The sequence below is a fragment of the Natrix helvetica genome, assembly GCF_964273705.1.
Source record: "Natrix helvetica genome assembly, chromosome: 15".
In the NCBI taxonomy this organism is placed as follows: domain Eukaryota; kingdom Metazoa; phylum Chordata; class Lepidosauria; order Squamata; family Natricidae; genus Natrix; species Natrix helvetica.
Genome location: NC_138565.1, coordinates 430728 through 481354, shown reverse-complemented (window position 1 = coordinate 481354; position 50627 = coordinate 430728). Strand labels below are relative to the sequence as shown.

Genomic DNA, 50627 nt, shown 5'->3' with positions numbered 1-50627 from the left:
TAGAAATAGAAGGACTATGGCAAAGGCAAGCGAGGGTAGGACCAATAGTCATAGGCGCCTTGGGTGTGGTCCCAGAACAACTGGAGCCCCACTTCAACACCATCGTTGGCATTGACAAATTTGCCATCAGTCAATTGCAGAAGGCGGCTTTACCTGGAATTGTTCCCATCCTGCGACGAGATCTGTAACACTGTCAAACATTCAGACTTGCCTCTCCCAGGCCCTTGGTAAGGACTCGGAAGGCAGGCAAAAATGCCAAAGCCAGATTGAACTTCTGTCTGACTGTGCGATGAATAATAATAATAATAATAACAACAACAACAACAACAACAATAATAAAAACAACAACTAGCAATAATAATAAACTAGCAAAATAAGCTACCCAGACCGAGTCCTTTGATATGAAGATTAGGTCTGGGTAACGTACTTGTGGGGGGGGGGGGGGGTTGAGGAAGTTTGCTTAGTCGATTCACTTAGGTTCAGCTCAACTCTCAACGATCGCATGGAGACACCAATTCTCGGGCCATGGCAGATTCCCTGCAGGGTGGCTGCTGACATTACTGCCAGTTCGCTGTGCAAAACCTTTTGCTCTGCGCTCATGCCCATTTGCACCTGCAAAGCTCTGCGCAGGCGTGAAAGATTTAAAAGGGGGGGGGGAAATTACATTTCTGCAATGAAAATTGTTCTGCGCAGAACCAAAAACCAAGATGGCGCTGCTGCAGGGAGAACCGGTTCGGGGGCCTGGCAGGCCTGGGGGGGGCTGCTGGTTCCAGAGACCCAGGGCACCAGGTTACTACCAGATCGGCCGAAGCGGTTGGAACCCACCTCTGATTCTTTGCCTATTTTAAGAGAAGGTGGAAACAGGGTATAGAGAATAACATCTCTTTGGATTGGAGGCTTCTGGCGCAACCGTCCGGATTTCCTCCAGCGCCGATGAGGCTCCGGGTGCGAGGCAGCTGTTTGGGGGAAACACCCCGCCGGTCTGTCGGTGGCGTTTGGGCTAATCTGCACTCTTCTCAGGCTGCGGAGGAGAAGGGGGCTTCGCCGGGGTCATTTCCAATCGATAACTCATCTCCCGGCTTTGCTAGCGGAAGTGATGGCCTATTGGAAGAAGTTAATGGCTTTGGTCTGGTGGAAGAGGCTAATCTTCCCCAGCTGCAGAAAATCTCCACAGGTGGCCTTCCAGCGTCTTCCACCACAATGACGGGGGCTGCCAGTCACGCGGCACCAAACTCCCGTTTCCCTTCGCAAAGCTGGGAAAAGAACTCCCCAAGTTTCTTCCCTCCTGCTTGCGGCCTGTTAAAAGCTCCCTTGAAAACTTGAGTGGAGAAGCAGAGGTCTCACAAGCTGAGGCCCATCCTGATTCATCGGGCACGTGACAGGCGGTCCTCGACTTAGAACAATCCATTTAGTCACCAGAGTTGTGACAGCACTGAGAAAAAGGAGCTTCCCGGCCAGCTTCCGGCAAACGAAGCCAACAGGGGGACCCTGATTCGCTTAGCGACTGGACGACCCCGGCAAAAAAAGAGAGACGGGATCATGCCATCGGGTTGGACTCGCTGAACGGCCGCCTTGCAGAGCCATGGAAATTGTGGGCGTCAACCGAGGACTTGTTGAAATCTCAAAAGCCGTTCGGAGTTTCTCCTTGCCGCCTCTTAAAATGATCCCGCGTGAACGCTGGGTGCGTGTGTTCTTTCTAAGACGCCCTCCCTTCTCCGGGGGTGGGGGGGAATGCTGGAATTTCTCTTTCAAGAGATCGTCCCTGCCTCAGCTTCCCCATGGCTCTACAACCTGGAGTTGGTATAAATGACCTCTAGGTTTCCCCCCTCCTCCCAAGACAGGCCCTTTGCATATCTTAGCCTGAAGCACCGTGGAAAAATGGTCCGTTCCAGTTGGGGAAGGGAAAATAAATGAAATTTTTAAAAAAAAAAAACTGCCCCAGAATTTTAAAGGGAGGAAAGGAAAAAAAGGACCCTCACAAAGCCAGTTTGTGAATTTAGTCTTTTAGGGGATTGCCTGAAGCTTCTAGGAAGGGTGGCAAAAAAAAAAAAACCTTTGTAAACCCCTCAACAAGATGGCTTTGTGGGGGGACCTGGCTGGCTTCTCCTTCTGTCAAAGGGCTCCCTGGGAAGGTTGAAAGCAGCCATTCTTCCCTTCTGCCCCCATCCTGGGAACCACCTGAGGGAGAGGCAGGACGGGCAACCCAAGCCAGTGAGGGCAGGGAGGCCATCGCCCGGGGCTCTCCCCAGGGACCCTCCCTCGCCACGAAGAAAGCCGGCCGGGAGAGGCCTACAGAAGGCACCCTTGATGGCATCTGGTCACTCAATCGCCTTGGTCAGTTGGGGGCTCTTTTCCCAGCCCTCCCCGGCCCTAATTGAGGACGGGCTTAAATATCCCGAGAGGCCCCTGACCCGACAGGTAAAGTTGGATCGGGTTCGGGTAACCGTAGCCACGGGGAGCCTGCCGCCCTCTGTTTTCCCCCTTCAGCACTTTTGGGGAAAGGTCAGTGGGTTGACCTCTGGGGTTACGGAAGAGCCGACTCGGAGGGCAATGTGGGGCTCTGGTGGCTTCTGGGGGTCATGGGTTGAGGTGAGCCCAGAGAGACGGACAGCCTCAGCGGCCTTCCCTTTCACTCACTGGGCATTACGAGGCGGTTAAATCCTCCTAGGACATTCAGGGAGAAATACCAACAGCCTCGGATATGCAGAGGATGCCACCCTTAAGGGCAGAAAGCGAAGAGGAACGAAAGAGGCTCTGGATGCGGGTGACGGAGGAGAGGGCAAACGTTGCTTTGAAACTCAACGTCAAGGAAACGGAGGTCATGGCATCCTCTCAATTCCTGGCAAATAGACGGGGAAGAAATGGAGGGAGTGACAGGTTGCCTTTTCCTGGGCTCCAAGATCACCGCAGATGGGGGCTGCAGCCAAGGAGTTGAAAGAGGCTTGCTCCTGGGGAGGAAAGCGATGGCAAATCTAGACTACAAAGCAGAGACATCACCCGGCCTGCCAGCACAAGGGCGTCTACTCAAGGCGATGGAAAAAGACCAGCAAAGATCACGGAAAGGGACCTGCACAAAACAAAAAAATATACCCACACACCCACACACGGCTAGTGATGGTGTCGCTTGCACCACTCAGAAAGGGTTTCGGAGCGGAAAAAAGAAATAGCGACAAAAGAGCAGTGGGATGCGGTGGCTCAGTGGCTAAGACACTGAGCTTGTCGATCAGAAAAGTCAGCAGTTCAGCGGTTCGAATCCCTAGCGCTGTGTAACGGAGTGAGTTCCCGTGACTTCTTCCCAGTTTCTGCCAACCTAGCAGTTCGAAAGCATGTAAAAAATGCAAGTAGAGAAATAGGGACCACCTTTGGTGGGAAGGGAACAGCATTCCATGCGCCTTCGGCGTAGAGTCATGCCGGCCACATGACCACGGAGACGTCTTCGGACAGTGCTGGCTCTTTGGCTTTGAAAGGGAGATGAGCACCGCCCCCTAGAGTCAGGAATGACTAGCACAGATGTGCGAAGGGAACCTTTACCTTTACCTTACAAAAGAGCAATGGATTTTCCTGAGCAGTCAAGTCAAGTAGGACGCAACCTGTTGGTTCCACACACTTTCGCAAGGACAGGAAGCCCTTGACAAAACCACGTTGCAAGTCGAGGACTACCGTAGCTCTCTGGGTCAAGCTCTTTTAAGATACGTTCCGATCAACTGCTCTTTCGTAGCCACAAAAGTCTTTTTACCACCGTTATCTCCTCCCCCCCCCCAATAAAAATGCCCATTTAAGCTCAAGGCCGTTGCAGTAAATCTGTGGCTCTTGAGTGGGCAAGAGTTAAAAACAAGGTGGGGGGACCCATCCTTCCTGGTGCTCAGCACCCGCATCCCTCAAGGTCCCGTGGGGAGATCTAATCGTCCCCCCGGTTGCGTCTTGGAAGGCAAACAAAAAATCAGAAAAGACGCAACGGAGAAAACCGGGCGAGCGAACCTCCCAGATTGAACCAACAAGTAGTGGTTTTGTGTCGAATTGTTGGTGATGTGTTTTAAGTGGGCTTTGCGATGGAAAATGTTAGGCACTTGAGAGACTGGCGGACAAAGGCAGGGAAATGCATTAGTTTCTTTTTTTTATTGGTCTGTTTTGTGCATATTTGACATTACTCGATTAAGCAAGTCCCTGTTCATCCTATTAAACGGGAGAAGAATGGGAAGCCGAGGAGGGGAGGCAGAGAAAGCGAAGAGGGGGAGATGTTTGAAACAGGCAGGCAGCCGCATAATGGACCAGAGACATTGGAGCGCACTGTACTAGCCAGATGGGACCCAAACGCTGCCGAGAATTAGCAAAAAACCCGGCATTGTTTGAGGGAGAAAGTAGGTGATTCTTCTCTTTAATAGCTCTCTCTATGCCCTATAATAATATCTCATTCACGGGATGAGCATATCAAGGACAGAAGTCACCAGCAAAGAGCACGGAAAGAGAGCTGCGCAAAGAAAACCACACACGCACGCACACACACACACGCACACACGGAAAGACACAGGGGAGAGACAGTGGCCGAGTCGCTTGCACAACTCAGAAAGGGTTTCGGAGGGGAAAAAAGGAAATAGCTACAAATGAGCAGTGGGTCTTCCCAACCAGTTGAGAAGGATGAAATCCGTGTATTTCACACACTTTCCCAACTTCTGGTAGTCCTCTACTTGCGACAGTTCGTTTAGTGATCATTTGGAGTTAAACGGGGCTGAAAAAAAGGGGACCATTTTTCACACTTACGTCCGTTGCAGCATCCCCCTGGTCACGTCATCGAAATTCAGATGCTTGGAAAACTGACTCACTTTTATGATGGCTGCAGCGTCCCGGGGTGGTGTGATTTCTCCTTTTGCGACCTTCTGACAACCCAAATCAATGGGGGAAGCCAGATTCGCGGAACAACCGCGGCACTCACTTTAACAACTGCCACGATGCACTCAACCATGGCGGCCCAGAAAGTTCGTAAAACGGGGCAAAACCCACGTAACAAATATCTCGCTTAGCCAGAAGACATTTTGGTCTCAGTTGTGGTCGTAAGCTGAGGACTGCCTGTACTTTGCCTTCCTGGGTTGGATTTTGAAGATAAACCAGACAACCTACGACGAGCTAAGGTCATGCCTGGTCAATTGCTATTTATCTACAGAGACAAACAGCGTGAGGGTGAATAGAAATGACTTTTGACTTCCCGCAGGCTTCCCCATTGACTTTGCTCGTAAGGCTCCGCAGGTGACCTCCAGTTCCTCTCAAGCCCTATCGCTCAACCGTTCATCAATACGTGCTACTAATCGCAGTTCAAAGAATAACTCATATATCTAGGAACGATCCTCCCTGAAGGTGGAAACATGGACGATGGGATGAACCTACGAGGTGGTAAAGAGAACCAATACAGGTAGTCCTCGACTTACAACAGTTCCATGAGTTTTGCCCCATTTTTAGCAGATTTTAACAACGATCGGCCTGATTTTTTTCTTCCTCCATTAAGAAGCTGAGAGACAGTTGGATCAAGCAGTGGACGCTGAAGACCATTTGACTGAGGCCAAGCTGTTTTCGCCTCGGGGAGGGGGGGGCAAAATATTATCTTTTTTTTCTTCTTCTCAGAGTGTAAAGAAGACCTTCCAATCGATGGAGGCCCTGCCATGACATGTTGACCCCTGTTCAGCAACATGGGGCTAATAACGTGGTTTTTAAAGACGGGGCCATAAATCCTGAGCCCCAAATCGAGCGAGCGCAGCGAGGGGAGAAAAAGAGGATGGGAAGGAGGATATTTCGATAACATGGAACGCCATGGCAGATGGAGAGAGGGAGGGTGGGAGAGGATGAGCCAGCAATGCAGAGATTTGCAAAAATTATCAAAATCGCCATGCGAAACCACCTCAGGCCACACATGGAGGGGAAGGGGATGGAGTGTCATCAATCAATCAATCAATCAATCAGAAGAGAGCTGGAAGGAACCTTGGAGGTCTTCTAGTTCAACCCCCCTGCTCAAGCAGGAGACCCTGAAGTGAACATAAGTGTGTGCCTGTGTCTTCCTTGACCTCTGGTGACCATATGGAATCTTCCTTCCTTCCCTCCTTCCCATTTCCTTCTCCCCTTCCTTCTTTCCCTCATTCCTTCTTTCCTTCCTCCCTCCCTTCCCTCCTTCCCATTTCCTTTCTTCCTTCTCCCCTGCCTTCCCTCCTTCCTTCCCTCCTTCCCATTTCCTTCCTTCCCTCTTACTCTCCTTCCTTCCTCTCCCAAACACTGATTCTCCGAGAGATTGCCTGTCCCTCTTTTTCCAAGGAAGAAAAGTTCCCCCCACTCAGCCCCAGGCAGAATCAAAAGATTTTATGTTGGGGGAGTTTGGACAGGCCCATCTGCCAGACCCCTCTAACCCTGCTGCTCTTCTGGTTAATTGTCAATGAAGTGGCCACTACTTTAGAACTCCATTAGAACTCCATTAGGGGGAAACACCAACGGTCAAGAAAGCCTCTTTCTTTCTTTCTTTCTTTCTTTCTTTCTTTCTTTCTTTCTTTCTTTCTCTCTTTCTCTCTTTCTCTCTTTCTCTCTTTCTTTCTTTCCCTCCATCAAGTGGGCCACACATGGATTTCAAGCATGGAGCTGGCTTTCCTCGAAAAAACAGGCCTCAAACTTTAGCTTCTGACCATCCATTCCCTTTCTTTCTCATTCTGCCCCTTAGAGCACCCTCAACAAAAACCATTATTTTTTTCCCCTCCTCGGCTTCTTTTTTGCCTATAAGCCACTGGAATCGCTTGGCAAGTTCAAATGAACTCCTCGCCTAAGGGATTTTCAGATAAAGCCGGTTTTGAATTTGGCTTTGGTCACTGAGCAAGTACAAAATCCAGATGTAAAATAGCTGAAGTTTTGACAAAGTTAAGTCTAATGGAGGTAAGGAACTCCTGAACACGGGGATATACCCACTGCCTCCACCCACCAAAAGAAAGACCTGCTCCATCCTAAATTAGTGTAAGAGAGGGCCACTTTGGTCTAGTGGTTAAGGCACAACGTTAAGGTGAGTTCTAGTCCCGCCGTTAGCATAGGAATGGTTGGGTGACTTTGAGCCAATCTCCAGGAGACATTTGTGTGTTCTAGTTCCAACTAGGCAGGTGACTTTGGGCCAATCCCCAGGAGACATTCGTGAGTTCCAAAAATGGGGACACTGGGATGGCAAAAGGATACCCTACTTCGTTACATAGAGTGACAAAAATAAAATAAATAAATACAAGAATCACTTACGGTGATTGAAATTCTTTGTTTACGGTTTGCAAACATCCTGCAGTACATATCACGGATTAAAAAGTATTGGATTTTTCCTGAACTTGGTGAGATGGTTGAAGTCCACGCCTCTTGTATAAAACCTGAAGCTTCGCAACATTTAAGTTGGTATTATCCTCGTGTGGCAAAGTGCCCTCTCAGCGGACCGGTAGTAAACCAGCTAGGAACCCACCACTGACTCCGGTGGATGGGAGAGGACAGGAAGGCCTGGAGGAACGTGGTCCATGGGGTCGCGATGGGTCGGACAGGACTTTGCAACTAACAACAGATTTTGATTAGAGAGACTCGCTGGTCTTTGTAGACCCTGCTCTTTAAGCATCAGCCCTCCCAGATTAATCAGATTTATCGGACCGATCAAAGTCCACTTTGCAATGATCATATCATCTAAAATGCTTTGGAGTGATTTCCTCCCCAATAGATGCTCCCAAACAGAAAAGAATCGATCTTCCCAAAATCAGAGCGGCTTAAATCCTGCAGATAAGATGTTAATCGTAGCCAAAGATCAACACTTCCTACCTGTTGACTAGACCCAACATTGGTTAATCCTACATCAACGTGGAGAGCTGCATTGAAAGCAGGAGAAAAGGACGCAGTTCTTAAAAGCTTTGGTTTGAACGGAGTCCAGATGGGTATTTAAAAAAAAAAAAAATGGACCCAACTGTGCTTTGTATAGAACAGTTAAGCCACAACGGTTGGCCGAGGGAAAAACCCTAATTGCTCCAAACATAAATTGAACGCCTCCCGGCCAAAAGATTAGAGAGCCACTGTAATCTTTTCACTATTTTTGCACCGTTAAATGTGCATCGCACAAGGGAAGGTATTGCTTGAAGAGACTTTGAGGCATTTAAGTGGGCTGCCCCTGGCACAAAAACCAACACAGGTGGCCTTGTTCATTTTTACGTTTTTAAGAGACCGGACAACCATTTCTCTGAAGTGGTGTAAGGTTTCCTGCCTAAGAAGACCTCAAAAGTCCCTTCCAACTCTGTTATTCTATTCTATCCTTTCCTTTCCCTTCCTTCCTTCCTTCCTTCCTTCCTTCCTTCCTTCCTTCCTTCCTTCCTTCCTTCCTTCCTTCCATGGTGTTCAGTGGTTAGAATGGAGTATTGCATGCTAACTCTTCCAAGTTTGACTCTCACCAGGCTCAAGGTTGGCCTCAGTCTTCCCAGCCTTCCGAGGTGGTTAAAATGAGGACACAGATTGTTGGGGACCAGAGGCTGACTCTGTAAACTGCTTGGAAGGGGGCTGTCAAGCACTGTGAGGCGGTATATAAGTGTAAGGACTATTGCTATTAACTATCTTGTTTAGCATGGGAGACTCAGAGGTCAATTGTAGTCGTACGTCAAAGACCTCCTGCATATATCCTTTCTTTAGCATGTATTTTGTTCTCCTTTTAACGCCGCTGTGTTTTCTCACTCTGAAGTGGACCCATGGCTATTTGGGTTCAACGTTTCTAAAGTAGTGTCCCCTTTTGAGCCGCATTCTTTCCCCCCGTCGCTAATCAAAACAAACCCTTGGGTGGAAGCCGAAGTTACAGCAGGCACTCCAAACAAATCACTAATTTCTCCCTGCGTGATCTGAAGGACCAAGAGAGGCGTCAATAGCCAGGCCCCGGGCTCGGTCCAAGCAAAAGCCCCCCCGGCGGGGTAATTGGAAGAATGACAAACATTAAAGCCAAGCAAAATGCCGAAAAATAGATACTTCCCGCCGCCCTTTGCCAAGGAGCGATTGCAGGGCTTGGAAATTGAGAAGGCAAGGCGGCGGGTGGGGGGGGGAGATATATTTTCTCATTGAGACAAGAGTGAAGAGCAAAACAAGCTACTATTACGGTGGGTTGAAAAGGCAGAGAAGGAAGGGTGGAGGAGTTGCGGAGAAGAAGCGGTGGGGGGGGATTTGAAAGAAAGCTGGGGGTGGGGGAGTTAAAAGCACCAAACCTCAGAACCAGAAATAATAAATAAGATACTGACATGCACAGAAATGGACAGGCTGACTCTAGAGCTCAAAGACAAGGGTGAGGACGTGGAATATCATGAAATCTGAGACAAATGGTAATGATCAGAAAGGAGGGAAAAAGGTCGGGACAGAAAAACACGGATAAGTTAAGAATTGGGAAATATGGTATTAAGAAGGTGTGATAGATAGGAAGTGGATATGCCTCTGTACGATTAGTAATTGTATAAAAGAAAGGATCAACAGACAGGTGATCTGACTGACTACATACACCTATGTAATGGATATAAAATGTAATTGTTGTAAGATCTAATCACTATATGGAAACGTTTATGCCAGAAATGTCGCACTATGTCCAATGTTTTTAATGTTTATTGTGTTGTTCCCCACCACCACCCAAAACAAGGACTGGATTGGGCTTTTGAGCACTAAAATAATTCCTCCCCGAAAATATTGCAACACAGCAGCAGCAATGAGGTGACCACGCTCGCCGCTTCCTGCATCTCAAAAATAATAAGTCCTCCCCCAAAATAAGGCTTATTTCGGGGGTGGTGGTGTCAAAAGAAAATAAGACCCTGTCTTATTTTCGGGGAAACACGGTATATGTATGAACATGGACATGAACAAAGGAAATGAGTTCAAATAAATGGGGAGAGTAGGGCAGGGAGAGAAGGCACGCTGGTGGGCTTATGCCTTATGCCCCCTTTACGCACCTCTTCGGAATGGGGCGAGGTCCACAGTTGACAGTTTGAGGTTGAAGCTGTGGGGGGTTTGAGGATGTAACAACGGGGTCAGGTAGAGCATTCCAGGCGTTGACCGCTCTGTGGCTGAAGTCGTATTTTCTGCAATCGAGTTTGGAGTGGTTGACCTTCAGTTTGTATCTTTTGTTTGCTCGTGTGTTATTGAGGTTGAAGCTGAAGTAGTTGTTGACAGGTAGGACGTTGTAGCAGACAATTTTGTGTACTACGCTTAGGTCAGACCGCAGGCGGCACAGTTCCAGGTTGTCCAAGGCCAAAATTTCGAGACTGGTGTCGTAAGGGATCCTGTTGTGAGCAGAGGAGTGGAGGACTCTTCTCGTGAAATACCTCCGGACTCTCTCAATCGTATTAAGGCCCGATATACAGTGTGGATTCCAGGCAGACGAGCTGTATTCGAGGATTGGTCTGGCAAAGGTTTTGTATGCCCTAGCTTGCAGTACAATGTTACCGGAGAAGAAACTTCACAAAATTAGGGTAACAACTCTTAATGCCTTTTTGGCAATGCTGTTACAGTGGGCTCTGGGGCTTAGATCGTTTGAGACGATTCCTCCTGGGTCTTCAGGTTACACACCATGTAACCCCTGGGTACGTGGTACGTAACCACGTACAACTCTGAGGTGCTGTGATCTGTGTCTCCTTTGGAGTGATGTGTGCACTTTTGTACATTTGAAAACATGCCTCGCTCGGAGGGGCCCATTAGTAGCTGCCCCTCTCTGGGAAAAAAAAGTCTTACCCCCACCACCACCACCACTAAAAAAAAAATCAGAAACCAAACAAAATACATACAGCGGAGGCAAGATGGAGAGAGAGAGAGAAAAAAGAAGAAGAAGAAGAAGAAGAAGAAGAAGAAGAAGAAGAAGAAGAAGAAGAAGAAGAAGAAGAAGAAGAAGAAGAAGAAGAAGAAGAAGAAGAAGAAGAAGAAGAGAAGAAAAAATGATAAAGCCCTCCATTGTAATTTTCTCTGTGGGACTTGGAGGTAATTGAGCCACTTAGATAAAAAAAAATAGGGCAGGCTGCCCTCCTTTAGGTAAGGAGAGTCTTAGCAACACAAGAAGGGTTGAATTATGCGCCTGGTATCACTTTAAATCCCCCGCGGCCCTGCCACCCACCCACCCACCCCCCAGCGTTAAGCCACCTCTCTTCGACTTCTCTCTCTCTCTCTCTCTCTCTCTCTCTTTTTATTTGCAAAATAGCTTGTCAAAGGCTGTCCGACGACGGATGGAGAATTTCAGCTGTCACAACTAATTTTGGCTGTCCGCGATGCGAGTGTGCCCGTGTGTGTGTGTGTGTGTGTGTGTGTGTGTGTGCACGCACGCACCCGTTGGCAGTTGGAAGAAGGTTGTCAAATCCAGCATTCATTTTTCTTCTTCTTTCACTCTCTCTCTCTCTCTCTCTCTCTCTTATAACTTTCAGATTTACATCACAAATTTGTTTCTGGCAGTGTTTAAGGACTATAATTTCCTCTTTTTTTTTTCTTTTCTTCCCCCCCTGACTCCCCCCCCCCCGCCAACAGTGGCTTGATGGGCTTTGATTTCCTAAGCTTCCCACTCGCTGGTGGTGCCCCGCCTGGCTCCGTCTCCTGCCTCTCCATCAATCGCTGTCACGCTGCCTGCACGAGACCGTCCAAAGTGCCCTTCTGTTTGTCGAGTTCTGTGAATGTCAAATCGGCTTCTCCTCCCTGGGTTTGAATGGGAAGTTTGTCCCGCACAGCGGGCTTAGCAAGTTTTCCAAAGGCCTTGAGTGGGAACCTTGAGCGGAAGAGAAATTGAAGTGAGGGGTCCTTGGTGCGCTCTGTCTCTCTCTCTCTCTCTCTCTCTCAGCTGGGCTGTTCTGTCCCAGACGTTTCATGACCCAATTAGGTAACATCATCTGTGCTAGAAGGTAGCATGGGGTAGAATAAAGGATGTTATTTAGCTGGAAATGAAGCATCTGCAAGAAAACAATCCACTTCAGAGAGAATTAAGGACCCTTCTTTCCTCCTCTCCACACACCCCACGCCATTCAAGCACTGATAATGTTACCCAGTTGGGTCACAAAACGTCTGCAAGAGAAACACCAAGCTCAGAGGCCCCAGAGGTATCAATTTTATTGTAATGAATATAACAATGAATATGTGGACTTTCAAATAATTGTACCCAGTTCACACACAGTTTGATGGAGATGAAAAGTATTATAAATGAAATAAATAAAACATTAATAAAAGGTTATCCCACGCTACATTTTTGCAACGTAGAACGAATATCGGCTTGTTTCTTTAATTCTGAGGTCTTTTCTTAGATGTAAGGAGTTATTCTCTTTGGGTCTCCGTCTCCGGAGCCTTTGGCAGTTTTCTCCTCGTTGCCTTCCTCCTCCTCCTCCTCCTCCTCCTCCTCCTCCTCCTCCTCCTCCTCCTTGAATGACTAAAAGACCTTTTCTTCTACTAATTGCAGGTGTCCATGGCATCCTCGATGAGATAGTCACGGTTCCACTTCACGGATACGGAGCTGAAAGGACAGCGCTTCGCGCAGGAGGACCGGAAGAGGATGGGAAGGAAGAGGAGAGGATGGACAGAAGCCATCTCTCGTAGCTATTATCCAAGGTGAAAGATTCATACCTTTGTTCAGCTGGTTTGTCTTGGTGTGGTTGACTGACAAGTGGGCTGGGGATTATGGAATGAATGGTTGCAAGGAATTGGTCTAGTCTAAAGAACGGAAGAACTAGGATAGCGGTCTTCCAAAATTTGAGGAGAGAATGGAGAGGCGGGATTAACCTAGTCTCCAAAGCATCAGAGGGCAGGACAAGAAGTAACTGACAGAAGATCATCAAAGAGAGATCCAACCTAGAATTAAGGAGAAATTTCCTGACAATTAATCAATGGAATGGCTTCCCTCCAGAAGTTGTGGGCGCTCCAACACAGAAGGATATTGTCAGCATTGACTTTCCACGGGGAACCTTAAGCAAGGAAGATCTTTGGGTGAGGAGCAGCATTTGAGTGGGCAGCATCTCCCATGGAAGAACTTCGGGTGAGGAACATCTCCATGGATCAGTGTTCTTCATGGAAATTGCTTCATAGAGATAGTCCTCCCCTGAAGTTTTTTTCCATGGAGATGCTGCCCACCCAAAGTGCTTGCATGGGAGATGCTACTCATGAAAATGCTTCTGTGGTCAATATTCTTCATCTCCAAGAAGACCTTTGGCATGAAGAACATTGACTTTGGGTGGGAGGCATCTCCCATGGAAGAGCTTCGGCTGAGGAACATCTGCCATGGAGGAGCCTGCATGAAAAGCATTGACCAAGTGGGCCCCATCTCCACGGGAGACCCCACCGAGGGGGCCTCCCCCACCAGCTGCCCTCATTCTGCACCCACGGGGCGCCCCAGGGAGCCCAGCGCAGCGGCTCACACCACTGGCGGCAGGGAGGGGCGCCTCCGCGCTCGCCACGCCCCCCTGCGTCCTCCCTCCCTCCCCTCGGCGCTTGACGTCACGCGTTCCCGCCGCCGCCTCCCTCGCCCTCGTCGCCTTCCTTCCGCTTTCCGGCGGAAGTGAGGGAGGGACTTCCTTTTCCGGGTACGGGTCCCCAGGCGGAGGGAAGAGCGAGGCAGCCGGAGCGCTTGAGCCCCCCGGGCGCCAGACGGAGAGGCCGAGTGAGTGGCGGGGGAGGCGGCCGAGGATAGCCGAGGCGGGTCCGGGGGCCTCGCGGGGGCCGCGGGGGGAGAGCCGACGGCGGGGGCTCCGGAGGGCAGAGCGGGCAGCCCGAGGAGGCCTCAGGCCCGGCCTCGGCTTGACAGGAGGTGGGCCGGGCCGCCTCACAGGAGGCCGGGGATTGGGGGGAGGGGGGCTCATATGGGACCGCCCGAGGCATGCCGGCAAAGGAGGGGGAGCCCCTCCCCAATTTGGGGGGGCTCTTCGTTTTGACAGCCCCTCCCCCACCCTCTTTGGCCAATTGGAGGAGGTCTCTCCCTCACGAGACTCTCCTGGGAGCCCCCTTTAGCAGCGGCATTCAATCGGCTTTGCTAGGCCGCGGTTATAGTTGGCTGCCAGGTAGGCTGCTCCTGGATGGGGAGGCTCGACTGTCTAGGGAATGTGGTAGATCAGCAGCAGCCCCTCTGGTTAGCCCCCCCCCCCCCCCAAGCAGGCTGCTGTCTCAGGGCCCCTCTTAGGGGGATCTACACCCAGAGCAGGGGTTCAGCCGCATGTGGCTCCCTGTCGCTCAGAACAGGCGCCAATATGTGATACCTGCCCAGCCCGCGATTCCCGCTTTACTGACTTACTTTTGGATGCTATTTCGAACCCTGCCATTAACCCGAACCTGAAAGTTCAAGATCTTGCTCCCCCCCCAGAAGCCCATCACACGCCATGTATTGAGCTTCAGATCACACTTGCCCCCACCCCAGAAGAAATTCTATTCTTCTAAATTATTCATTCAAGCCAGTTGTCCTGGATTAATTGACAGCCTCCTGTACAAATGTTTATAGCTCAGGGTTGCAATGAGGGGTCCTTGGTGCTCTCTGAGCTTGGTGGTTTCTTTGCAGACCTTTCACGACTCAACTAGGTAATGTCATCAGTGCTAGTGAATGTGGGGTGTTCTCCCTGTTTGTATATAATAGCTCTGAGTTAGGGAACCTCATCAGTGCTAGAAGAGAGGTGGGTTCGTGGAGGAGGAGGACTGTGGGGTCCTTGATGTGCTCTGAGCATGTTTTCTTGAAGACGTTTCATGACCCATCTAGGTAACATCATCAGTGTTAGAAGGGGATGGGGTTCATGGAGTGGAGAAGGAGGAACAGAAGGACAACTGGGAGGTCCTTGGTGCTCTCTGAGCTTGGTGGTTTCCTTGCCAACGTTCCATGACCGAACTAGGTAACGTCATCAGTGCTAGTGAGTGTGAGGGTTTCTCCCTGTTTATATACAGTGCTCTTGCAAGACATTTCATGACCCAACCAGGTAACGTCATCGGTGCCAGAAGGGAGTGCTGCCTTCTAACATTTATGATATTACCTAGTTTGGGCCATGAATTGTCTGCAGGAAAACAGCACCAAGGAGCCCTCCTGTACGGAATACAGTTAGTTCTCAACTTACGACCTGCTGTTGAGCCACCAAAATTTCTGTTGCGTTAAGTGAAACATTTGTTAAGCAAATTTTGCCTCATTCTACGACCTTCCTTGCCACATTTGTTAAATGAATCACTGCGGTGGTTCACTTAGTTGCACGATTATGAAGCAAATCAAGCTCCCCCACTGACTTTGATTTCTAAGACGGTCGCCAAAGAGGAATCATGTGACACCCCCGGGGACGCAGCGACCGTCCTAAATATGAACCCGTTGCCAAGCATCCAAATTTGGACCGGGGGGGGGGGGTGCTGCCACAGTCATAAGTCCCTTTTTTCCAGTGCCGTTGTAAGTTTGCAACGTTCACTAAATGAAGCGATATAAGTTGAGGACTACCTGTACAGGTTTGACACGATGTCTCCTTCCCCTGGGCTTTATTAGTTCGGCAGGAATGCTTTTTTTCTCTGCCCTGCGGCAGTTTTCTGCAACGTCTACAATCCCATCCACTTGCACTTCTAGCTGGAGTAAAAATCCCTTATTTCCTCTACTACTGATAAGGAAAAGGCTGCTGATCCTCTGACAGCTTTGTTGGTTCTTTTGTGCAGCTCTACAGCATCTTCACACCGCTGAAAACGGGCGCCTCATTTGGCAGATTTGCAACCAGGACAATGCAAAATTGCTTTTGCCATTGCCTGGATTCTAGATTCATCTTCCCCGCATCCTTCTCGTTTAGCTTCTTACTTATTTCTTAAATTTATCTGCCGTCTGTCTGCCTGGCTCTTATGAAAGCTTTGCTCCATCTTTTGGAAAGTTTGAATTCTTCAGATCGTCCTTGCTGTGTTTTTTCACCCGTATGCACGCCTGTATCCCTCACACTCGTGTGTTCATTTTTTTCCTGGGAAGGACCGCTGTTGGCAAAGCCCGGAGAAGGAATAGCAAATAGTAAGTTAAGGAAATTAAAGTGCAACTTAAAAAGAGGACGGGATGAAATGAAAATATCTGAATCGCCCTTACCTTCCACCTCTCTAACTTCCTAGTCTTACAAATCATCCTTGCTTCCAATCACATTCATGCGTTGCTCTCTACATTTAGTCCTCGACTTACAACCTTCCGTTTAGTGGCAGTGCAAAGTTACAGCAACTCGCCGTCAATTGCCTGCTAAGCATTCCGTCTTGTCTCATTTATTCTTTTTTTTAAAAAAAAAATTTTAATTTTCAAAACAAACACAACGCATCCTTCTTTACATACTGTAGAAAGTGTATCAGTTGGTTACAAAAAGGCTTTCGTGCATCTCTTCCACAGTCAACAAACATAATTCATATTAAGTATTTTAACTCAGATATTTATACATGTTACCATCATCATACCTCCATTTTCATTTGACTATAATTGTTTAAGCGTCCATCATAAAATATACCAAGATTTAATACATAACCACATACTGGCATTTCATTTACTATTTCTAAACTCCAATAACACTGAATCCTTATGTCCTATTCTAGCTAAACATCCCTAATATTTATATCAAAGTTTTCTAATCCTCCTTTCCAAATCACTGTTTACAATTTTCATCCAGTTTCCTTATGTTGTACCCATACCTGTATATACATTGTTATCATTATCCCTCCTTTATTTAACTATATCCTGCATCATAACATTTTCCCCCTGATAATCAAGACTTAACTGTACCTAACTTAGTTCTTTTTTATTAACCTTTATCTATAATCCAAAAGGATTTCTAATCTTCCTTTCATGGGTACCATTCAATATTCATATCCAGTTATTACTTATCATAACACTACACATTGTATACATTATTATCATTATCAATTACTTATTTAACTATATCTATTGTCACTAAATTTCACTAAGTATAACTAGTTTTAAATTATACTCTTCCATCTATCAACCTGTATCTTTCCAGTAGCAAAACAGTCTCAGGTCTTCTGCCATTTGTGGTGTCAGTCCTCTAATCATCTCCTTAATCAACTTTGTATGGACTCCTCTTAGCAACTCCTTGCTTACAAAATCTCTCATGTAATTTCGATGCCCTTCTTCTGTTTCCTTAATCAGCTTATCTTTGATTGTCAGTAGTGTTATCAGTGATATTGCTAATAAAATTTCTCTCTTTAAATCCATAAATTCTTTTATTTTTTCTTCTTCTGTATCTTGCCATCGGGGGTAGATTTCCCCTCCATTTAATTCCTCTTTCCATGTTCCACTCTTTCCATTTTCAGAGACAAACCAATCATCATAAATATGGTGCCGGCTTAGAAACCAAGAGGTGGCGAGTTCTAGTTCCATTTTAGGCACGCAAGCCAACTGGGTAACTCTGGGCCAATCCCCAGGCGACAGTGAGTTGTAGTCCTGCCTCTAGTTTGCGATACTTCTGCCATGCATTTACTGGCTGAACGCTGGCTGAATAAAGCGCCTGGATCCTGCCATTGCATGGACCCTTCTATCTCTGATCGTGTTTAGCATGCCCTCCAGACCAGGGTGCCCGGTCAGGCCACAGGCTAAGTAACCATGGCAAGAGCGGCACAGGGCTTATTCATCAAAAAGGGGTTGCGTAACTGGACAGCCCCCGTGTCATGATTTGTGGATAAGGCAGAATTGAACAGACCGCTTCATGCTAGCGCATTCATTGTTGCCCAGTGTGCATTCACTTCAGCCCCTTTTCTGGCTGTGCAATTCTGTGCAGATACTGTCATGCAACAATTAGAGTACCGTAGAATAGAATAGAATTTAGGAGTAGAATAGAATAAGAATTCTTTATTGGCCAAGTGTGATTGGACACACAAGGAATTTGTCTTTGGTGCCGATGCTCTCAGTGGACATCAAAAGACAGGATACGTTGGTCAAGAGTCATAAGGAACAACACTTAATGACAGTCACAGGGTACAAATAAGCAATCAAGTCATTCTAGGAAACAATATCAATTGTAAGGATACAAGGAACAAAGATACAGTCGTAAGTGGGAGGAGATGGGTGATAGGAGTGATGAGAAGATTAATAGTAATGCACCTTTAGTGAATAGTTTGATTAGTGTTGAGGGAATTAGTTGTTAAGCAGAGTGATGGCATTCAGGAAAAAAACTGTCCTTGTGTCTAGTTGTTCTGGTGTGCTGTGCCCTATAGCGTCGTTTTGAGGGCAGAAGTTGAAGCAATTTATGTCCAGGATGCGAGGGGCCTGTAGTTATTTTCACAGCCCTGTAATTAGGTCCTGTAATGTCTTTTCCTGCCTCTTTTAGACCGCTAGATCTCGTGTCCTTGCCACGTTTGTTAAGCGAATCACCACAGTTGTTGAGTTAGCAACACGGTCGTTAAGTGAATCCGGCTTTCCCGTTGACTTCCCTTGTCAGAAGGTCACAAAAAGGGATCACGTCATAAATACATGCCAGTGTTGATCACGTGACCACGGATGCCTGCATGGTCAGAACAACAGTTGGAAGGGACCTTGGAGGTCATCTAGTCCAACTAGCTCAAGCAGGAAACCCAAGTGACTGCCCAATCTCTTTTGTAAGTGTAAGTCGTAAGTGTGAAAACACTCATAAGTCACTTTTCAAGTGCCGTTGCAGCACTGAACAGTCACTAAACGAATGGGTGTAAGCCGAGAGCCACCCGGGGTGTATTTCCCCAACATCTCGATAAGATTTTTCACCTCCTAAACCACAAACCAAAACTTTGAAAGAAAACAGATGTAGGAAGCGTTTTTGCGGTATAAAATTGGTGAAGCACAGAGGACAACCTTATGATTTTATTCAGGCATATGGATTTACGGTCCTGATTAAGGAAGCAAAGCTGCCAGTTGGATGAGTGAACGCTTGCTTCTCTTTGCCCCACATTTGTGTTGTGGTCATAAGTCGAGGACTACCTATGCTGTGTAGTCAAACCTCCTAACTTCAATTGTTCCCCTGAATAATTGGGGCTGGAAATGAAAAAAAAAAACATTCAAAAACTTGTTTGCAGACATCATTCCCGCTAAGTCACTTTTTAAAGTCTAGCTGTGGCGTTCACACCCCTTCGGCTGCTCTTTTGAGCCGCAATTTGTCAAGAAAGTGCCACATCATCAATGTCAGAGGTTTTGACTTGACCTGGCCAGGAGTGGGCTGTGAGCCAACCTTTGTTCAAATAACAAAAAGAAAAAAAAGAAAACACGGATTAATTCAGTGGGACCTCAAGTCAAACGGAAAGCTACCAAATTAAAGAGAGGGCTTTCATTTGCTTCTGTACACTCGGCGTGACTAACTGACCTGCTAGCAAACACGCTTGCTTAGCGGTTGTTTTTTTATTGTTACTAGACTGTGGGGTGGAATCCTAGGGCTGGAAGGGACCTTGGAGGTCTTCTAGTCCAACCCCCTTGGTCAAGCCAGACAACCTATATCACCTTTTCAGATACAGGTGGCTGTCCAGCTTCTTCTTAAAGACTCTTAGCGATGGAGCACCCATAGCTTCTGGAGGGAAGTCGTTCCCCTGGTCGCTTTCAATGTCACGTTAATTCAGGTGTCAGCAACCTCTCTCTCTCTCTCTCTCTCTCTCTCTCTCTCTCTCTCTCTCTCTCTCTCTCTCTCTCTCTCTCTCTCTCTCTCATGCTTCCTGAAGGAGCATCCTTTGACGGGGGCTGTTGGGAGGACATTTCCTCTCCCTTTTCCCCTCCCTGCCTGCACAACCGTCCAGAAGCACCTTGGACATTGCTCCTTGTTTTGCCTTTTTCTTTTCCATTTTATCTCTCTCTTAAGGGCGTCGCGTTACATAAGCTTTTGGATCACAAATGTTTTGCCAAACAGCTGCAAGTTTGAGGAAGCCTAAGCCCTGAACAATAATCTGCGTTTTATTTTTGGTTTCTTGGTATTAAAAACAAAAACCAAACAGGTTACTCCTCGGCTTGCAACCGTTCATTTCTTTACAACAGCATTTCAAAGATGCACTTAATGGCCGTTAAGTGGCCAAAGTGGAGCGTGCATGCCTGTGCGACGTCCAGCTAGTTTCGTGGGCGCTGCAGTGCCGAAAAACAGGCCATTTTGAGGCTCATTTTTGAGGCTTTTTCAGGCTGTTTTCCGGCACTCCGGCAGCCACAGAGACCAGCTGGTCGGCAGGCTGGAAACCAGAAGAGCAGCTGGCCACGGCACGTGTGCCCACAGAGACGGCTCTGCGTGCCACCTCCGGCACATGTGCCATAGATTCGCCATCACGGCACTGGAAGATGGTCAGGGGTCACCAGCAGAGAGGAAGGAGAGGGGTGGGGGTGGGACTGTAACTTGCTGCCTCTCTCCTGGGTCCAAAGGTGGTTTGCGCAGAAGCAAAAGAGGCTGATTCCCAGTAAATCTTCTGCAAAAGGCAAGGAGGCTCCTTGACCAGCAGGCAGTGTGGCCAATGACCCCAACAGAGCGGAGATACGGCCCCCCTGGGGGCTAAATCCCCCCTCCCACCCCCGGATGCTTAGTTCCCCACCTTCCTGAATAAACAGCTGCAAAAGCAGGAATAAACAAACTTCTTCAGGAACACTGGGATAATTGCCGGGGCCCTCAAACTACAGCCCACAAGCCAGACGTGGCCCGCTGAAGCCATTAATCCGGCCCACGAGGGACCATGAGGCTGCCCCTGCCCACATTGCCCCACCTACCCGCCAGCCCCCACCTCCAGAGAGAGGGAGGGCGGGGGGGACACACACACACGTCTCTCACCCTCCCCCCCCCCCACTCGTCCCCAGGCAGCCACATCCCTTCACTAACCTCCTTTTCCACCCCCAGGAGCATAACAAATTAAAGTTTAATTTGTGTGTATTTTTTAATGGACTGCTCAATTGGCCATGCCCACCCAGTCACATGACCACCTGGCAACGCCCAGCCAGCCAATCCGCCAGCCCCCCAACAGCCTGAAGGACCATGAATTGGCCCCCTGTTTAAAGGTTTGAGGACCCCTGCCGTGGTTTCAGAAGCTGAATCCATCTAGGTTTCTGGAGGCTCCAAGGTCTCTTCCAGCTCTGTTCTGATTGGCTGATTGATTGGTTGATTGGGTCTCCTGCTTGAGCAGGGGGCTGGACTAGAAGACCTCCAAAGTCCCTTCCAGCTCTGTCCCGAACCTGATTTTCCAGGTCTTCCATGGGTTCACCATCTGTGCCCTAATTGTGTCCGTCTGCCTTTCCTTCTTCCCTCTTTCCTTCCGTTGTGGACTCACCTGAGGATTGTGTGGCTTACCTGTAATAATGTTGATGGGTTGAGGATTGGCTAGGCAACCTAGCTAACACCTTTTCTGAATTTCTCTGCCTACAGCAAATGGCTGCTAAAATTGGAGAAATTTCTCATGTGAATAATTCTGCACCCCTCGTGGACCCCTCGGTGTACGGTTACGGAGTAAAGCGGGCTTTGGAAGAGGGGAGTAAGTATTATTTTATGGTTTTCAACATTTTTGAAATCTCTTTTACATTAAAGGAAGTTTGGTTTGGTTTACCAATGGCTGGCAGTGGTGAGGAGAATTATCCATCCATCCATCCATCCATCCATCCATCCATCCATCCATCCATCCATCCATCCATCCATCTATCTCTATCTATATTTATCTACCTTCCTACCTAGCTACCTATCAATCTATTTTATCTAGCTTATCTACCTACCTACCTAATTTATTGGCCGCCCATCTTACCATAGGGCAAGACGGCTTACAGTTACATCTAAGTTAAAACATGAAAAGTTAAAATCAAACATTAAAAATCTAAGAACAGGTGGGGAGGGTGGGGGCAGAGTTGTGAGGAGATGGGATCTGTTATTACTCAATCAACCCCCCTTCTCTGTGCTGCTCCCCCATTGGGGTCCCAGGCAGACCGGCACAGCCAGGTCTTTAGGGCCTTAACGAAAGGGTAGGAGGGCTGGGGCCAACCTCACATCGGGGGACGGGGGACAAGATGTTTCCAGAGGGGAGGAGCCGCAGCAGAGAAGGAAGGCCCTCCCTCCTGGACCTCACCAGCCGCAGTAATTGGCCTGACGGGACCCCCGGCGTGTCTCCTCTGCTGGCACGAGTGGGGCGGGGCCAATCCCAGTGGGGGGAGACGGTCCCCCAGGTAACCTGGACCCCCATCTATGAATGGAGGTTTGCAGGCGGCACCCTGCAAGAAACGGAATAACACAGAGCTGTTGGACGTGCTGTTAGAAGATGAATGTCACCAGCATTAGTCGTTCTTGAGCCGGTTGTTTCGTCTTTCCCTTGATCAGACGGGGGTGGGGTGGGGTGGGGGTGGGGGTTCCTCAGTTTTCCATCCAGCGAGGGCTTGTCCAAGGGCAATTGTGGAGATGCTGATAAGTTCCAAGGAAGGTTTGACTTGTTTCTCTTGCAAAGGGGGGAGCGGGAAGTCCTCAATTTATAACGGTTTGCTTAGTGACTGTTGACAGTTACAGCAGTACCGCAAAAGTGACTGAGGAGGGCTTTTTGGCAATTACGACCATCCCAGAATTCCCACCACGTGATCAAAATGTGGACACTTGGCAACTGGTATATCTTCATGACGGCTGCCTCTGGGTCAAATGGTTCGCTCTTTTGCCACTTTCTGACCAGCAGAGTGAACAGGATTCGCTTAATGGCCAGGCCAGTTGTAAAATAGGGCGTAACTCCCCTAACTGCCACCTTTAGTTTCGTTTACTGTCATTGCACCTTGTACAACAAAATTAAATGGCATTAAAGGCCTTTAAATTCTGGCCCCGGTTTTTGGTCGTAGGTCAAGGACTGCCTCATTCAGAGCTGAGACTTGCCTCATTCGTGGTTTCTGCCCAATTTGTCCTACCTCAACATTGTCCTCTCCGGGCGTTGTGGTTTCTCCCCAAGAAAATTGTTCTGCATTTTCTGTCCTGGCAGAGTTTTTACTTTCGGAGTTGCATCTTTCTTCAATTCACTCTGATTCCGAGCAGCTTTGGACTACAGGTAGTCCTCGACTTAACGACCGCAACTGAGCCCAACATTTCTGTTGTTAAGTGAACCATTTGTTAAGCGAGCTTTATCCCATTTCACGACCTTTCTTGCCACAGTTGTTAAGGCGAATCATTTTGGTTGTTAAGTGAGTCTGGCATTCCCCCATTGACTTGTCAGAAGGTCACAAAAGGGGATCGCGTGACCACCAGGGACGCTACGACCATCGTCATTGCGAACCAGTTGCCAAGTTCTTGAATTTTGATCATTTGACCATGGGGATGCTGCAACGGTCATAAGTGTGAAAACCGGTCATAAGTCAGTTTTCCCCCATTGTCGTCGTAACTCTGAACGGTCACTAAATGAATAGCCAGGGACTATTTCTGTAATAGGAATTTCTTACTCGAGTGAATCAGGCACGATCTACTCTTTCAAAAGCCCTTTATTACGTGCAGCTTTGGATCTCGTACAAGTCCGATTGCATAATTACAATCCATTAAAGTCTTCCAGATTAAATTAAAGTTATTTATTCATTTAAACCATTTATGCAGCTGCCCGTCTCAGCGGCAACTCCGGCTACCCTACAGCTTAAAAATCAACAATTAAAGTAACAATGCAATTAATGGATATCCGAGGTCACAAAAAACAGAGCCCCACTTGCAACAAAACGATCAGCCGGCAGATTCAAAACGTTGTTTAAATACAAAGCAATTTCTGAGATGGATGCGTGCTGACATCGCTTCGCCTGCTCTCCGTCTAAGACACAAATTGTGTGTCATTTCCAGTAAGAAGTATAAAATATCCTAGCAACTATGACCATATGTAGAGCCAGCTTTGTATACTTTGTCTGCATATAAAGCTTAATAGTGCTTAACAGAAGAAAAAAAAAATAGCTGACAAACGGAGGGGAAAGCTGATTTTCAAGCATTCGTTTCACTCTTGAGTTTTAATGTGTTAAATGAAAACTAATTAATTAATTAATCCATTAAAGCTCAACAACTCCTGACATACGACTGTGATTTTTTAAAAAATGGCCATAAAACACGGAGTCTGTAAAATTTTCCTAGCCAATTTGGAGCTGATGGAGAGCGATTTGATAAGGATTTAAGGGAATACGGGAAACTCAGAATAATGTTTTAATGTGGCATCTTTTTAATCGTTTTAATTATTTTGTTTTTACTTGTTTTATAATCTGTAAACCTCCCAGAGTCACATAGGGGGGTTGGGCAGCACAAATACAGAAAGAGGGAGGGAGGGAGAGAGAGAAGAGGGGAAGGAAGGAAGGAAGGAAATGGAGGAAAGAAGGAAAGAAAGAGAGAAGGAAGGAAATGGAGGAAGGGAGGAAAGAAAGAGGGAAGGAAGGAAAGAGAGAGGTTAGAAAGAGAAGAAGGAAGGAATGAAAAAGGGAGGGAAGAAGGAAGGAAATGGAGGGAGGGAGGGAGGAAAGGAAGGAAAGAGGGTAGAAAGAGAAAGAAAGGAAAGAGGAAGGAAGGAAATGGAGGGAGGGATGAAAGAGAAGTTAGAAAGAGAAAGAAAGGAAGGAAGGGAAGAGGAAGGAAGGGAAGAGAGGACCTTAAGGCAAATCCTTAACTTTCCTTTCCTGCTTCTGCTCATCGCTCTCTCTCTCTCTCTCTCTCACCCTCCTGTGCATTTTCTAAATTTTACTTCTCCATCAGGTTGGGAATAGCCACCTCGGCAGCGAGAAAGGCCCGTGAAAGTCGCATCTATCCCATTTCAGAAAATACACAGCTGATTGATGGAGCATTATGAAACAGAGGTCGTCCTGGTGGGGCATTGATTGTCACAAGTCCCTGCACTTTTCTAAGAGGGGTGGGTGGGTGGGCGCCATTCCTAAGGAGCTGCCCGATTTTTCTTGCCTTAAAATAGACTTTATCCGTGCCTCTCGCTGCTGAAAATGACTTAGCTGACCTGGGAAATGGGCATGAAATGGAGCTTGAAATGCAGAATTCATTCTCTTTTTCTCCACGCTCCCTTTTAAATTATTTCCCGCAAAGGGTGCTATACTTTCTTAAAACAAGCAGTTGAAAACCCAGAGTAATTGGGTGGCTCGGTGCAAAGAAGGGGGAGGGAAAATTCTCCCCCCCCCCCCCCCGCGGCTGTGATTTCCTTAAGCGTTTTCCGCCTGCCAAGCTGCTAGCAAATTCCCTTCCAGCTCAGCTTTTAAAATCACCTTTTTAGAAGAATCGATTAAATGCGGTTCCCGTCCCTTCGTCCCAACAAAATAACTGAGAATAATTCCCAACAAAAATCTTTCAGATTGACCCAATTAGCTGAAAAGGGAAGCTTTTGAAAGCAGCCAGGTCTCCCCTTCTAAATCTAAAAGCTGGTTGTGATTTCTTTCTGGTACACGAATCTTATGTTTTGGTACTGGAGGGTGATGTCCTTGGAGTAGTTGCTTCAACAAGTTGTAGAGGCGGCTTTCTTGTAATTGGGGTGCTCTTTGGTTTCTAAAGGGACTCGGTGGCTCAGTGACTAAGACACTGAGCTTGTTGATCAGAAAAGTCGGCAGTTCGGCGGTTCGAATCACCAGCACCGTGTAACGGAGTGAGCTCCCGTGACTTGTCCCAGCTTCTGCCAACCTAGCAGTTCGAAAGCATGTAAAAATGCAAGTACAAAAATAGGGAACACCTTTGGTGGGAAGGGAACAGCATTCTGTGCGCCTTCGCCGTTGAGTCATGCTGGCCACATGACCACGGAGACGTCTTTGGACAGCGCTGGCTCTTCGGCTTTGAAACGGAGATGAGCATCGCCCCGTAGAGTCGAGAACGACTAGCACATATGTGCGAGGGGAACCTTTACCTTTACCTTGGTTTCTAACTAAAGTGATAAGATGCAGTGAAAAGCTTCAGTGCAGGTAGTCCTCGAATTGCGACCCACAATCGAACCCCAGATTTCTGTTCGTAAGCAAAGCATTCGTTTTGCCCCATTTTGTGACCTTTCTCGCCACAGTTTTTAAGTTAGTCACATGGTTGTTAAGTGAATCTGGCTTCCCTCTTAGCTTGTCAGAAGGTCGCCAAAGGGGATCATGTGACTCTGGGACAATGCAACCGTCATAAATAGGAGTCAGTTGCCAAGCATCCTAATTTTGGTCACATGACCATGGAGGTGCTGCCATAGTCGTAAGTGTGAAAAACAGCCACCAGTGAGGTTGTATTCAGTGCTTTGTAACTCTGAACGGTCACTAAACAAATTGTTGTTAAATGGAGGACTTCCTGTTCGAAGCTTCCAGATAAACTGAGGATGGACTACCTTGAGTGGAAACCTGACCATAAATTCAACGTGATAACGGAAAGGTCTTTGACCACAAGCTTCAGCAGAAGCTCCCAGGACATCTTAGCTGGACGTCTTTGTTCTGACCTCGGCTTCCCAAAAAAGCCCAAAGCAGAGTCCTGGTCCCAACAAAACCCCTTTTGTTAAACGAATGTGAATTCCTCTCATTCACCTTCAGCCAAGGCCTGGCAAACAGCCTTTCAAAGGAATATTTATGACCACAGACCTTATCTATCTTGGAAAGCTGCCAGGTAAATATTTTCCAAATGAGACGCTGTGCAAGGAAAGACTGGGCACAGAGTCTCTGGGATTCACGGACAGATCTTCACACTCCTGAAACGAATCTAACGACCGAATGAATGAATTGTTTCTTGCAAAATCCCCCTCCCCTTTCGCTCCTCTTTTGTTTCCTCTGGGAGGGGCCAATCACCTGTGGCTTTACTCCCAAGTCAACCCTGATTTCTGAGCTGTTCTTTTCTTCTGGCAGCTCTGCGCATGCGCACACTGGGAACGGGCTCCAGCTGTTCCTCTGCCTCACTGCTCTCTAGCTCCGAAGGCAGCTGAGAACTGCCAGACGGCCCTTGCTCCCTCTCTGCCTCCAACACAGAGCCCTCGTCCGTGCCTTCCCCAGGCTCCAGGACTGGCCCAGGTTCCTCCCCAACCCCCTCACTTTCCGAATCTGCTGCCAGCTCCGCTGGTGGGCCACAACAGTCTTGAGTAGAAATTTGACCATAACTTCAACGTGATAATGGAAAGTTATTTGCCCGCAAGCTCCAGTAGAAGCTTCCAGACAAGCTGAGGACATCTTAGAATGGACATCTTGAGTAGAAACCTGACCGTATCTTTAACTTGAGAATGGAACGTCCTTTGACCGCCTTCTCTCTTCCACAGGTCTCCGTGTAAACTGGCTTCATGGATCACAGATAAGAGACAACCCCAGAAGTATGTTTGTATGTCTCTCTCTTTCTCTCCAAATACTTTTCAGTTTTTGATTTGACTTAAAACTCTCCAAATCTCTTTTGTGGTGGTTGTATTTAATGCCTACCAATCCTCTTGATCCTTTTAATATCGGCTTTCCTTTGTCTGCGTGTGTGTGTTGGGGGGGGGGGGATCCCCATGGCACAGGGAAGACCACTTCTAGGGATTTGTGGGGTGGGGTAGAAGGGGGTGGTCTTTCTCCCATGCTTCACAGCATGGAAGGGAGGTAGATCAATTTCCTATCCTGCGTTCAGCTGGACGCTTTCCTGCCTGTCTGGGGTGGATGAAAACACCTCCTCCTGTTTTTTCCGTCCCGCGTGAGGCATTCATTTCAGTCACTGAACCCAAATTGCTGGGTTTTTGTTTGTTTCGCTCCACTTTTCTCTCCTCCCCGATGAAAACGGCCAGATGAAGTTAGTTTATCCATGCTAATGCTTTGATTTTCTCCCCCCCCCTTTTTTTTTTTCCTCTCTCTTCCCTGCCACAGTAGGTAACCAGTTAGGAGCCCTAGTACATCAAAGGTAAGCCCTGGGTTATGTTTTATTATTTATCGATCATGTGTAATTGTTTATTGATCTGCCTTCTGTACCGGAGTCTTTACAGAGCCAAGAGGTTGGGAGCGCCGGGAAACAGTGGGGCAGTTTCCATCTCCTTTCCTAAGCCTTGTGCTTCAGAATATTTTATTTTATTTTATTTTATTTTAGGGTTTTTTTGGGGGGGGTGGGGGAGCTGTAGGAGGTGAAGGGGACATTTGTGGTGTGTTGACACAGCAGAGGCTCGCGGTTAATAAATATTTACGTGATGCCATCGAGTGAAGAAGTGGAAAAGAAAAAGAGAGGCTTGGGTGAGATTTGAAGAAGGGGAGGACAATATTGTATGGATGGATGGATGAGATTAGATAGATAAATAAGATAGATAGATAGATGATAGATAGATAGATAGATAGATAGATAGATAGATAGATAGATAGATAGATAGATAGATGATAGATAGATAGATAGATAGATAATAGATAAGAAACGAAAGGAGATAGATAGACAGAAAGAAAGAAAGAAAGAAAAAGAAAGAAAGAAAGAAAGAAAGAAAGAAAGAAAGAATCAGGACAAAGATTAAAAAGATACAGTCAGTCCTCGTTTAGTGACCAGAGTTATGACAGACATCCCTCCAAAGGGTATTTATGACCTGGTTCTGGAGTTCTGACAGCAATTGGAGGTTTTCAAGAAGAAATTAGACATCCATTTGACCGGGATTTGTATCAGATCTCCTCCTCTTGGGCAGGGGGTTGGACTAGAAGACCTCCAAGGCCCCTTCTAACTAGTTATTCTTTTAAGAGGAGATGGGCTAGATTAGGTCCAGCTAGGTCCATTAGTGGGTACTAAAAATTGGCACTGGAGAACAGTTAAGAGAATTCAAGAGAGGCTGGGCCGTTTGGGGCAACGTAAGGACTCCAGGCTGGTCCCTCTCTTTACTCCACCTCCACCTCTTCTATAGCTAATGATATACAGGCGGAAGTGAGTCAACTGGGACGAATTTTAAACCTTCACTCCTCTTTTGTTTCCTCTGGGAGGGGCCAATCACCTCCAAGGTCGACCCTCCCTTCTCAGCTGTCCTTGTCTTCTGTGCATGCGCACACTGGGAACAGGCTCCATCTGTTCCTCTGCCTCGCTGCTCTCTAGTTCCCTCTCAGCCCCCAGGACTGGCCCAGGTTCCTCCCCAACCTCCTCACTCTCCGACTCAGGAGCCACATCACTAAATCTGACTCTCTTTTTTCCCCCCTTTCTAAACTGGGACGTTATAGAGGCAGAAACATGGTGGTTTTTTCTTTTCTGTTCTCTTCAGGGCGGTGATAACCGAAGATTTCAAAGTGCCTGACAAAATGGTTGGTTTCAGTAAGTATTTACCGAGGACCGGGGGGGGGGAGGGGGGCCTTCAGCACTCCTTCCACTGGCGATCGGTTTGCGTTTTCCAGTAGAGATCCGCCTTCCTTCGGCTGGAGCCATTAACCGACCGCTGAGGCCGTTGCAATGGTGGGATGAGAAACTTCTCAAAACTATTAAGAATAAGATGAGCGGCTTCTGTCTGTTGCAGACATCTGCTACAGCTAGACTCTGACAGTTCACTTAGTGACCGTTTGGAGTTAACAACGGCACTGAAAAAACTGAGTTATGACCCTCGTTTCACACTTACGACCATTGCAGCATCCTCGTGGTCACTTGATCAAAATTCAGAGTCTTCAAGAGAAAGGTGTAATGAATGGTTGGGGGGAAGTGAGTATTTCTTATCTAACGAAGAGAAAGACCAGGGGGGGGCATGATAGCAGAGCCCCCCCCCAATACTGCCACAGAGAAGAGGAGGGTCAACCTATTCTCCAAAGGGCTTGAGGGCAGGACAAGAAGCAACGGGTGGAAACTTGTCAAAGGAAGATTCAGCCTTAGAACTAAGGAGAAATTTCCTGACACTCAGAACAGTTACTGGGTTTTTTTCTCAGACTAGAAGATGCACCTTTTTGTCTCCCAGAAGGGGCTGAAAAATGTCCGGGTGTCTTCTGGGCAGAATATTGCTGAAGCCCAGCCCACCCGCCGGCCATTTTATTTTTGGCCTCCGCATGCCTCTTTTTTAAGGCCGTTTTGGAGGCTTTTTCCAGGCTGTTTCTGAGGGTTTTTGAGGCTTTTTTCGGCCTGGTTTTTGAAGCTTTTGGGGGCCATTTTTTAGGCTTTTTCAGGTTGTTTTTGAGGCTTTCCTTGGTCCCTTTTCAAGGCTTTTTTCTGGGTTCCCAAAAAAAAGGGTTTAAAAAAGCCTCAAAAATGGGCTGCCAAAAGCCTTGAAAATGGGTAGAAAAAAGGCCGGAAAAGGCCCCCCCAAAAGGGCCGAAAATGAGGCGGGCAGGGGCCAAAACCCTTTTTGTTTTGTTTTCCTCTTCTAAATTTAGGTGTTTCTTATAATCTGAAAAAATACGGTAATCAGTGGAACAGAAGTTGCCTCCAGAAGTATCCATCCCTGGAGTTTTTCAAAAAGAGACTGGATAACCTTTTGACTGGGGTGGTATCAGATCTCCTGCCTTGAGGAGGGGGTTGGATAGAAGACCTCCCAGCCTTCCATTCTACACTTTATGTCCTAGGAGTAAGACACCTCTTGATGTTGGTTTACATTTTTTTGCAGTTATCGGCAGGGGCGGTGAGCAAATCTCCCGGATTCAGGCGGAATCAGGGTGCAAAATCCAGATAGCATCAGGTAAGGAGTTTTGGGGAAGAGGGGTACACGGTCATTTGATGCTTTGCTCCAGTCCGTTTTCTTATTTAGAGAAAGCCACTTGCACGATGGCATGGGTTCCAGTTGAGTTTGCAGTGTGGGGAGTCATGGGTTGGGTCTTTCTAAGCCATGTTTGGTGGCTTAGCATGGCATTCTCTCACCTGAGCACCTTCTGGCTAAGAATATCTTAAGAATGTCGCTTTCTTTCCGTGGGCTTCTAACTGACCAGTTGGAGCAGACTCCAGCCTCAGGTCTTTTGCAAGCGATGGGTATTAATCAGGGAGGCCCTGAACATTGAATTGGGCCACGTAATTTGAATTTTTCAGAACAAAAGAGGGGTCCCTTAGCTTGAGAGCTTGTGAAAGAGAAATTCAGCCTAGAACTAAGGAGAAATTTCCTAGCAGTGAGAACAATAAATCTTTGGAACGACTTGCCACCAGAAGTCATGGGTGCTCCATTCCTGGAGTTTTTAAGAAGAGATCGGACGGCCATTTGTCTGAAATGGTACAGAACAGTGGTGAAATTCAGTTGGTTTTTTTTTTACTACCGGTTCTGTGGGCGTGGCTTGGAGGGCGTGGCAGGGGAAGGATACTGCAAAATCCCCATTCCCTCCCCACTCTGGGGCCAACCAGAGGCGGCGTTTGCCGGTTCTCCAAACAACTCAAAATTTCCGCTACCGGTTCTCCAGAACCTGTCAGAACCTACTGGATTTCACCCCTGGTATAGAGTCTTCTGTCTGAGCAGGTGGTTGGACTAGAAGACCTCCAAGGTCTCTTCCAACTCTGTTTATTCTATTCCATTCTGAGCAGGGGGTTGGACTAGAAGACCTCTCAGGTCCCTTCCAACTATGCTGTGCTGTTCTGAGCAGGGGGTTGGATTAGAAGACCTCCCAGGTCCCTTCCATCCCTATGATTCTATGGATTACAGCCAGCCTTGTCTACAGAGGCCACATTTTATCTTTTTAAACAGAAAGCTGGCAGCAAGGATGGACAGAATCCGTTGACATTTTTTTCCCTTATTGTCTCGGCAGACAGCGGTGGGATGGCGGAACGGCCCTGCATGCTGACCGGATCTCCAGAGAGCATCGAGTAAGCATCTAAAGCCAGTATCTGTGATTTCTTTTCACCCCCCTCACCTCTGTCCTCTGTCCTTTCTTCTTTTTGGTTTTCCCCTGATCTGTTTTTACTTTTCTCCATGCCGCCTCGAAACAAGCCACGGCCTGCTAGCCGACCTTCCAAACTTGTTCTTCACAGCCAAAGCAGTTTTACCCATATATATATATATATGTGTGTGTGTGTGTGTGTGTGTACGTGTATATAACTCGCCATACTCAGGCTGGTGTTTTTGGCTTAAAGTGTGGTCGGAGCTGCCGTCTTTCTATATATATATAAACACACACACACACACACACACACACACACACAAATGAAATCTATCCCTGAGCTCTCTTTGTGCCGAGGGTGTTTCGGTGCTAAGAACTGAAAAAAGGCTTAATCCCTCCAAGCTGTCAGATTTGCAGAAATAGGCCACAAGGATAATCGACCACTTTTTATCACAGGAAATATTTCTGCAATGTAGAAACGCCTGGAGAATAAATCTGTTCCTTCCTTTGTCTACAAATCAAATTTAGTTGTTTTTAAGAAGATCTCCAGGATGGGAAGAGTGGCTTTTGAGAGAGAGAGAGAGAGAGAGGGAGAGAGAGAGAGTCCTGTTTTAACTCCTACCCCTCTTTTTAAATTTGCCCCGATACCCCTCCTTCCATCTCTCCATTAGCCCTCAATCCTTTGCCCTAGATCTTGGTAGGATAAGGCTCAGGAAGAAGGTCAAGATCTCGAAGGAAAGCCACCTTCAGCAGCGGACGCGATCCGGCCATTTCTCCTCCATCCTAACCTTTTTTTGTTTTGTTTTGTTTTTGCCTTTGACCGATGCATGCCAATCAGTTTTTTTCCCAACCACTCGTTCGGGGAGGGGAACGAACCATAACCGATTGCAGAGTTGCGGCTGCTGCCCTCCCCCTGTCCTTCCCTACACCCTTCCGCTTGGCAGCCCAGCAAGGGAGGGTTTGGAGGGGGGGGCGGGTGAAATTTCTGCTCTCTCACGCCCTATAGAAACTTTAGGGACAGTATTTCCTCCCTCCCCCTTCTCAGGAGCTGAGTTTACCTCTGCCCAAGGAGCTCTTGCCGCTGGAACCACGGGCCTCAGGCTTACAGGAGCCCACTTAACAATATGGACCTGCTCTCACTCCCCCAGCCTTTGGGTAGGTGGGTTTTTTCCAAATCCATCTGTGGGAATCTTTTCCTTTTTCCTTTTAAATTTCAACAGAATTACATTGGGGTGATTAACAACTGTTGACGGAAATAAACCCTGGACAGTTTGAAAAGTAGGGTCTTTCTTTCCTTCCTTCCTTCCTTCCTTCTTTCCTTCCTTCCTTCCTTCCTTCCTTCCTTCCTTCTTTCCTTCCTTCTTTCTCTCTCTCTCTCTCTCTCTCTCTTTCTCTCTTTCTTTTTCTTTCTTTCAATTGACATTGCTCTGGTCCCATTTTTCTTTTTTTGAAGTTGGGCCTTAGGGTGGGAAAATCTGTACACACCAAGGCAGAATAAATATATAACAGCCTTGGTGCCATCTTAGAGGGCCTTTGGTTTGAGGTTTTGCCCTGGCTGCTTTTCCTGGTTCGGAGTGAGTTCTCCTCAACTCTTGAGCTCATCATCTGATCAATGGATTGGTCCCCCGTTCCCCCCGTCCCGTCCCCCCCCCCCAAGCTGCATGATCTGAAGCTTAGGGCAGCCAAGCTCTAACAATTCAGAGAGCCCCGAGGACCCTACAAAAGTTGGTTCGTTGACATGCTGTACCCTCAGTAGCTTGCTGGTTGGACAACTGATGTCACCAGGACTTCCAGCCATCACAACGGTTGCGAGACACGACAGAACAGGAGGTTGTGAGGATTGTGGTGAAGACACACAGAATCAGTCATGTCTTTTGTCCTGAGCCCCCACGGACTAACGGAGGCCATCAGAGGTGGTCGTCTCTCTTTGATTTATTTATTTATTTATTTATTACTTGAACTTATTAGTCGCCCCCTCTCCCCACAGGGACTCGGGGCGACGTACAAAGGTATTATATAGCGTATAGAGGAGGTAAGAATAAATAAATAAGTTACAATACTTAAAAAGTTAAAACCCCAGTGAAATTAACCCTTAAAAACTAAAATTACAATTAAAAATGCCCTGGGCTGGGGAGGTTGTAGAGTTATGCCAGGTCAGCTAGTCGAAACAGGTAGGTTTTCAGCTTCATACGGAAGGAGCGAAGGTCGGTTGTAGTTCTGATGTCTGGGGGGAGGTCATTCCAAAGGGTGGGGCCCACTACAGAGAAGGCCCTACTTCTGGGCGCTGCCCTCTGGCACTCTCTGGAGGACGGCACCCGGAGTAGTCCCTCTCTGTGTGAGTGGACGGGTCGCAGGGATGTATGGGGCAGGACGCGATCCCGCAGGTAACTAGGCCCTGTGCCATGGAGCGCTTTGAAGGTGGTAACCAGTACCTTGAAGCGCACCCGGTAGACCACAGGAAGCCAGTGCAGCTCGCGCAGGATAGGTGTTATATGGGAGAACCTCGATCTCCCCATAATTACCCGCGCGGCTGCATTGATTGTGACATTCACGGAGAGTCCCGTCCGCTAACCAAAGCTACAGGTGTTCGGAGACATCAGGGAGAGTCTCAGCTTTCTACAAAACCGGAATCTCTCTAGATTGACAGCCAACCTCGTTTGAGGGATTATTATGAGCCACGGTGGTACAGTGGTCAGAGTGGGGTACTGCAGGCCACTTCTGCTGACTGCCGGCTGCCTACAATTTGGCAGTTCGAATCTCAACAGGCTCAAAGTTGACTCAGCCTTCCATCCTTCCGAGGTGGGTCAAATGAGGACCCAGATAGTTGTAAAACCGCTTAGAGAGTGATGGAAAGCAGTGTAAAGCGGTATATAAGTCTAAGTGCTATTGCTGTTTCTCCCTTTCTAAATGCTTTGAAGGCGTGCTGTAAATCTCCCGTCTCAAGCTGGGGTGCTTGAGGGTCAGGAATTCTGGGAGTTGAAGTCCACAGGTCCTTCTAGGGGCCATGGTTTTCCCCACCCCTGGTCTAGAGGGGAAACCTGACATAGAGAAAGCCCCCCCCCCTCTCTCTTTTTCTTTGAGGTGGGGGTTCGGGTGGAGTGGAGAAAAGCCACTTTCCAAGCAGTGAGAAGCAGAACTTTTAGCAGTTGGTTTAAGACGTGTCACCCCGACACTTGGTGTGTCCCATCCGAAATCCAGTTGTTGTTGTTGTTGTTGCAACAAGTCAAGTTACAGGTAGTCCTCAAACTTACGACCACAATTGAGCCCAGCATCCTTTCTGTTGCTAAGCGAGACGTTTGTTAAGTGAGTTACGCCCCATCTCACGACCTTTCTGGCCACGGTTCTTAAGTGAATCACTGCAGTTGATAAGTTAGTGTCCAGTCCCCCCCCCCCCCCCACTTCCCGGTTGTTAATTGAATCCGGTTTCCCCGTCGACTTCGCTTGTCAGATGGTCGCAAAAGGGGATCGCCTGACCAAATAGGAACATCTGAATTTTGGTGACCACGGAGATGCTGCCACCGTCATAAGTGTGAAAAACGGTCACTTTTTTCACTCCTCTTGTAACTGGTCACTAAACGGACTGTTGTAAGTGGAGGGCTTCCATTTCTCTTTTCTTTTTTCTCCCCACCAAGAGAAACTCCCTGCCTTCCCTCCTAGGCCCAGAGAAGGTGGGGAGGGAGGGGCATTTGCTACTGCCGGTTTCCTTGAGATTTTTTTTTTTCCCTTTCTCTCTTCCACCCCCTCCCCCCTTCCTTCCTTCCTTCCATCCCTTCGTCTCTCTCTTTGTGTCCGTCGTTCCCCTCTCTCCCCTACCCCCCCCACCCCCACCCCCCCAAAGGCAAGCGAAACGGCTCCTGGGCCACATCGTGGACCGTTGTAGGAACGGACCCAGCTTCCACAACGACGTGGACGGCAACAACACAGTGCAAGAGATCCTCATTCCAGCCTCCAAAGTGGGCCTGGTGATCGGGAAAGGCGGTGAAACGATAAAACAATTGCAGGTGCGTACTGCGTCGCCTCCTGCCTCCCCTTCTTTCTCCATCCGCCTGCTGTGTGAAGCGATACAGGGGGTCCTCAAGTTCCGGCCTCATCAGAGCCCAATATCTGCAGAACTTGGCCAGGAGCCTCAGAGAGTCAGGAACCAATGAAGGGAACTAATGGCCTCCTGCAAACTCCACTCCCCCTTCCCCTCCTCTTTTGTTTCCTCTGGGAGGGGCCATTCACCGGCCACCATGTGGCCTTACTCCCAAGTCGACCCCCATTCTTTAGCTCTTCCCTTCGTCTGGCCACTCTGCACATGCGCACACTGGGAACAGGCTCCAGCTGTTCCTCTGCCTCACTGAGGTCTGACTCCGAAGGCAGCTGATCACTGGCATACGGCCCTGGCCCCCCTCTCTGCCTCCGACACAGAGCCCTCACCAGAGCCTTCCCCAGGCTCCAGGACTGGCCCATCTTCCTCCCCAACCTCTGCTGCCAGCTGGTGGGCCACAACAGTGCCATTGGAACTTTGGACGGTCACTAAATGACCTGACGTAAATTGAGGACTACCTGTTTATTAAAATAACCAAATCTCTGGCGCTCTTGTCACTTCCTCCTCTTGTCTTATTTTCACAGTTGTCAAGCAGGTTTTTGTGGGTGGGTGTGGGGTTTTTTGTTTTTTTTTTGGCATTTATTTTTGTCGTTTCTCCTCCCCCCCCCCCCCCAATCTTCCATCTCCCATTATCTGTGCAACGCATACGTAGGAACGGACTGGCGTGAAAATGATCATGATCCAAGATGGGCCTTTACCGACCGGAGCGGATAAACCTCTTCGGATTACGGGAGATGCTTTTAAAGTGCAGGTGTGTATCGGAGAGGATTTGGCAGACAAAAAGGGAGAGTTAGTGGGCGATTTGGAATAATAGCCCAGAGAGAGAGAGAGAGAAGGTGCATGCCTCTCTCTCTCTGTGTTAGCTTGAGATTATTTTTCTGGTGTGTTTCCCCCCGCCCCCCCGCCCCCTTTTGTTTCTTTTAACTTTTTAATGTGAATTTTACCTGTTTATATCACCTTCTCTCCAAATTGAGAGTCTTAAAAAAAAAAGCTATGCAAATCTGTGCATTGGGGGACAAAAGAGACAATCCAGGCCGCGTGGTGCTGGAGGGAGTATGATACCACATTTCCCTGAAGATAAGGCGAGGACGTGTATTAATTTTTTTGCCCCAAAAGGGCTTAAATCCTAGCACAGGGATGTCTAACCTTTTGATCATTGCGTGCCAAAAGCACACATCCATCTGCCCACACCCATAATGCTGTGCATGCACGCACGACACACCACTCCCCCCCACCCCCGCACACGCACACGGCAACTCCCGTGGCCCGTTTGGGCCTAGCCAGCCTCCCAACGCCGGTCCCCACCCAGCCCTTCCATCCATTGACCTGGACCTCTTTTCTCCCCTGGGAACCCTCCAGCAAGCCCGTGAGATGGTCCTGGAGATTATCCGAGAAAAGGACCAGGCCGACTTCCGGGGCATCCGCAACGATTTCACATCCAGAATGGGAGGAAGCATAGAGGTAGGTGTGGCTGTGTGAACTTGTCTTCTCCTTTGGCGGAACATAATGCCAAGGAAAATGAGGATATATGCTTTTTCCTTTCCTTTTGGCTACATGAAACACATTTTACAGGGTCTGAAGGGACCTTGGAGGCCTTCTAGTCCAACCCCCCTGATCAAGCAGGAGACCCTAACCAGTGGGGGCGAACCAGCCGTGCCAGAGGTGGCACTCAGACCCCTCTCTGTGGGCAGGTTTGTCATCGTCCCAGCTCAGCTCCATCACATTTCTCCCACGGGGGAGAGAGAGGGGGGGGGGGAGGAAGGAAGGAGGAAGAGAGAGGGAGGAAGAGAGAGAGAGAAAGAGGGAGGGAAAGAAAGAAATGATATTACAAAAGTTTTTTTTTTCTTTTTTCTTGTTGCTAAAGGTAATCTTTCAAAAGCAGGAAAAAAATGAAGGGGCATAAAAGTGCATTTATCACGTTTTTCTTAGAACAATGAGCTGAACTTCTACGTTGTTTATCCTTATTTTAGGTAGTAAAACCTCATCGTTCAGGTTAAATCGCCATGTTGGCTCTTTGCGATAAACAAGTGGGTTTTGGGTTTGCGGTTTGGGCACTTGGCCTCTAAAAGGTTCTCCATCCACTGCCCTAGGACCATTATGGACAAACGGCTGTCCGGGTCTCTGCTTAAAAAACTCCAGTGATGGAGCACGCACAACCTCTGGTGGGTGGCAAGCTGTTCCGCGGGTTAATTGTTCTCACCATGCATCTCCAAATGAGTTGGAAGGGACCTTGGGGGTCTTCTAGTCCAGCCCCCTATTCCATTCCAGACAAACGGCCGTTCCTAAGCCCAGTTCTGGGTTCTTCACCTCTCTGGCCGCAAACCCGTCTTTTAGCTCCCTTTCCTCCAACCAAACTGCAGCGTGGGATGAAAACGCGAGGTCTTCCCGCATTGAATGCATGAGGCCAAACTCCCATTTTGATACTCGGTTCAGTTGGAGTGTGGATCATGACCAAAGCTCCCCCCCCCCACCTCGCTAGAATAACCCTCCCTTTGTCCGCAGGTCTCTGTGCCCAGATTCGCTGTGGGGATCGTAATAGGAAGAAATGGCGAAATGATCAAGAAGATTCAGAATGACGCCGGGGTTAGGATTCAGTTTAAACCAGGTTTGTTTCTTTTGGTGGTCTGACCCAGGTTTCTGATGAGGCACTCTGGACCAGGGGTCCCCAGCCTGTGCCCCCCTACCTGCCTCCGTGTAAGATTTGTTCTCCACCGAACTGGCTCCTTTATGACTTGCAGACTTCAACTCCCAGAATTCCTGAGCCAGCTCTGGACTATCGGTGCTTAATATGGTTTAATCACGGCTTAGTACGGAGCTGGCAGCCGATTCAGAGATTGGGGAGGTTGGGGAGGAAGATGGGCCAGTCCTGGAGGCTCTGGTGAGGGCTCTGTGTCAGAGGCAGAGAGGGGACCATGGCCATCTGACAGTTATCAGCTGCCTCCGGAGTCAGACATCTGTGGGGCAGAGGAACAGCTGGAGCCTGTTCCCAGTGTGCGCATGCACAGAGTGGCCAGACGAAGGGGAGAGCTAAAGAACAGGGGTTGACTTGGGAGGAAGGCCACGGGTGGACGATAAATGGCCCTCCAATAGGGAATAAAAGAGGAGCGAAAGGGGAGTGGAGTTTGCAGGAGACCATTACTTCGCTTTATTGGTTCCTGACTCTCCGAGGCCCCTTGCCAAGTATTGCAGCTATCGGCCTGGCAGCTCTCCAAGCCAGAGAAGGTCTGTGACTGTAAATCCTCCCTTGAAAGACTTTGCTGGAGGTGAATGAGCAGAATTCACACTCAATTAATAAAAAGGGTTTTTTTGTCGGGACAAGGAGTTGGCTTCAGGCTCTTGGGAAGAAACCTCGGTCAGAACCAAACCTTAGGCTTGCATTAAAGGACAGATGGTCACGTGACCTCACCCAGTTTTTACCCCCTTTTTTGTGGCAGTTGTAAAGCAGCCCCCCTTTTCTCTGTGTGCTTGTTGGTGGATCAGCCTGGATTTGTGTGTGTGTGTGTGTGTCTGCGTAACCATGGCAGCCATGCTTAAAATAAACGGCTGAAATTTAGAAAGCTGGCAATTTAACTGAAGCGGGGTTTTTTTTTCTTTTCTTAACATAAAGCCGAAACAATGGCAAGCAATGAAATGAGTGAGATTTTGCACGTCCTTAATTTATTGATGTGTTTATAAGAAAGGTCCGAAGGCGGATGCCGCTAAAAGCCATGTCGGTCTGATGAACAATTACAACAACAGTTTGTTTAGTGGCCGTTGGAGGTTACAATGGCACTGAAAAATCTGACTTATGACCGTTTTTCATGGCTGGCTGGCTGAGGAGTTCTGGGATGGAGTCCCTGGGGGCGGGGGGGGGGTGTAGTTCACAAGTCTTAAAAGTGGCCACGTTTGGGGACCCCTGCCGTATTCACAACCACCGTGAATTTTTTTTTCTGTCTCTCTGCTGTTGTTTCACTGGGCTTCCCCCTCGCTTTCCCCCCCCAGATGACGGTATTAGCCCAGAAAGAATTGCCCAGGTCATGGGGCTCCCCGACCGATGCCAGCACGCAGGTCACATTATCACCGAGCTCATCCTCACGGCACAGGTGAGTCAGGCTGAGCGCTGGCGAGTAACAGAGTCTGGGGGGAGGGGTGTCAAAGTCGAATTCATTGAGGGCTGCTAAAGGGTTGTGTTTGAACTCGGGAGGGGGGTGGCAGGGGTGTGTGGCCAGCTCGATGTCACTCTTGTCGACGCAAGTGGCAGCCTGAGTGCTTTACCAGCAAAAAGGGGTTCCTGAGCTCCGTTTTCGGCTGAGACTGCATCCCGCAACCCTCTCCCAAGCTCCATTTTTGCTGGCAGAGGCACACAACTCAAAATTCCATGAGGACTAGAAACGTGGGAGGGGGACCCATTATCTGAGGACAGGCATGCTCAGTTTTGCTCAGTACCCGATGCAGAATTGGGAGAGGCACCTTTCTGGACTTCCCAGCCTTAAGTTGGTTGGGGGGAGTTCCAGCCCGCCAGGCATTTCCCGCGTGGTCAGAGGTGCCGTCTTCTTCCCTTCCAGGAGCGCGATGGTTTCGGGGCCCTCGCTGTCACCCGGGGCAGAGGGCGCGGACGGGGAGACTGGAGCCTGGGCACGCCCGGCGGCATGCAGGAAATCACTTACACGGTGCCAGCCGACAAATGTGGCCTGGTGATCGGCAAAGGTGAGTCCCAGGGGGGGTAACGTCACCCTCCCTTCCCTTCCTCTTTCCTTTTTCTGCTTTCCTCACATTCCCATCTCCTTCCTCCATCCCTCCCTTCCCTTCCACTTTTCCTTCCTTCCTTCCTTCCTTCCTTCCTTGGACGCAGCATGGCCGGCTCAGCCCACAACTTTTCCCGAGCATCTTTCTTAGCTGCAGTTGTTTAAGTGAACCGCCGCAGTTCTTGGAAAGCAGCGAGCCAATAACCCCCTCAGAAAAACAACTAGCAAAGTCAGAGTTGTCCCCCACGGACACTTTTGGGGGAGGTTTGAGAAGGGCCCTTCACCGGTCAAGGGCTCCCTCTGCCTCCGTGTCCGACAGCTCGTAGCGGCCTCTTCGGAGCGCTGGCGGTGGGTGGGGGTGGTGGGTGGTGGCTGTATTTCCATGATAAACCCGGTCCTCTTGACAGCCTGCTGCCTGTCAGCGCTTGGCTTTTTAGCCCGGTTTGATTAATGGCTTTAGGATTCTGTGTCCAGCTGTGGGGACCCCTCCTTCCCCGCCCTCCCCTCCCCTCGTCCCCCGCCTGAAGAAAAGCAGCCCCTTTCCTGAATAGCCGTCTGCAGACAAACCCCATGTGTTCAGCAGGTGAAAAGGGGGCTAACGCTCCGATCTTTGGCTTGTTCTCTGTTTCTCCGGCCCTCCAGTCTTCGGCCGAGGGATGGAGAAGAGTTTGGGATTCATCCTTTCCTCCCTCCTGACGTGAACCGACTCCCCCCCACTCCCAAATTCCTCCATTAGGCCCGACTCAGATCTGGTTTATTCCTCCCACCATTAAAATAAGGCATAAAATAAGGGACACGGTGGCTCAGTGGGTCAGACCCTGAGCTTGTCAATCAGAAAGGCCGGCAGTTCGAATCCCTAGTGCCGTGTAACTGAGTGAGCTCCCGTGACTTGTCCCAGCTTCTGCCAACCTAGCAGTTTGAAAGCACCTAAAAAATGCAAGTAGAAAAACAGGGACCACCTTTGGTGGGAAGGGAACAGCGTTCCTTGCGCCTTCGGCATTGAGTCATGCCAGCCACATGACCACGGAGACATCTTCGGACAGTGCTGGCTCTTTGGCTTTGAAACGGAGATGAGCACCATCGCCCCCTAAAGTTGGGAACGACTGGCACATATGTGCTAGTGGAATCTTTACCTTACGACATAAAATGTAAAATAACATGATTAAAATGCGACTATGTTCAATGGATCTTGCCCAGAAATTAGCAACATTAATTGAATTCTGTCACTCTGCCAGGAATTCCTCTGCACTGATCAGGAAAGAAAGGACAGGCAGGTAGTCCTCAAACTTATGACAATTCATTTAGTGTCCGCCCAAAGTTGCAACAGCACTGAAAAAAATGATTTATGTCCATCCAATGGCCAATAAAGGATTCTGTTTCACACTTACGGCCATTTTCGTGTCCCCAAGGTAACATGATCAAGCTTAGACACTTGGTGACTGACTCATATTTATGACGGTTGCAAGCATCCATGGGTTGTTGCATGGTCACTTTTTGTAACCTCCTGACGAGCAAAGACAATGGGGAAGCCGGATTCACTTAGCAACCGTGTTACTAAATTAATGTCTGTGGCAAGTAAGGTTGTAAAATGGGCCAAAATTCATCTAGCAACTGTCTCACTTAACAACAGAAATGTTGAGCTCAATAGAACTCACCGTCTCCTAGTGATTGGCCCTAGTGACCCAACCGGCTTTCATGGCTAAGGCGGCACTAGAACTCCCCCGTCCCCTGGTTTCTAGCCCGATGCCTTTGCCACCGTTCCTGGGTGGTTGTTGTTGTTGTTGTTGTTGTTGTTTAAACAAACCCTGATTGCAGGCTTCGGAAACCTTGGCCAGGTTTCCTGCAACCCAGATGAGGCTGGGAAACGCTTGGGAAGCTCCTTCTCCCTGCCAGCCTGTTGCAAAGGGCCTGCCTAGAGCGAATGTTTCTCCGATGCTGAACTAATTGGTCCGTCTCCCCCTTTGCCTTTGGTTTCTGGCCGCTCAACCCCGGTCAGGAGGAGGGTCAGGCATCTCCCCACCTCCCGCCTTGTGTGAAGTTTCCAGCCTAAGAATGGAGGCATTGTGAGGACTCCTTTGTTAAGCAAATTTCCTTAAGGCAGCGAGACCGAATCCTCCCTCCTGGTCTCTCTTATCTTTGGACGCCTTGTTCCCTTTGGGAGCTAAATTTTCATTCGTTGTGCTCCACCCTTCTACCAGCCTTCCCTTGTCCGGGGCCGCTTCATGTTCTCCCAAGCGTCGGCTGCCACAGGGTTTTCCACCAGCCCTGGCTAATTCTGGAGAGCCCTACGGCCGGCAGCGAACCGGTGAGAAAAAACCTCTCCTTACAAGGCAGCCTGGGGGCATTTCCCGACCGGCAAATCCCGTTCTTGGCCCTGAGTTATTGGAACACGGCAATTTGTCCGGAGGTTTTATGCGTGATCTTGTTCCGTTTGCGTCTCGCTTCCGGGCGAGTGATGGGTGACGTATGCGCTGGATAAATAATAAAATTTAAATGAACGTGAAATAATAAAATAATAGATGTGCACCTTGGAAGTTTGCTTTGCTTTACTTTATTGTCATTGTACATCATACAACGAAATTAAATGCTTTTCTTCAGTGTACATTATAACTAGAGAAATAAAAACACAAACATACATCCTTTACTTTCTGTGTAATGTAAATTGAAAACCCGACATTGCACTGTACCGTAGAATTCAATATGGTTACTGCCCTGGGAGAGGGGAGGGCAACCCGTGATCCCCTGGGCAATGACGTTGGCCCTCTGGAGCGCTCTCCTATCTGCCCCTGTGCAGTTGGCAAACCTGTGACACATGGACCTCTCGTAGTGGCAGTCCTGGGCCTGTGTCATGAATTTGGGCAAAGGCATCGGGACAGACAGGTTTCTAAGCCCGAGCTCTCGCCCAGCCTCTCCCTCCTCTTTGTCCCGCTGCAGGAGGGGAGAACATCAAGAGCATAAACCAGCAGTCGGGGGCTCACGTGGAACTCCAGCGAAACCCTCCTCCCAACACGGACCCGAACGTTCGGATATTCACCATCCGGGGAGTTCCCCAGCAGATCGAGCTCGCCCGACACTTGATCGATGAGAAAGTGGGGGTGAGTCCTGTCTCCTTTCATCCTTCCAGGGTGGGCGATACAGACCCCACCACAGACCCCCTCCCCACCCCCCGAGGTGGTTCAGGTTTGCTGTTACGGGATACGCTGGAAGGCGTAGAAAATGCTCCCGCAAATTCATTTGTTTTGCTGCGCAAATGAGAATATTTGTCTCGTATCCGTAATCCGCGAAGGCACTTGGGCTGAATTTCTCAGTGTGAGGGGGGGGGGGGGACCATGGAGAAGCCTCTGCTTGTCCGAACCTAAAAAGCTAAAAAAGCAAACTTTTATTCATTCCTTCATTCCCACCTTTACAATTTCTATAAATGACTCAAGGCAGCTTACCTAATCTTCCTTCTGTTTTCCCCACAAACAACAACCCTTTGAGTTGGGTTAGGATGGACAGATTAACCCAAATCACTCAGGTGGGACTAGAATTCACCGTCTCCTGGTGATTGGCCCAAAGTCACCCAGGTGGCTTTCATGCTGCAGGCAGTACTAGAACTCAGTCCCCTGCTTTCTAACCCAGCACCTTCATCACTAAACCACAGGGCCCTTGGGAACCATTGAAAGGAAGGGGACCAAGAAAAATACCCAGCTGATGCCCATTTGAAGACGGGCCAAACCATTTTTTGTGCCCTTTCCCAGCACACAAATTTTCAGCAGCCCTGACCGCAAGAGACCCCCTTGCTCCATAGCTGACCGTCCCTCCCTTTCACCCCGAGTGTCACCGAGTCGCCCGCAGCCCCTGAATGCTCTCGGGCTCCCCCTTGTCACTCAAATGTGGAGACTCCGGTCTAAGTGCCCCCCTCTCCCCCAATGATGTCTTTTTCAGGGCACCAACCTAGGTGGACCCGGAGGATTTAGCCAGGCACCTTTCAGCCAGCCGCCTGCGACGACTCATCAAAAGTAAGAATTCTTTTCCCCCTTCGTTTTCGTTTTGTTTCTCACAGCATAAACTGGGTCTTGCAACCCCAACTGCAGGTCCACAATGTTGCCATGTTCTGGGTGCTTTAGGGATGCAGACAAAGGCAGTTCTCTCTCTGCTTTTGAAACACGAGTTTTAGCCTTCTCAAGGTCAGAATCGGCAGAGGCCGGTGCTCCTAGGGAGCGGGGGTGGCGGTTGGGAGGAGAAGGAGGCAAACGGGGTACAGAGGTCACAGCATCCGAGAGACAAAAGAGACGACAGGCCTTGCCATCCGAGCATCCGGCTTCTACATTGCTAGGTAGTAGTTAGTTCCCAAGTCGGAATTGCAGTTAGGATCCCCTGCAAGGTCCTGCACGGGGGGGATGAAGAAAGGGGCTCATAGCAGTTGCAGGTCGCCCTCCATTCCTCCAGGACCGATAAAGGCCAATACTTGTAGCTCGGTGCTCTCCGAGTTTGGTGGTTTTCTTGCAGACGTTTCATGACCCAACTAAGTAACACCATCAGTGGTAGAAGGGAGTGGGGTTTAGGGAGAGATGGAGGAGGGCAGGAGGAGGAGATGAGGAGATGGAAGAGGAGGACTGTGGAGTCCTTGGTGCTCTTTGAGCTTGGATATTTCCTTGCAGACGTTTCATGACCCACCTAGGTTACATCATCCGTGCTAGTAAGGAGAGGGGTTTGCTCTCATCTTACCTACTAGCAGTGTCGGTGTAAATGGAAGGCTTCTGCATCAGTAACGGTGTCTTGTCATCCACAGCGGTCCCCAGGCGTTCATGACCCAGGGCTGGGGAAGCACTTACCAGACGTGGCAGCAACCAGGACAGCAGGTCCCAAGTAAGTCTCTCCCCATCCTAGAAACGGTTACTTTTTTGGGGGGGGGGCACTTGGGGCAGTCTGGAGACCCTCAAGTCAAGATACCTCGCAGCAGACAATTTTCTGCTGCAGCGTTTTGCTTGCAAGGGGCAGCGATGGCAGCTTTTCCCCCAAGCAGGATTCTGTCCATGTAGTTTTGCAATGAAGTAGCTTTGCCATAATTTTTTATGTCGTCAACAGTCACGTCACCCTTAGTCCTTTTTTTTCCAGTAAACATTCCCACTTTCTGCAACCGTCCTTCAGATGTTTTAGCCTCTGGTCCCCTCATCCTCTTTGTTGCTCTTCTCTGCGCTCTCTCTGTGCTCTGACATACGTAGAATATGTTATGTCAAAGAGTTTGGGCAGCGGGACTATTATGCGATAAACCCAGGACCAAAACAGAGCACACAGCACACCGAGCCCTGAGGCAATTAATAGAGCTTTGTATATACATCTGTACAGACCAAGACATGATAGATAAATCCCTTTCCACTCAGCTCTCAGGGTAGAAGGAGAGAAAGAGATACGCCCGGCTGCTCTGTAACCTCTTCTTTTTCGTTCTTTTCTTCCCTTTGGCTAGGTCAGCAAAGCCAGCAGCAGAATAGCCAACCGGATTACAGCAAGGCATGGGAAGACTATTACAAGAAGCAGAGTGAGTACCTTCGGACTTGCAAGGTTCTGTTAATGCGGCTTTAGAGAACAGTCTTTAGATAAGAGACGGCATAGCCCTGAGCTGCGCAATGGGCCGAGAAAGAGGCTCAGAAGGGACCCTCCCTAGTTTCTGTAAAAGGGACAGTGGGAGATTTGAACCTTCGGACTTGCAAGGGTCTGTTAAGGTAGCCTTACAGTAAAGTGGAATTAATTCACCTGTTCTATTAGCTTGAGCCCTGGCCCAAATCATACCCCGAAGCAGGAATCCCGGGGGTGGGGTGGGGGGGGGAGTTATTGGCGAATGGGGTAAGTGGGCTACTTCCCAGCTTCCTCATCAGCATCTCTTTTACCCCTCTTCTCTTCCTTCTTCCTCCTTCCCCCCCTTTCCAGGTCACGCTGCCACAGCTGTTTCCCAAGCCAGCAACCAGCCAGACTACACAATGGCCTGGGCAGAGTATTATCGACAACAGGCAGCCTACTACGGGCAGACGTTAGGGCAGGCTCACAGCCAGGTGGGTGTTTCCCTCGCACGGAGTCTGCCGTCTTTAACCCCACCGGATCGATTCTCTGGGCGCCCCCCTAGAATAGAAAGAGCAGGCCAGGAAGGCCGCCAGTCCTTGGCAATTCACAGGAAAGCTTGAAACACAAAAAAGAGGCTTTTAATTTTAACTTAAGTTCCTTTGCAGTGAGGTGGTCGGCTAATAAATTTACAAATAATATATATTTATATATTTTGAATGCAAAGAAATCACAAATAAAGTCAACGTATTACGCTCAACCAAGACAGAAATAAGCATAAGGTTTATGGGGGATCCTGGGAGGGCCCCAAGGCTGCCCGGATTTAGCCCTTATGCCAGCCGACCGCAGAAACCAATAAATAAAGTCAAGAATCCTCTTAAAACAAAGAGCCCAGACAGTCCTCAACGTACGACCACAAACGTACCCAGAGTCCCTGCACCCAAGCAAGGCAGTTGTTAAGTGAGGTTTGCCCCATTTGATGACCTTTCTTGCCACCGTTGTTAAATGAATCACTGCAGTTGTTAAATTAGTCACAGCAAGATGGCTTCCCCCATTGTCTTGGCTCCTGAGGGACACTGCGACCGTCATAAACATGAGTCAGTTGCCAATTTGGGTCACATGACCAAGGAGATGCTGCAACCGTCGTAAGTGTGAAAACTGGTCATAGGTAGCTGTTTAAAATGTTTTTCACACTTATGACCGTTGCAGCCTCCCCAGGGTCACGTGAGACGGTCGCAGCGTTTCCCGGGGTCACGTGACCCCCTTTTGCGACCTTCCGACAAGCAGAGTCAACGGGGAAGCTGGATTCATTTAACGACCGTGTCCCTAACTTAACGGTGGCAAGAAGGATCATAAAGCCACAGAAGGGGTTTTTTGTTTTTGTTTTTAAACCAAAGAAATTGGGAAAACGTTTGCCCAGGTCCTGGACACAAGGGGGGGACTTTTTCAGTTGCAGGCGAGGAGGGCGCGTGGGATGGGGATGATGGGTCTGGTTGTCTTCCCCATCTGCAGAGTCAAGAGAGGATTGAAAAAGCCGCTGAGCATTTTTAATTCTGTTTCCACTCACTTTTATATTTTTTTGTTCTTTATTTTTTCAGGAGCAGTAGAACAAGTTTGATTCTTCTTCCTTTTTTTCCTTTTCCTTGGAATCATTGTGGAAACAAACCTTTTTGTAACAGAGGTTTCTAGATTTGCAACCGTTTGAAGATCTTTCTTTCTTTCTTTCTTTCTTTCTTTCTTTCTTTCTTTCGTGAAACACTAGTGGTTAGGATAATCTTTACTGAACTTTTTTCTAAGAATCAGGAACAATTAGTAACGTGTACTAAACTTTACGGACATGCTACGTCATTTTTCTTCCTTTTCCTTTATTTCTGCTTTTTGTTTTTGCTTTGTTTTATATTTTTCGGGGAGGATTCATTTCCAAAATTGTAAGGAAAAAAATGACAGGAAAAAAATAATAATAAAAAAGAGCACGAAGCGAAACTCTGGGAAAGGTGATTTGGAGGGAAGCCAACCAACAGCTGTCATCACAACTTTCCCCTAAAGCTGTGACGTTTCAACAAATGGGTTTTGTGTGCGCGTGTGTTTGGGGTTCTTTTTTTCTCTCTCTCTCGCTTCCCCCCCCCCCCAAAAAAAAATCCCTTCTCCTTGTACTTTGATTTTTAAATCTTTTTCTGTTGAAACAGAAAACAAACAGACAGACAAACAAACAAAAACGCTTGGAAGTCTTAGGTGGTATGTAACAAATTCTAAAAGAAAAGAAAATGAATTTTTTTAAAAAAAACAGTATTTAAATATTCTTAAATATGTAAATTCATTAAATATTTTACTTCTAATTTTTCTTGTACCTTGGCTATCTTTTTTGATTTTATTGCATTTTTTTTAAAAAAAGAAGAAACTGAATTATGCTATGTATTGTAATTAATTATGTGAATTCTTTACTGGGACAGTTGCTGTTTGCTGTCAAGTTCGTTTATTGCGGGTGGGGGGGAATTTTGTAGGGGCTGTATAATTTCTAGAGATCTAAAGGGTTAATATAAAAGCAATGTGTTAATTTTTTAGTGATACTATTTTCCTTTCTATGTTTCCCTGGTTGGTTGCATTTGTAAATCTAAGACCTCCAAGCATCTCTTTAAAACAAAAAAACAAAAAAAAGAGCAAAATACTTTTTGTCTATTTCAGAAATAAATACTGTTATTTTTAATATTAAGATGAAACTGCTATTAGTATCTTTAACAAGCACTGTGGAACATTAAATCCTATAAAATAGTAGTAACTATTTTTTAATTCCAGGGTGTGTGTTTGCTTTTGGCTTTTTATTTTTTTCCCCTTTGTTTTTAAGTATTTTCTTACCTTAATATTTGTCAAATTTTACTAGAGGAAATAAAAATGAAATCTAGTATTAACCATAGGTATGTTCTGAATAATTTTTTGATTTAATAAAAGGGATAATATGCTTTCCAGTGTTTACTGTAGTGTTTTCTTGTACAGATAACAGTGTATTTTTAAAGAGAAAAAAAACAACGGAAGTAAAGCTATTTTTTTCTTGACATTTTTAATCGATCTATGGGACATTCCGTTTTGAATTGTACCGAAGTTGCTGTTTTAGGAGCTTCCTCGCCTTCCCTCCCATTTCTTTATAATGCTTGAAATGTCTAACTGTATACAGGATATATATATATAAAAAAAAAACGAAAACAATTGGATAATGTTCAGCATGATGTTTTAAAACGAAAAATGTTCTTTTTATTTGACTGACAGTTGCATTTTACACTCTCTCTATAATAAAAAAAAATTCCACACGATTACATTTCTGGGTGCTGTGTCGGTGTCCTCTTACACACACACACACACACACACACACACACACACACACACACAACATCACATTTGAAACAGGGTCTCGGTTTCCCCTCTTTAGTTTCCTTTCTCTGCTTTCCATTGAAGTTTAAAAAAAGTTTTTTTTCTTAGCGGTTTAGTCTTCCTCCGTCGGCTGAAGAGTCATAAACCCATAAAGATGAGAACAAGGCGTCCCTTGCACTCGGGTTGTTATTGCTCCCCAGTCATAATTCAGGAGCCACCACTCAAAATCCCCACCTTAGGGCTGATGTCACCAGTGAAGCACCTTGATCATCCAGGACGCCTGTTGTCCTAGTCCAAAGAAAATGAGCTTCAGACATGCGGCTCCCCCTTTTGCTCAGGAAGCAGACAAGGTTTTCTGAGAACGTCCCCCTCCCCCCTATGTTTGATGTGGTCGTGTCTCCCCTCCCCCCCCCCCTTCTGCTCAATCCTAGGGAGATCTTCTGGGGAAGGGATCCCTTAAAAGGGAGATCCATGCTTTGGGGGGCAGAGGATCGCAGAGGAATCCGTGCAATTTCTCCTCCGCCTGTGGTTTGATGGGGACCAATGGAACGCGCCCCCTTTCCACCCAACGTTTCACACTCGCACACCTGCCTAAGACACGGTCACCCATTAACCCCTCTTTCCTTCCATTAATGATATTATTTCCCCCCTCCCTCCAAGCTGAGACTCCAAAAATCTCTCCATCCTTCTCTTTTCTCTCTTTAACCGTTCTTAGTCCTGCCCAGTGGGGAAAGTCAAATTTATTTGCTACTGGTTCTGTGGGCGTGGCAGGGAAAGGATACTGCAAAATCTCCATTCACACACACACAGACACACACACAACCTCAGCCTGAGGTTCTCCAAACTACTCAAAACCTGCTGAATTTCATCTCTGGTCCTGCCCAATTTCATGAGCTTTGCCAGCCCAGGGCCCCCCATCTAACCCTGGACTTTCCTTTTTTTTTTTTTATTTGGCAAACCGTGAGATGGGCCCTGTCCTTAAATTCACCTCCTCTGGCGTCACGGTTTCTACTGTTTTCCTCCCCTTCCCCTAGACCCCATCTGTAAGAGTGGCAGTGCGCAGGGCGGGGAGGGGGCTGCTGTTGAAAGCCGGAAGGAGAGAAAAGGAAAACCAAGAGAGGGGGGGGGCAGAGGGAAGATGGCATCTTTTAAAAAGGCACCTCCAGAGAATCGAGGCGGGGAGGGGAGGGGGGGGCGCGGGAAATGGAAGGGTAAAATGGCCATTTGGGCAGAGGGAGGGAGGGAGGGATGCGGAGATGGTGAAGCTTCAGGCGAAGGTTTTGATGGAGATGAGAGGCCTCCTTCCTAATTCATTTCCCAAGCCCTGTGCCAAAAGAACATTTGGCCTGTTGCTTAATGAACTCCAAGGTGTCTCTTAATT

The 50627-nt window shown here is 48.1% G+C and overlaps 1 protein-coding gene across 2 annotated transcripts; it reads left to right on the top strand.

Moving 5' to 3' along the window:
* Positions 1-13515: 13515 nt before the first annotated feature.
* Positions 13516-48844, top strand: FUBP3 (far upstream element binding protein 3). Of its 2 annotated transcripts, none has more exons than XM_081967559.1 (19): positions 13516-13615; positions 21288-21393; positions 27094-27144; positions 27671-27701; positions 29020-29069; positions 30340-30411; positions 31460-31517; positions 35370-35532; positions 36274-36372; positions 36981-37082; positions 38124-38226; positions 39603-39703; positions 40166-40307; positions 43280-43440; positions 44273-44346; positions 45120-45196; positions 45795-45866; positions 46256-46377; positions 47482-48844. In XM_081967559.1, the coding sequence occupies exons 2-19, from the start codon at positions 21291-21293 to the stop codon at positions 47488-47490; spliced, it is 1590 nt and encodes a 529-aa protein (XP_081823685.1). In that variant the 5' UTR covers positions 13516-13615; positions 21288-21290; the 3' UTR covers positions 47491-48844. The 2 variants fall into 2 exon arrangements, with proteins under 2 accessions (XP_081823685.1, XP_081823684.1); XM_081967558.1 differs by having other exon boundaries at positions 27668-27701.
* The last annotated feature ends 1783 nt before the right edge of the window (positions 48845-50627 follow it).

Coding starts and splice junctions, on each gene's coding strand:
- FUBP3 (XM_081967558.1), top strand. CDS start 21,291: ATGGCTGCTAAAATTGGAGAAATTTCTCATGTGAATAATTCTGCACCC. Junction 31,518..35,369: donor GGATCTCCAGAGAGCATCGA/GTAAGCATCTAA, acceptor ACCCCCCCAAAG/GCAAGCGAAACGGCTCCTGG. Junction 35,533..36,273: donor AAACGATAAAACAATTGCAG/GTGCGTACTGCG, acceptor ACGCATACGTAG/GAACGGACTGGCGTGAAAAT.